The following is a 71300-nucleotide window of genomic DNA, read 5'->3' as shown; positions in this document are numbered from 1 at the left end:
TACCGCAGGTGAGTTGGATTTCTCGCCATTAAGATCGTTGCTTTGTCTACCACTAAAGCAGAGTATGTGGCCGTTACAGAGGCAAGCAAAGAGATGATTTGGTTACAGGGATTGATGGAAGAGCTTGGGATGAAGCAAGAGAGAAGTGTGTTACACGCTGTGTGAGTGCTATACATCTTGCTAAAAATTCCGCCTTTCATTCTAGGACCAAGCACATTGGTCTCCAGTATCATTTTATCCGATCTCTATTGGAGGATGAGGTTTTGGCACTTGAGAAGATCCAAAGGAGTGAGAATCCGGCGGATATGTTGACCAAGACCGTGCCTACTGAGAAGTTGAAGTTGTGTTCAACTTCGGTGGGTCTTCTTGCTTGAAGACCATAATGGATGAGCCGAGTGTTTCATTAGTAAATTGGATTTGGATTGAGTTGTTACAATTGAGATATGATGTGTATGTAGAATCTCGAAGGTTCCAAGTGGGAGATTGTTGGGTTGTGGAACCGTCGAGCTTTGCTCCGGTGTCCGTATGCCGCGTTCACGATTTTTCTGCTTGGAGAGGGGAGCGCGTTTGACCCGCGCTCTGGTTGGCTTTGAAGGAGGCGCGACCCGCGCTAAAGTTACTGGAGCTGGGCGCAACCCGTGCTCGGATTAGCCTTGGCCGAGGCGCGACCCGCGCTCATGCCTTCCGAAATTTTCACTGATTTTCGAAATTTCGGCCCAAAGCCCATTTTCTCACCTTTTTTCTATGTGTACACCTATATAAAGGAAATAGAATAGGGTTTTGATACAACTTTGAGAGATTCATTTCTTAGGTATTGTGGGAGCTCTATTGAGCTAGGGTTTGAGTGAGGCCTTTGTTCTTGATTCTTGATATCTCTTGTAAACTCTCCAATATTTGCTATAAAGGAAACTCGGCTCTTGTGTGGATGTAGGTAATATTTATCGAACCACCTAAATTTTTGTGTTTTTTGCATATTTACTTCCTTATTTTTTGTTTGCTTGTTATAGGTGATGATAAATTAGTGGCTTTGCTTGTTTGAGTTTGTTGTGATAACTACCAAAGTCTTGGGTGGGTGATTTTCTTAGTGTGATTTCCAAGTTGAAATCATTTGGGATAGAAAGTAGCTAGATTGAGGTGTGACTTTCTAGTGAAATCTCCCAACATGTAGTTCTACCGATACAACACCTTCAGAGCCCCTCATACAAGTTGGAGTAAACTATTGGTTAGGCTAGTTTTGGCTTTCTTATGACAAGTTGATTTACTTATAATAGTCAAGAAACAACTAAAAAAAATAAGTGATGTATCAGGTAAACTGGCACCATTTGTTAATATTTCGATCCCAACACTTTGATTTACAAATTACCAATTATCTATTATCAGATGAGTGTAATTTGAGTAATCATTATACTTCTGTAAGACTACTTGAACCTATACTTCTATGTGTGTCTTCATTGTCTAATGGATCCAAGACAAAATTGAGACAGTTCATTTATGTTACGCGAATTGGGGTAGTTGCACTAGGTCGTTGAATTGTTCTCTAGTAAAGATAAACCTAAACAAGAACTCTCCAAAATGATATTGAAGAATACAAGGAGTCACAATCTCTAGTCCTTTTTTTTTCAGGCATCGTAAAGGAGGTCCCCCTCTCATAGTTGGAGTCGAGTAGTAGAAAGATTAGAAGAATTCGTACACATTGATTAAGTTATTTTCCAAGTCTTTGTTGACTAGTTGTATTTAAGATTTTTGTCTAGACTGAAGACCAGTCAATACGTGTAGAGGGAATGTTGTTCACTTGTTCATACTACTTGACCGTGTGGTTAGTTGAGATGTTTAGGGGCAAAAGCTACTCACTCGTTCGGATGATCAGTTGTGATGTGTCTTGTGCTGCTTTTCTAGTCATGTATGTGGATCTTGTATGTATCCTGATTCTTGAGGTCCTGACTTGATTCTTGTATGGTAATTGTTGTGCACGGTTTCAGAAATTCTTCCGAGTGGCTTGTGCAATGGAATTAAGCATAAATAAGCAATATATTGTGCTCTCTGTTATCTTTCTATTGCAGATTTCTTTTGCATGTACTTATGATACAGAGATACAAAGTAAGAGACGGGCAAGATTGGCTAAACCCCGGGATCCAGTAGACAAACCCTGTGAAAAGCAGTCTTAACACATCTTGATATTCTCCTTTCCCTTCACTATTCTTCAGAATCCAGTCCAGCTCTTGCTGCCATGTTGGTTCTATTCCTCTGTTGTACCCAGCCCTCGCGAGTAAGCTTTTCCAAATCTCTCTGCCATACATGCATGTGAAGAACAAATGTTCTTCTGTTTCAGTTCCCCTGTTGCATACATTACACCATAATAGTCTATTTGTAACGAATATACATCCGTTACAAAAAAATATTAGTAACGGTTATTTTGCATTGACACAAATGCGTGGCAAATATTAGTAACAGATATTTGTAACACTTATTATCCGTTACAAAATTTACTAACGGTTATAAAGTGTCATTGAAATTAATTTTAGTAACGGATACATAACCGTCAGAATATATTAGTAACGGTTACCAAATTTGTTTATCCTCTGTTAGTAATGGATATAAGCGTTACTTTGATTTTCTTTTGCTAACAGTTGTGTATCCGTTACTAACGAATTTTCATTGTATAAAATAAAATGGTTTCTCTAGCCCTTTTATATGTGGGTCACTTGTACTGGTGCACGTACCTATACCTGCACCTTTTTTAACTCCACAATGTATCACTTAAGTTCTTCTATTCATCTACAACTCTAACAAACTCTAGTAACTAAATTCCTTCTATTCATCTATATAACGAAACGTAATGAAAAACAACAAAATATTATAAATCCGACAATGGGTTTAATCTCCCTGGTACTTAAATGGTTGCACAAAAACCCCTTGTAAGCCAACAAATGCATAAAACCTCCTTATTATTTAAAACATAATATCAAAGCCAAAACATACCAAAATACCCCTGTGAAAATCGGGATGACGTCATCAATCTTTACTTATAATTTCGGCTTAAGGACAAACTGGGCTGACGTCATCCTATGTAAATTTGTATTTACATATGACAATATAAAATTACACAATCTTCTTAACCTATTTAAATTAAAATTTTCATATGAAATTTTTTTTCATAGGAAAATTTAAATTTATATTCTATCTGGTGTCGTCGGAAAATTTTCAATCCCAAAATTTAATATGTAAATTTAAGTTTTCATAGCTCCAATGACTATATAAATATAGTTTTACATATATATGACTATGTAAAAATACATTTACATATATTCTGTCAGGTGTCGGGAAATTTTCAATTCCAAAAGTTACTATGTAAATTTAAGTTTTTATAGCTCCAATGACTATGCAAATATAGTTTTACATATATATATATGACTATGTAAAAATACATTTACATATAGTCGGGAACTTTTCAATCCCAAAAGGGTAAAAATGGAAATAAGATAAAACGGGAAATAAAAACAGACCAGATTTTATCTCTTTTTTGGAAAACAAGGAGGTTATTTAACGAGACCTAAATAATAGGGAGGTTATGTGATTTGGGTCGATGGGAGGGAGTTTATACTCAACCGAGTTAGAACCAAGGGGCTGAGCCTCATTTCTTGTATTCTAAATGCCCACTCCAACCAAGTAAAATAGTAAACTCTAGTAATCAAATTATTCCACTCATCCATATTAAAACGTAATAAAAAAAAAACCAACAAAATACTCTAGGCTCATGTGCCAACCAAATACAACTTATATTTTTACAAAATTTTGACACCCGCAAACTTGGGTTCCAAAAATTCTCGTCATTGAAAACATCAATGTATTTGTACCAAGTGGTACCTAGTGAAGAAAAACAATTAGCAGGATCCTATTTAGCCTTTCTATTGTTGTTCTTGATATCCAATATAGTTTCTAGCACAAATTCAATCTGCACGGAGTCAAGGACTGCCAAATAAGTCACAACCATAAGACATGCTAAATAGGTATGTAGGATTTATAAGAAGAAATGTACATACTCTTTTTTTGTTGATCTTTTGCTGGTCATCTGACATAATTGGAGAAGAGAGGTTATATCATTTACTTTGTTTTGAACACTGAATATAAAATCTTTCATAGCGAGGTCGTCAGTCCTTAATTTCATCCCACAACCTATTCAAGTAAAAGTAGTATATGTATACATAAGTAAATTAGACAAAATGAGCTCAGTTATTAACTTCTCATTCAAAAAAATAAAATAAAAAATAAAATTATGACAACATCTTCATGTGCATTAAAAACTCTTAGTAACCACACTGCAGTGCTACTTGTAACCTTATCACCATTGCATACAAACTAAGAACCAATCTGAAAACCTTCTTAGTACTTTAACATTATGATTGGTAGCACCAACATAATTTTCACTACTAAAAATAGTATATGGAATTGAAGTTGAAAGTATAACTAAAATGAGATGATTCTTACCGATTCAGCTCGTAGTCCGCTAGCACACAAAATATCCAGGGCCTCAAGACTCCCTGTCACGACATAGATTATTAGTCTATGTTCAAATCTCCATATCCAAATATGAGGCATAGATAATATAACCTATTGCATGTCACTACACAATACAAACATAAGTATTTAGCCCAGCTGCCCAACATTTGTGTGATCAGCTCTTAAAACTAACTTATATAATTAATCAATCTCTTCTACAAAATAAATATTAAAGTTAAACTAATCATCTCATGTGTGGGCAAGTCAAGTCAAGATGAAACATCAATCATACTGTAAGAACCTAAGTAGCACCTATACCACTTCAATCAAACAATTCCAACCATCAAAAGATTACATAAATGGTTCACAAGAGTATAAATCTGTTGTCTAACAGAAAGCTAACATCAACAAACTGTACAACTCTTAAAGAGGAGGAAAACAATGAAGATAGAATTGGAAAAACACTTCTGAAGTTAATCTTCAAGTTCGTCAGTGATTCAAAATGAGAAAGTGAAACGTATGTCAAGATCAAGCTCTTGAAGTTTATTCCCAATCACAATAGATATCCAACCATCAATGCATGCCACATTATAGACGCCCTCTTATAGTCAGCAAAACTTGTGTATTTCTGATGCATCATGGCCAAATAGCACTCTATCTACAAAATTCAAGAAACTATATTTAGCCATACGATATACATACCCTGCTATGCTGCTGAGAAACAAGACCTACGACACATAAACCAACACGAGTACTAGAAATATCTAGAAATTAAACAAGAGCATATACTAGAAGGATTACCTCCATCCATTCTCATAAGATCATTGGAAAGTTTCTTAAATGGTACCTCTGCAATATTCAAAGTTAAAGAAACAGTTATGTTGTTATTCAAACACAACATCTAGGATTGCATTAGACTCTAGACTACTAACAGGAACACGGAGTGTATTTTTTAAGTTACGCTGTACCAAGTTAAAAGAGCATCGGACGGACCTGTGAAAATATTAGGACCCTGGAGTCTCGCTCTTTCGGCTTTGGGAGCAACCTATCTAAAAGGAAGAAGCATTGAATATCTTTGGAAGTTGCATTGGAGGTTCATAAGAGACCATAGCTCGTGAGTATTGTTCTGCAGAATACAAATCTTAGAATATTACAATATCACACACGCAACACACTCTTGTAATGAACATACAAGTATTACGTGTTACAAACTAAGAACCAAATCACCATTAACTAAGAACCTTTTAAAATTTGGAAGGAAATAGAGTAGTAATAAGTCGTCGAGTCTCGCCCTCTTTTTCTTCTGTCCACCAAGAACATCAATGTGCCCTCTTGTTTGTTCCTAGTAATATACATCAATGGGAACCGCTCCAACAAGAACATTCATGGAAGGATTAAAGTCCTACTGCCCCATCTAAAGTGAGTCGTCCTTTGTCTTTCTCAAAAAAACCCATCCACCTTATGTGAAAAAACCCCCTCCCCTCATTTTTTATTGATATAAGGAAACTAAAAAATGGAGAAAAATAGTGGATACCCTTTAATTTATGATGGTACTTGGTTACTTGGAGCAGACAAGCTCCTGCATGGTTCAAGCAAGAGGTGTGTAACATATAACCAATACAAGCTTGTTAATTAGATAAGCATACCTTAGTGCAAGCCACCTCCTCTTCACCATGCATGTCCACCTCCTGGAAATGCTTAGCGTAGAAGTTCATGCTCAGATCCACCGAAGGCAGTAGCAGAAGAGATGGTGGTCCTAATATATGTACTAGTTTACAGCTATATCGTGAAGCAATATAATGCTAGAAAGACGCTCTAGCTGTATCTCAAATTCAAAACAAGATAAATAATCTTTTTGGTTTGACATATATCAAGGACTGAAACTAAACCTTTCCGTACTAAAGCATTTCACCTTCCAAATTCTTTCTGTAAATAACAATTTGAGCCAAGAACAAAGCCAACGTATATGTGGTGCAATATAAGAACTACCCAAGGTTTATAAGAACAAAACCAAAGTTGCCTCTTGCAATTGCATACTTGCATTGGGTATTGCCAATAGTATAATACATGATAAAGGTTTATCTCTTCATGGACAAATCTTTGTCATGCTTGGATTACTTCAAACAAGATAAGTGCAGCAAGAGCATTACAATTTTGCAACTACACAAGTTAATATGCTACACAATTAGCCATATGTACAACTCAAGAGAAATTATAATGTATAAGACTAATATGCACATACCATTCATTGTCACTTGAATCACTTAGCTAGTAATATATATATCAGCAGAAATATTGGGCAAAAGAATAAATAATACCTCTTCTTTGAGTCTGACATTTTCAATCCGAAGATGTTGTTCATCGAATGACATTTGTCCTAGAATTGTCGGACCTCCACAGTTAGGACAGGATATGCTCCTCAACGCGGCTTGTAGCCTGAAACCCTCATTTTTTAGGTTCTCATTTGAGGCTCGGAGTATCACATAATTGCTTATGTCTTGTTGTGTCTAAACATACAACATAATTAATAAGATAGAATGTTGTGAAATTTAAAATAGAAGCAAATCTTATGTTGTGTTATCGCATTAAGTAAGAGTTAAACAAGAAGAAGCATAAGAATTGGCCATTAATGAGTATCAACCAAACAGTTGAGCCAAGTTAATGAGCTTCTTCTTAATTCATATCCATCCACAAGTTTATTTTTATTACGCATGGATACCATTTTTGCTTGGAAAATGTGCATAATAAAGAAAATAGAAATAAAAGCTAAGAACACCCACCTTCATCTGAGTTCTTCGATTTTGGAACCAGAACTTAACTTGACTAGGTTTAAGTCCAAGTTCTTGGCTGAGTTTCATACGTTGTTTGTCATTTGGGTGTGGACATTCCTTGAACAAACTAATTAACACCATAACTAACAACCCATAAATAAAAACAAAACTAGTAATGAACGAACTTACATAGACTAAATAAGTGATTTCGAATGAGTGAGAAAAAGTTAAAGAAAAAATACCTTCAATGAGTCACTACAAGTATAATGATTCCCCATAACGACATTCAAACTACCAAGTTCTTATCGATCAAGATTGCTGCAAACAAGTGGAATCTTGAACTTATTGGGTTTGAGCAACTTTCGAGATGCGATAATTTTGCTACCAAAGAAGGCTACTACCATTAACTACTACCACCAATGGTAATTGCAAAATCAGAAAGAGTACCATAGTCCAACTAAGGGAGGGAAATATTGTTGCTAATGTTAACCATCATGCTAACATTGCCCTCCAATGAGCATACCACCTGTCCACACCAAAGAACTGGGTGAAACATATCTTCAAACATTTCAACGCCAACTCAATAAACTCTAAACCACACTCAATTGTATCCTTCACTCAAAATTCAGGTAGTAGGTGAACCAAATTACTTAAAACCACACCAAAAAACATACTAAGTGCTCAACTATAACTACGGAAAATTTGTGGGGAGAAGATAATCAAAAGATGATTCATGTACAACTGAATACTGATGAAGCTAATAAATCAACTTCAATTTATCAAAAAATGAAGTCATACCTAGCCCTCTTTTGATCTAACGCCAAAATCTCAGCAACCATAGCTTTCTTCGCGTCCATCGCCATAATAACCAACAAGATTCTTGGCACATTTCTCAAATTTGAAATTCTAGAAGTAGAAATCAAACCCCCAAAAGTGCAATCAAAGCAACAAAGATCATAGATGAATTCGGCCCTAACCCTTTTTCAATTCAAAACTTTTTTTACCCTAAAAAATAGAATAGGAAGATGGGCACTGCTGATTGTGGTTAGATTTTGTTGTTACTATTTAGGAGAAAAATCAGAGAATTTGAGAGAGGGAGTGAAGGTGGTGACTCTGACAAGTGAGTGAGAGCTTGAACAATAAAAATGAACAAATAAACTAACTGAAAAGGTCTTATCTTGAGAACTGAAAAGTTAGGAAGAAAGGACGGAGCTTGAACAAATTCGAACAAATCCACTGTTTTTCAGGATCTGAAAATGCAAGTAAAAGCAAGGATAAGGTGCAGTCGAACTTTCATCTCTTTCAATTCATACTTGATGAGAATAATCATACCACGACTTCCTGATAAATGTAAAATGATAGTTTTACCTACGAATAAATTATTAGACTCAAACGTAAGTAAAACTAAAACTAGACTTGGCTCTTTATGATTATCAAAGTTTTCTACTCTCGATTCTATCAAAATAGAGTTGGAGTAAAAGATTCGTTCCACTCCTAATTCTTTAGAATTCGCGTTTCCTAAGATTATCAATCTATCCAAAGTTAATGAGAGTTTTACGAAATTATACTACGATGCAAATTATACTAACAAAATATGATAATTCAACTATGAAATGCTAAGGTTTGAATCTAGGTAAAGAATTGATTCCACCTTAACTCGACTTAATTTACTAACGAAGAATCGTCGTAATCCGAATTGAACTGCTTTCGCATAACAATTGGTTCTTCCTAATCCCTAGTTGTTCATGGTAATCTCTACCAACTAACATCTAGCATGTGAAACAATCAAACCCATTCTCATGGTGAACTAATCGTTTTCTAGAATAAAATGGAAAATCACGACTATTCTACGCTAACACAAATCAAGCTTCATCAAGGTTTCTTCAACCCCCTCTAATGGAGGTTTAGCCTAGAATCATTATGCTATCATTTCCAATTGAATTTAAACAAGACATCATATAAAGCTTGTAAATTTACTAATTTGATCTAATCAATAATTCAAATCTAAATTAACAACTAAGAAATGATTAACAACTAACAATCGAAATTAGATCTAAGTAATTTTAATAAACCAAAATCGAAATTATAAATAACTAACTACTTTTATTAATCTAATGAAGAATAAAACAATTATTCAATAACTAAGTTTAAAACAAGGTAAAATGAAAACTAATTAATTTTTAAATCTAAATCTAGATCTACAATTATTCTCTAATGGCTACTTGCTACCTAAACTAACTATCTCTTAAGAGCTAAGTCTTGTGTCTTCAAATGGAGGAGACCAGATCCACATTTTCGTGCATAGGCTGAGGAGCCATATTTTGGGCCAGAAAATCGAGCCCAAAACCCAATTTCTTCAGTCCACATAGGCCTTTTCAACTGGATTTGACTTCCACAGACTTTTCGTCTACTTCTGCTCCTCTGATTGGGTCAAAGCTTGGACCATTGGAAAGCTGATTCTAAGCCGGTCGTTTTGAGATAAAGTAGGCCCAATTCCGAGGTCTGAGCCCAAAGATACAGTATTCAGAAGTTCTACTGACTTTTGTGTGTTGTTTATGCCGCGTTGACTTTGACTTTTCAGCTTTGACCGAGCTTTACAAAGGCTTTTTCTCCTTGAATCTTGGCCTTTAATCACAGAACTTCTTAGCAACCAACCCTTGCTCCTTTATCTCGCCAAAGTGACATATTTCTGCACATAATTGACTTCAATGCCTGAAATATATAAAAGCACGTAATCAACATTAACTCTTATTTATTACTCGCATAATTGGTCTAAAAATATTATTGTTAAGGGGTTAAAACTACAATTTTAGGCTCTTATCACTTCCTCCAAAATTAACCACTTAAACAGTTTATTGAATGGCCAACATTGAGTAAACCCAAGAAACCCCATTTCTCATATACTAAAACCCTAACCCTAGGTCTATAAATTATAAAATAGATCTAAAAAGGGGTGGTAAAATTGCATACTGTGGCTTCCAAACCCCATCTCTATTTCGCCATTTCATCGTGCTCTATAATCTATATGGTGGTTGTAGTACACAAACGCGTTTTCTTTCGGTAATGGTCTCTAATGGAACTATGGAATGAAGGTTTCTCTTTGTTGAAAAGGCCATAGAGGGGGAATAACAAAAAAAAAAATCGGGTGTTCTGAGTTTTCGAAATTTTTCAATGAACCCAAAATTCTTTGGTCACACTTGCGCATTCATTAGTTAATAACTCGATAAACGTCACAAAATAATTCGGTAATTTACTAATGGTTAAATAACGTTGTAACGGAACTCTAAGTGTTATTATTTTACTAACAGATCAATATGCATTACAAACGAGAAATTGCAATTGTTAGAAAATCCTTGTTATGGTGTAGTGTATTGGAGTTGTTTCGGAGAGTGCCTTGTCTGGATGTCTCCGCCCCCTCCCGGTTTGAGAAACTGACATGGTGGCGATCTATTTCAAACCCTAGCGAAACAGCTTGTGGAGGGGCTTGATTGAGATGCTGACCATTGGATGGATTTTCGATATCATATATATTCATGGTTGTTGTTGATCTCCTGAACTCTCACTATAATCAGCAGAGGGTTTTACTAGAAAACGCACAACACCATGAACAAAACAGAACCAGAAGAAAGTAAAAATTTAGATCCAAACCGTGTACAATAGATGAAACAAGAGAAACTGAACGTTAATCACTTGTTCGGAGCTTTTCTGAACTCGTCACTGTTAGCAGTTGAGGATTTTACCAAAAAAAGCCCAAAAAAAAGCCTAACAACAACAAGAAGAACTCGGAAACCAGAGAAGATGAAACAAGAAGAGAAGAACGGTACTCACTTATAGATTCTCATTCCTTACCTAGCGAGGATAGTTTATAGATGCAATGATCCTCAACTTTTCTAAAAGAATAGAGAAAATTTTGCCTATAAACGATCTCTGCGAGGAGTATGAGTGATCAAACACCAAGCTTTGATCGAGTTTCCAGCCATTCACTCGGAAGTCTAGCTGAACCCTCTTTCTCCGACAAGTTGCTTGAACCGAAAGTTTCTATAAGTGGTAAAAAATAAGGGGATAAGATTATCTACCTACTAAATTTTACTCAGAAAGGAAAACTTTGGGAGCACAGGATCAAAACAGTTGGTTAATCTAAGTTACACCCATTCTCCCACTAAAGGTCCCCATTGGTAAATCGTATGTTGTACATAACCATAATCACAAACATGGTAAACACCTGATTTGACTCCATTGGAGGGTCATTCGGTTCTAAAGCGATATCCACTTTACTCCTTTCACCCTGTTGCAATACATAATTGATACATAAATTGTTAAGAATATATCCTTCATATTGTGAATGCTAAGTAGACGGTTGCATCTATCTAAACTTTGACTAAAAAGTCACATATATTTACAACTTCAGTTGCGTTTACACAAGCATTTTCCTCCGCATTTTGTTGAGATAGATCATTAAAATGTTATAGCAGAGGATCAGATGTACTATTAATTTCATTCACTGTTTGCATAACCGTGAACTGTGCCTCTGCCACTATCGCATCAGATTTTTCAGGACTCTTTTCCGAAAAGTAATAAGGCCCTAGCGGTTCACAACTGTTCCCCCCAATCCGCTTGCTACAATATTGGTTCTCCCGCTGCTTGCTTTTTGAAATAGACTTTTCTTTGGTACTGTTCTTAGTTGAAGGTTTGTTGTGGTTTTTGGTTGGTGGTCTTGTCTGTTTTCCGCTCTTAGTTGATTTATTCTCACAAGCATGGTGCTATTGCCCTCCTCTTTGGAGGCTGAACAAAATCATTATCACTACTATTCTCATCATTACCCTTTCTTTTAGCACAAGGCCCGCTTCCTTTAATTAACTACAAATATGAAAGTACATATAAATTTACCAAGACACTATATCAGCTTCCAAAAAAATATTTAAGAGATGGGTTGGAGTACAAGAGTACATAATTAATTACCAATGGTTGTCGATCTTCTATAGAACATTTTCTTCTTTTCACATGACGTTCCACTAATTCCTGCAAGGGCTGAATCCAAAGGAAATTTTTATTCATCTTACATTTTTGTAGTGCAAATAATAACATACATTCAATAACACATAAAATCACCACATTTTCTTCATCATCTAGTACCAAATTTATTCATGTTTTAGTAGTCACCTTCCTCACTTCCTTAGTAGGCACCCGATTTAAATTCTACCAGTACAAGAGCACAAAACATTAGGTTTACTCATGACTACATTGTGCCAATATGAAGATACATTGCAGTACACATTACCACAGTTCGTTGCTCCACATGACCACTTCCAATATTATGAGATTGATGTAATAACAACTTTGAAGCCTGGGTTATGACCTGCAATTACGAGATCACGGGTGACAAGCTTTGTCAGTGCTAAAATTGTCAATATCAATAAAAAGTGCAACACGCAAAAATTAACATCATTCTGCTTCTTCTGTTCACAGAAAATGTCCAAAGAAAGAAGCTTCTTATCATCAGGTTCTTGTTGTAACAAACCATGAAAGTCAGCAATAATAATAACAGAAAAACCATCCATCAAATCCATAGTAGCAAGACTTATAAACCTTTAGCGCCTTTCTATAAACTCCCTCCGCTTGCACCATCGGAGGAATATGTAACTTACCCAGCACAGTCAGTTTCTTAGGGTTGTTTAATTTGGACTCCCAAGTTCTCCCATGCATGGGTGGTTTTCCCAGGGAAACTCACCCAACATCGAAGCCAGGGGAATATCTCCCCATCCACCCGGTGGACATTCAAAGCGGCACATAAAGGAAAAGCCAACACTCCAATGCTAGTGCACACCCATATAGGGTGTGTGTAAACGGTTTTTCAGGTTGAACCTGAAAGTGCTTATCCATATATGTATGTAGAACCTCAACACCATCACAAATGCCTTGAAACGTCAGATACCCCCAAGGGAATTTGTCAAACTTTGTTAAATCAGCTGCAATATCAATATGTTTGACATCAACGCCCTTCGAACTGCTTGGCAAGAGGAAATCCCCGAGCACAAACAAACGGTTAAGTCGGTAGATGTCGTCACAGATGTTCGGATCGCTACGTACCGAAACTCTCTTAGCTTTTCTTCTTTGCGCAGCAAACTCGGTCGCCGTAACGTCCCAAAAGCGGAGTCAAGCGTCTTCCCTTTTGCTGAAAATACCTTAGACGAAAATAAGAAGGGTCAAACACGTCCATTTTGTAAAACCACTGAGGTGTTGGCTCATTGGATAGACCAGTAAGGAGGGCCACATCGGAAGGATTGAAAGTCAAATATCGGTTTCCTATATTGAAAGTCATTGGCAAAATCTTCTTTTCCAAAACCTCAACAATCAAATTTGGGCGGGTAACCAAATGAGTTTTCTCACCGCCTTCCACATCAACTGAATTCATATCAAGGAGAAAACCAAATGGAGACTTTTTGAAATGTTTGGTTTCATCTTTGTCGAATGTCGAAAACAGTTGCTCTTCCAGCATTTTTAGAGAACATCGACAAGTAACCTTGATGTTTCTTCGCAGAGGAGGTTTCGGCTTTTCCTTCTTCTTCGAAACAGCCTTCTTGTTCACCTCCTTCTCTTTCTCCATATAGTTCCAATTGGGCACTACTTTATTCTTCCCCCCACCCTTTTTCATTCTACAGAAGAAAAATAAAATTTCAATTTCAAACATTGTAACATAAATATGAGAACGACCCCTATGATAATTTCCAAAATTAAAAGTAGTAATGGAATACTCTGTTTTGAATATTCAAGTCAATTACAAATTTTCAACTATAGAAATTAGGGTACAATTAAAGAAAACAAATATGGTCAAATTAACCAATATAGTCCAGTAAAGTTTATACTTTTAAAGAAAAGCCAAATCACGTTGTTCCGAAATTTAAATGACAGAAATTTGGGTTGAAATGTTGGTTGAAAAGTTGATTTCAATGTTAAGCTTTGGAGAGAGAACTTATGAAAAGACAGATGGGGAGAGCAACATAAACTTTCCAACTTTTAGTTTCCCCCCAAAACTAAATATTTGGGATTGCTGAGGTGGTGAAATATTGGTTGAAAAGTTGATTTCAATGTTAAGCTTGAGAGAGAGAACTTACGAAAAGACAGATAAAGAGAGGAACATAAACTTTCCAACTTCTAGTTTCCCCCCAAAAACTAAATATTTGGGATTGCTGAGGTGGTCCCCATGAAGCAGGCAGAAACTGAGTCCAAATTTGTTAACAAGCAATTATGATGTTAGATTCTACCAGCACTCTCACTACTCCACGTTTAAGTCAACAGCTTGTTATTAGAGCATTCTCATTATTTTCTAATTAATAATTAAAAGGGTAATTAAAATTATTCAATTTAAAAATTTTACCCAAAAGGAAATGTCGAGCTAGTCCATCTTCTTCTCCACAATTGAGCGAGCTCTCTATTAGACATCCACAACCACTGAAGAGAAATTGTAGACTAAAGCAGATTTAACATGGACTAAACATTCTTCTCATCATCCTCTTTCATAAATTCTACAAGGGTATCCAGTGCCGATGCTTCGTTTCCAAATCAAAATGAAACATCTTGACATCAAAGTTATTGTGCTCTTATCCTATTTATTGTTAGTTGGTCCAATTACAAGTTTTTGAAAGCTAGCTGATTCGTGGGTTGATGTTTGAGCGGTTATACTTGTCAATATAGCCTTATTATGACTTATGACAGTGTTCAGTATCAACAAAATAGAATTCTCCATTAGCCTTGAATGTGGCAAAGGGTCTAGTTGTTACCGTGACCCTGACATGTCGAGATCATCGATCTTAACCTCGAAGCTGTCTGAACCAGGTTGCCATGTAAGCTTGTGAACATAAGGGCTCACAAACCAGCATAGAGCTCTAGTGGTGGCTGGAGGCACTAAGGAATATGACAAACGTAGCCACTACACCTTTAAGAATAACATTCACATCTTGAGAATTTGGAAAGTCATGAAGGTTATGAATAGGTTAACAAATTGGTCACTGCCTGTTTGGTAAATTTTAATTATTAAATACTTTTAATAAAAATACCAGTTGTTGACTTAACACGTGGAGCAGTGATGTCACACCCCGAATTTTGACAGAATTCGGAAAAACATTATTTGTTCCCGACTCTTCGATCTCCGAGGTGTGACGCACTCTCCACTTCCAAAAACCCATAAACAGTTTAAATATGCGGATAATTAAAAACCAATAAAATTTTTAACTTAAACAAAAGTCCTCTTCATTACAAAAATTAACAAATGAAAATGCAAATAACATTATCTCAACTGAAAATCTATATCACCTCAAAGGAAAACAAAGCCTATCTTGTAAAGCGACGCTAACGCAAACCACAAGTAGCAACCAATCTTCTTCAACATTAGACCTGTCAAGACTTATCAACTATGTTCATTTAATGAACACACTCGATAAGCAAACATACAAATCGGGCCATCATTATAAAAATGCTGGTGTGAGTAGCTTTAAAACACAACGTATTCTTATACAAATATATACGCAATCCATAAGGCCATTAGTTTCTCCACCGAAGCGCCTTAACTTTCAACGACTAATACAACATTCTTAAGTACAATAATTAAGGCAGATAGTTCCTCCACTGAGGCGCCTTAACTTCCTATTAACCACACAACAAACTATACGCATCATAAATAAGGCATGTAGTTCCTCCATCGAGGCGCCTTAGGTTCTAACTAAACAAATAACCAACCAAACATATTATATCCGTACCGCATTTCATGCTCAATAACAGAGTGGGTCGTCTCTGCCCAAGTAATTAGTTTGACCCACCCTTATGCCAAACCATATACAGTCATCTGTCTAAAGATATATCATTAACCAACATATTACCATAATTATATTAATTAAGGCTTTCTTTGTGTGTCATTAAAATCACGTCGTATCTATGTCTTACCTAGTTTTCCTAGTTACCACAATCGCTTCCCAACGCCGAACATGTACATCCACATGCCTCCCCTTACATAATGAACCACTCCGTGCGTAACTATCCTGAGCGGGATGCCACACACCAGGTAACCCTCACACGAAAGACATTATGTAAGTACTGCCACTATTCGACATAAAATATCGCGCGTCTCGTTCTATTTTGTGAACGGAATAATCAAGCCACTATTCGGCTACGCCAGAAGGGCCATTCAAATTTACTGAAACGCCAGAAGGGCCAATCACATTACTTACGCCAGAAGGGCTATTCAGATTCACTAAAACGCCAGAAGGGCCAATCAAATTGCACACGCCCACAAAGGCAAATCACATGAGTTGTGGTAGCTAGGTTCTAGGATTTTCGTTACGTAATTTATTCAAATGTCATACATTTATGACTCATAATAATTCCACTATATCACGTGCAGGTCAAATACCTTATTGCACTAAGCCACAATATTTAGAAATATCTCAATTATATCTCATAACCACTTTCATTCTTTCACGTGCCAATATATTATTGCACTAAGCCACAATCCCGTGGGAAAATATTCACCAATACTATACTACCTCATAGTAGCATCTCACATATATAATAATGGAGTGTTTATACATTTATTTCTCCAAAACTATTGCATTTAATATATATATCCCAACATATTATATAACGTCACAATTGCTTCAAACGTATTGCATACATTTTTATAGCGTTTTAAGAATATTATATCTCCTAAAGTTTCTATCTCGTCACGTGTCAAAATATACACAATATCAACGTTAAATCTTTCTTAGATAATGACAACCAAATTTATACAAGCTTCCACATCATTTTAGCATTTGATTTGTCCATACCATTTACAACATAAAACGTAGCACAATTAAACACTTCACAGTCCACAATCAAATCCCCAAAAATCTAAAGTCCATGAATTTAAGTACGTATGTAGTTTAATACTCATAAAAAACATATATATCTAAGTCTTACTATCATAATTCCCCTCTGGTTACGTGTCAATCTTATATTGCACTACTCACGTCAAAACTTAATTAGATAATGGCAAACAAAGTTATACAATGTTCGACAATATTTAATTACTATATTTGTCCATATTCTTAAATATGTGGAAAACTAAAAAAAAAAAGTCAACATTCCACAGTCAACGGTCAACGGTCAAAGTCAAAGTCAACACGGCATGGTCAAAGTCAACACGTCATTTCCATGTCCAATAGGTTCATGGTCATAGCCATGGTTCATGGCTAAGATCAAGGTGCATGGCTCATGGGCTCATGACCAAGGTAATGGTTCAGACCCAACTGGCAAAGCCCAAACCTTAAAACTCGAAAGTCTAAATGTTGAAAGACCCATTTGGGTCTTTATTAAGTCCTATGGACTGGCCCGAACAATTTTAGAAACTGGCCCAAAAACTTTAAACTGAACTGGTCCAAAACTAAAACAAAACCGGGCCCAAACAAAACAAATGAAACTGGCCCAAAACTTAACTTGGTTCGGCCCAAAGAAATAAAGGAAAATTGGCCCATGACTAAACATTAGAACTGGCCCCATCCAAAAACAAACTAAGGTCCGGCCCCAACACATCTAATTGGAAAAGGCCCAAAACAACTAAACTAGAATCCGGCCCAACCAAACAAAGGTTTAGGCCCAATAAGCAAATGGGTTCGACCCAAGGCCCAAACCGATCATCTTCTCCATCAGTTCTCTCCTCCACCACCACCAAAATCGACCACCACAAATACCGATCACCACTCCTTCCAATCTACTCGAAAATGCTAAGGGGAAAAACCCCTACAACATTAACAAAACCGAAAATCCCAACTCCTTAAATCAATACTCATCCTCAAATCTAGATCTTGATCAATCCGCCATTAACAACTTGTTTTCAAGCTTCCACCACCACCACCATTTGCAGCCCTCACACACACTACCCTAGCCACTTCAACCCATTATCAATCAACCAACAAAATCAACCAAAAAATGGTTAGAATTAATTTACTGGAGGACGTCTGGGCGTGCCGCCATTAATGGAGCTTCGAGCTTCAACAGCCCTTTCCAGCACCCATTCGACAGCCTTCATTCCAACCTCAATCAATCCTCCTAATCCCATTACCAACAACCCATTCAAATACCCAAACAAAACCCAAACAACAAAGTTTAATTTAAACTGGGCGATTTCTAGTCGCCATTAACATAGTTGTTCAAGCTTCCAACAGCCCAGTAAACCAACAATCAGGACGTTTTCTCTATTTCAGTCTGGCGACGCCATTACCGCTTGTCAAAGCTTCAACAGTTCAATAAAATTTCGATATTTAACAAAGTTTAATAAATATGAAACGCACGACGTCGAATAAAACAGGATAATGAGCAGTATCAATAGGCAGAAATCTTAAGCAGTATACACCGATACTCGAAAACTATAAATCCGGTGAAATAGCAAAAATAGCTACTCACCTGTATTAACAGCTCCTACGAATTCCTCCGAGTCCGAGTTGTCGCACTCCAACGCTCGAGCAAACAAGCCGCCTCCATTTTTATTATATTTTATTCTCTAGAACAATGTGATTATATACTTAGGTTTGAAACCTAAACCCAACTGGACTTCGGGCCCGTAAAACCGGGCCCATATATAAGGGTGGAATTTGGTAGGGGCTCGAATTTCGGCTTGGGCTTGGCTCGTTTAAGCTCGGCTCGAGCTCGCTCGTTTACTATATGAGCCGAGCTCGAGCTCAAATAAAAGCTCGTGTAACAAATGAGCTTGATGAAAACAAACTACTTCATACCCCTCTAACTTCTTCATAATATACAAAAAATATACCTCGCCATATTACGAAAACAAACTACTTCATACCGATTCTAACTTCTTAGATCAAAACTTAAAAACTCTTTTTTCAAAAGTCAAATCCCATAAGAGAACCTCTCAATATCACAAGACAACTCAGTAGATAGTATCACTGCCTACTCCTTCAAGTGTACCATTGCTCACTTATAGTATAAAACATTCACTAGAATAGACCATATACTACATTGTCGCATAGGTAAACTGCATTGTCTCAGAAAAAATAAAATATTTGATCTGCATATACAATTGCTTTTGAGTTTTTTCCAAATTGTACAGAGATAGTATCACGTACTAGTTCTTCAAATGTAGCATTCCTTCATCTGTAGTACAAATCATCCATGAGAATAGTATGTTGCTTTCCCCTCGACTGAGTCAATGGCTAAGAAACGGTAGATGCGATAAAATATGTATAATGAGCCTACACTACATTGTCGCGTACGTACAATACAGTGTCTCAATTAAAATTTACTCACCCCTCCATGTTTTGTAACCAAAAAAGTAACATGCAGTAATGTTTACTCTTAAATATAAGGATTCATAATTATAATTGCATTTGGGAAGTACATTATACGCATACTTAAAAGTGCTACACTTTTAAAAAAATATTTTCGTTAACAGCATCATCACAGTTGTTACCATCATCAACCTTTTCAGCCACATTAACCTATCAGCTTCTTCGTCCTGTTAATAGATGAAGAAAATATGGATACAATTAGTACAAATAAGTGTGTGAGTCAACACTACACACTCTAAATAGTGGAAAAAACATTTAGTTTCAAACAAGTAACCTCATGTCAATCTAGAACTTTCTTTAACCAATGTTTCATACTCACTTTCTTTAGCCAATCATTGTTGCATATATAACTCTTTCTTTTTCACAAGGAATATCAGGTTATTTTTCCTGCATACTCTTACCCTGTACCATAATAGGATATTTGCAACACGCACTTTTTTTTATTTGCAACGGTTATTTACCGTTAGTAAGTTTCCAACGTTAAATATGTTGTAAAGCGTTGTTTTATTTGGGTGAATTTCCGGAATTAATTGCTAACGCTTAAAAAGTGTTGGAGAAGTGTTACAAATTAAAAACTTGAAATTTCGCGAAATAGGGGAACGGAAAAAATCGAAATATAAAACACAACTTTTTTTCTCTCCTCTCTCTCTCTCTCTCACCTGGAATCCCTAAAATCTTCATCAAAACTAAAATCCAACTAATTTTCGCACTCCTCAAAACTAATTTTCGGTGGATTAAAACTTTAAAGTTCTAGCTGTTATTCAATTTCTAGAGAGAGGAAAAAAAAGGAGGGAATCAAAAGAAGAAGAAGAAGAAGAAAACAAGGAGGAGACATTCATTCCTCGTATTTTCTTGCAGTTTGAGGCTAGATCTCAAGTCTTGTACGTTATTCTTTTGAGGTAATAATCTTTCATTTTCTTTCTACTTACTAAGATGGAAATATTATTATTATTATTATTATATATATATATATATATATATATATATATATATATATATATATATATATATATATATAGGAAGCACTTGGTTTATGTATTCACAGATAATGTCAAACAATAGGAAAAAAAAAATTGAATAGAGTTGTGCATAGACAACAAACAAGCAGACGTATCTGTTTCTCTTATTAAAGTTGTCTGTTTGTGTCAATATGTTATTTCTTTTTTCATGGGGGAAGATTGTCTTTGAATCTGTGTCTCTCTTTTTCTGTATATTTTCTTGAACTTGTGGATTTCTTCTTGGACATTACATTAATGATTCCTGTTAAATATAATAATAAATTCACTATGTTGGTTTGTTCTGTTTCTTGACTTTGTATGTATGGTTTTTAGCTGTCAAAGTTGTAGTGTCATTGTGTCAACATGTCATTTAGGGATTTACCATTAGATGCAGGATTTCGAATTATATCGTTGAAGATTCCATAAGCATTAACATAGATAAATTGAGAATCATCTAGGTTATTGTTGAGGTTGTCCACCATATTCCTAAGCCTATCATTAAATAACCGACATGACATGTTGTTGATGATTCTCGACGCGTATGTGCAGCCATCAGGACTATTAGCCAATGCATTTGGACTGCAACCAATCTGACCAACACCAATCAAAGCCACTTTCCTTGCTCCGTAGTTGTACAGAGTCTATGTATGTACACGAAAACAAGATTTCATTAGCACTTAGTAGAGACAATATTGCTATATATGTACATAATTTTTGATGAACTAAGAGAATGTAGTCAATGTACCCACCCTTAGTTGTTGAGAAAACTGTTGAATTAGAACGTCGGCATATTGCACAGGGGTGTATTGGCGACTAGTTGAGTACATTTGGGGCATGAAGTAGTTGTTAAGGTAGTCATTGTTGCCCAGTCCAACTGAATAAATACATTGCCTTAGATAAGCTGCTGCTGAATTTTCATCCCCAAGTATATTTACTACTTGCGAATTCCCTCACAACTTATAGATCACAACAGAGGCAAAAATCTCAAGAAACCCTTAACCATGCATAGTCATGAACAAAACCATATCCAGGTTCTAACAATTCCTAGTTGTTCAAACTTGTTCTTCGATGCCCGATAGAATAAACAAGTTAGATAAAAAGGACTAGTCAATGCGAAGAAAAAGTTGGCCTTTAAATAAGCCACATCAAAACAAAAACAAGTTATTATTCCAATTTCCACACAGTGAGCAGCAATGGTGAAGCTTTAAACACTAACTTAATTATCAACTTCATTAAAAAGCAATCATTATATAAACAAAAAGAAGAGGAAAGTTAGCTATCATTAGCTAAGTAAAAAAAAAATGGATAAAGGGGTAGTAGTAGATGATATAGGAGAAGGTATGCAGTGTAGTAATCATCCTTATAAGAATAACCCAGGTGGGATCTGTGCTTTTTGTCTTCAAGAAAAGTTAGGTAAGCTTCTTTCTTCTTCTTCTTCTTCTTCTCATCAATCTAGTCCTTGTCCTTTTTTTTCCTTCTTCTTCTTCACCTTCATTCAGGTCTGATAGTAATAATGGTGGGGTTAGTAAGGTTGGTAGTGTTAAAACTTATGGAAGTTTGGGTTTCACTACCACTGGTAGTGCTACTAGTTCGGCTGCCACTCATAATGCCAATGCCACTACTCCCAATTTATCTGCAATTCCTTCGTTGCTGACTGTGAGGAGCTGAATGTTCTTTAGCTCAATGCAGCTACTAGGTATGATTATCTTTTGTCCTTGCTTGATATAGTGATTTGTATTTCATTTGTTATGAGTAATATTGATTGGAATATCTTTTCAAACATGTCAATCTATTTGTCCTCCTTTTTCAAACTGTGACTACATAGTATAGGACCACACAAAAGCAAATTACCCACTTTAACTTTGGTCGTCATTCACTAAAAGGTAGGAATCAAAAATCTAAATGGCTCAATCAAGTAGAATTGTGAAGGTATTTCAACGTTTTCGGGGTTGTGAATGAGTTTTAGATCTGAATTATGTCTCGGATATTTTTCCCCTCACTTTGTGTGTAAAGGGCTTCGGGTTAAATTTGCAATGATGAAGAAGGAAAAGTTACCGAAAGCAGTCGGATAGGTGATGCAATATTGGACTCTGAAGTGTTATTTGTTCATGTAAAGAGGAGTTAAGGACATAGTGCATAAGCGCCTCAAATAATATACAAAAAGGAGTAGTGTCTATTTGCTTATATTGCCTATTCAAGTATGGAGCTGGGAGGAACATTGCATATCTTTCTCTCCGGCTCCACGCTAGTTGTTTCAAAACTGAAGCCTCGATTGTTGTTATACTTCAGAAAAACAATAAGCCGCCAACCAACATTCTTTGTGTGATATCACTTAATGACTAATTTTAATCAACTCCATGACTACATTGTTTTTTTTGCATTAAAATAAGGTTTGATTAGCTTTTGATGGAGTTGCTAATGGCCATTCTTGACTTAATTGATTTCTATTTGGATCACATATTCAGGTTTCTCATAGCTATGTTTGTTTTGAAAGTTTTATCTGTTGATCCTAATTTCCCACCTAATTTTGTTTTTGAAAGTTTTATTTGTTTTGAAAGTTTCTCATTTGTAGCTATTTGTTAAGATCTCATTCTTTATTATAAGCGTATATATATGGTATAAGGACTATTCCATTTCTTTGTCATGTGAATTATGCTATACACAACAAGTTTCAAGTTATTTTGTCATTGCACTACCTGTTCCAGGCCTTCTGGAGGTCTCTAAGAAGAATATGTGTTATGGTTTTTTCATAGCACATGCAGGGTAAATATTTTTTGGTCAGCACACATGCAGCAGGTTAATTAGAAAGAACATGGTGTACGTGTTTGGGTTTATGTAAAGCCAAAGCATAGATATGGACCACACTTACAGATATTCGTGTGTGTGTTTTTTTTGGCTGGAGACTTGTTTGTGTTTATTGATTATTCATCTCAATGTTTGTGGTGGATGGACATTTGGACTTGGTCAACCGATTTTGTCTCTCATGTTATCATGCACATATGTGTTCTTTTCTTTAACATGAATGATTAGCTGTACATAATTCAATTTTATAATAAAGGTGTTGACTGTGACGAATAAGAAAATTTGCATGGAAAATTCTAGTAGTAGCTTATCTAAGTATACATTGCCTTGTAAATTTATACACTTGTTTTTTTCACCCAAACTGCTGAATAGGTATGGCACCTTAGGTTACTATCTGATCCCTCTAAGCTAGATGAAACTATTTGTGATATCACCATGACTCAGTTTCACGTCCTATTACTAGGAGCAATTTAATGGTGTTTCTGTTGTTAGCTCCCAGTGTTTATATATTCTCAGTCATGTTATTGAGTCACTTCCTGTGATGGTAAACAAAAGCCGATTGCTGGGTTTGGTCTAGTATTGTCAAATTTCTTAAGGAATTTCTGTTTTAATACTTAGAAAATGCTAATAAAGGGTGAATCCTTAGAAAACGCCACCATCCAGCAAACCTAAGTCTTGTATTTGGACATAGCTATCTATACGTTTGTGTGTAGCATATTCTTTTCATACTTGGCTTTCCTTGTCTAATTATAAATATCTTATTTTCCATAGTAAAGTAAAAAACTTTATTCTTAGAGATAGAAAAAAGCATGTCGAGCTTTACGTCCCTAAGTGTTTTCTTCTTGTTTTGAAGCTTGTTGTCGTGATACGTAAAAACTGCACCGGAGTTTGGTCCGTGATATCCTTTTCTCTTTCTTTTTCTTTTGAATGCTAATATTCTTTCCCCACACACTAATAATCTGAATAGAGATGGCTTTATCATAAAAGATGAGATTCCATGGGCTGATAATTGGAGTGAATATGTTGTTGAATCGGTGGTGTGTTTACCACCAAGGACAAAGCTGCTTTGCTCATTTGAAGGTTTGCTTTTCGTGTTCTAGCCTCTAAGGCTTGTTTATATTGACGGATCTGTGTTATGTGGTTTGTAAATGTTTATAAAAATGGGATTATTATATTATAGTCCATGAAACGGAGTTTTCTTATTGATACTATTTTGAAATGAAATAGTTGTAGTCGGTTAATTCTAAAATGGGGTTGTTATGTAGTTTGTTTCTTAGTATGTGCGCGGTGATCCGAGTCTATGCAAGCGAAGTGTGATTCAGAGTAGAATAATGATATTTTAAAAGTAATTAAAATTTGTTTGGTTGGATATATATCTACTTAAATACTACTAATAAGATTGAAATGAATTTGATTTCATTTTATTCCTAGAAGAAATTTACCGATAGGATTGAAATGAAGTGGATTTCTTTATTTCATTCCTGGTTGTGTAGTTTTTATGTATTGACTTTCTTGTGCCTCTACTGTGGTTGCATACTAATTATATATATTGTTTTCTAAAATGTGTTGAGTTGTCAATGCAGGGGTGGTGCTAAGAAGGTTGTCATTTCTGCCCCAAGTGTAGATGCTCCCATGTTTGTTGTCGGTGTCAATGAGAATGAATACAAGTCGGACATCAACATTGTCTCCAACGCAAGTTGCACTACCAACTGTCTTGCTCCCCTTGCCAAGGTTTGTTTATATTTCAATGGTGTTAAGATTTTCTGAAATTCGGGATCTCTGGCTGTTGTGGGATCTCTGAAATTCGGGCTTGCTACCAATGTGTGCACTTCGAGGGGAAAACGCCAAGAGTAACTCCCCTGCAGAATTCGCACCCTCTAAAGTTAAATACTCGGTGACTCCCTCGAAGAGTGTTTCTCTGCGGTGTTATACTCCCCTTCCGACACCAACTGCGGTTGTCGCGACACTCGGGTGAGATTTCTCTGCAGTGGAATTCACCGATGCCTTCTCCGTAGCTTTCTCCGGAGCTTTCTCTGCGGGGTTGCTCCGCGATCCTCATGGACGGTAGTGCCCTCATGGGCGATCATCGACTGCCCTCATGCTCGTTCTCAAGATCCTCCCGATCCTCAACCCACCAGTAAAATTAGCAGCAGCCCCCCTCATGTACTTCAAAAGACCCCCTCATGTCTTCAACAACCCTCTCATGTTCGGTGGCACTAGAAATCTCAGCAGCCCCTCGTGTTCGGCATCGGCTCCCTCTTGATCGGTAGCACCCTCATGCTCATGGGATTATATCGCCACAAAGGCATCTATTCTTTCTGCGTAGAAGACACTCTAAAAAAAGTATATTCGTGGTATGGGATGTAAACATGTGTTGCTTAATTGCTTTGTTTGCCTTACTTCACTTAATCAGCGATGAAGAAAGAAGACAAACTAGCGAAATATAAAAAAGAATATACTTGATTGCCTAATAGCGGATGGGATTTAACGCTAAAAACAAATGGGTAACTAACTATTCATGAATATCGTCTATTTAAGGTATTTTAACTATTTAAGGATGCGTTAAGTGCTTTTCTTGGATTCACAAGAACTTTCTTATGTCGATTGTAATTTACTTGTATGTAGGTGCAACAATCAAAAGGTATCCCAAGGGCATCGATTATCGAATTCCATGCCAAGTGTCACTTGCGGTAATTGCATTTTAACAAGGAGTTCACTAAACCTTATTTTTAACTTTTGTATCTATTGCCACACATGTTATGATTGTTATCTATGGAATTATCACACATTGAGTCGTGCTTAGTTTGCAAGCTGATATCTTGGGCTTCACTTGGGTTGATTTGATCTTGGGGTTTAACAAAGAAAGAATGGATCATTGTTTCAGCTTATTGCCCGCTTTTGAGAGGTTAGAGGCTTCAACTTAAATATTTTTCTCCCTCGTGTATAATTAAAGACAATATGTATTGCAGTGGAGATAGTAATTAAATTTTAACTACTCTTCTGACATCTATTCTTATACGTGTTTAGGCTTTTGCTGATGAAATTGGAATTCCATTCATGGAAACCAGTGCGAAAAGTTCTACAAATGTAATAGTATTAGTAGTAGTAGTAATAATAGTAATAATTATCTTTCTTTCTTTGGCGTTACTAGTATCTTGAATAGATTTGTATTAATTTCATTGACTTTGGCAGAGTTGTTTGGCATTAAGATATGAGGCATTGATTCTTAGAGAGAAAATCTGTGGATGAAATTGACTTCAAGTTTCATATCAAGAGTGGTTCAATTTTGCTAAAGATTTAGTGGGAAATGGATTTCACTACATTGCCGTCAAGGTAATTAATGAAATGCTATTGTTTGCTTATTGGTGTTGTTGTTAAGCTAAAATTTTACTTGTTTGTTTGTAGGGGTGTGAAAGTGCATTTTCATGCATTCAGGCAAACAATGTCGTTTGCTGCTGAGAGATAAGTTCGTGCTTGATAATGTGAATCTTTCATGAATCTCCATTTGGGTTTTGATGCAGAGGTGAGAATCCCTAGTCTTTTTTTTACTGTTAAGCTCAATCCACTATATCTTAGATTATCAGTATTTAGCGTTTGAATTGGTCTTGATCCCCTTATTGTCTGCTTCCTGATTTTTTCTCGGTCGACTATTTTATCTTAATGCTAGGATCTCTTTTGGAGCATTTGTGGAAGTAAATGGGTGTAGGGTTTTCCACAACGCAAGTTGTTATCTCTTGTTTAGGATCATATAGTATTTTTTTTTTTTTTTTTATGGTGATAGTTCAATAATAAGTTTGTGAGGTTTAGAAAATCGGTCAAAGTTGTGAATGTATATGGTTGGATTAGTTTTGTACTTTATCAGTTTTTTTTCCCATATATATTATGGTTTATTTGTAAAATAGTATGAAAATGTATTGTGTACAGGATAAATTTAGCTTAAATAAGAATTTATGATTTATGTATATGGTGCAAGAGGGGGCATCTTTTTGTAGGTTTAGCTAGTCACTACAAAATATGAGAAATTATTATTTTTTATTAGCAACCCACCCATCAGCAACGGTTCATAACCGTTACAAATTATTTTTAAATTAATTTTTTAAAATTAACTAACAACTTTGCAACGGTTAAAAACCGTTACAAATTACCAAAAGCGTTTGTGAAATAAAAAAAAAACGTTGCAAATATTTTAAATTTGTGTACAAAATAGTTATAAAAAGTGTTGCAAATCATTATTGCAATGCTTAAAAAGCGTTGGAAATTTATATTTGCAACGCTTATTAACCGTTGCAAAAATTTCCAACACTTTACCCACGCCATATTTGTAACGCTTTTTTGACGTTGCAAATAGCCTGTTATGGTGTAACGCCAGTTTTAGTTATGGAGTCATTCATCAAATGTTTAAAAATTCACTTGCATACTTTTACACTGTTTATTGCAGCATCGAAATTGATGTAACAATACATACTATCTTTATCCACACTCAGCTTAAGCCAATTTTGTAATGAGCACTCTGACTTCGTGGTCCAAGAACAGAGTGTCAATGTTATGTTCATTGTTCTTTTTATAAGTCCAACCTATTATGCTTGCTTTGTTCACTAAATAACACTCTCACCAAAATAATAAAAGATCTGCATTAATAACTATACACATCATTCAACGATATGCAACACTCTTAAATTACGTCTATTCAAGTATCATCCACATTTGAGTTACTCAAAATATATTTTGCACATATTACATTACAAAATGCAAACTTCTAGCAGAGACAATCTGCTTAACAAAATGTAAACTGAGACAATGCGCTGACCAATTACAACATCATGGCACATAGTTCTCAATCACCAGTGTTCCATCGCCAAGATTGTAACTAATGAATTGTGCTTTTGGTGCTCCTGCCTTCATTACACGTGATCTTTTCGTTAGCAATAATGCCTCATACTCCATATCCTCTTCAACCGTCATGGAGCAATCCAACTTCTCTGCTATTCTTTTCTTCAACTGCACCAATACTCAAACAATTAAGGAAACAATTAATAAATACAATAAAAATGTCCACATACCAATAAGGGTAACTAATGGTTCATGCTGCAATGTAATGACCACAACCGATAATGAAAATAACTAATGTACAACTGTCGATGATGCAATATACCCTAGGGAAAACGACAATCAAAATTCTTGCTCCACATACCAATAACTATACGAAGACATCTCATGATACAATGTCATGGCCAAACTTTACAATGAAAATATGAAAATAAATAAAGAAGCATTGTCGACACAATATAATGAAAATGACCTTCTTAAGCACTCCTCGCAGAGGGAGGAATTCTTGTGGGGGTTGTTCATCATGGAAAGCAGGGCTCTCATAATATCTCGGAATGTCAAACTTAGAAAGCAATTCACAGGAAGACACGAAAGAATCTAACTGCAGAAACCGCATCTCAAATGCCCATTGCGCATGCAACTAAGTCAAAAGTAAACTTCTCATAACAACCTTCCTTTTGGCATCACCATTATCAAACCTCGCATAAAGGACCTTGCAGAGCATTTGTATGCGTCTCATACTTTTTTTTACTGTCAGGCTTACAGTCTTTATTTATCAATGATATGCCCCGTGCATACTCATGACAGGTTGCACACAATTTGAAGTTGTCCATTTCCAATCTCACCAAATCCAACTCCAAACTCTCCAAACAATCGCGTTTCATTTCTAAAACATACTTCATCAAGAATTTAACATCAAATCCCCAATACGTAAGCAAATCTAAGTCACTCACAATATTGAAAAACTTTCCACTCTCAACATTCATCATATCCAAAGTTAGTTTGTACAAACAGTTCATTGTGACTATGAATATTTCCCACATGTGGGCTTGGGTGTCTAAATCCACACAGTGATCTGAGGTGATTGTGGATGACATTATAAGAACAACCTGAAACTGTTATTGTTCACCATACCAACAATCTCTTCATAACTCTTACCCACTAGCCAGTACTCATCAAATGTCCCTATCTCAACATGTCATCTCCACATTCTGTTTGCCCTCTTTTCTCCTATAAGATTCAAAGTCATTTTCATATTCGAAATCCACCACAGCCATTACAATATGACAGCCACAAAATAAGCTAAAAGATAGACGACAATGAAACTTAATTAGGACGACAAGTACAAAAGTTCAAAAGGTATAAACTGAATATAGATCCCCCCCCCTAACTGAAGAACAATAAATAGGCTAAAAGAAACAGAAAGTGACGAGCTATCAACTAAACTAAACTAAATACCAACTTCTCTGCACTAAATAAAAAAATATGTGGGTCTTGTTGCAGTGGGAATTGGGAGGGAAAAAAGGGCAGGATAAATAAGAGGGAAAATTCGGCAAGAATGGGTTGGCCTTGAGTTGACATGATCGGGAATCGGAATTCAACTGTAGTCCTTTCATAAGAGAGAGGAATGGAGGGGAGTGAGATTTTTGTGCATTTAGGGTACGTTTGGCAACCCTGGGAATTCTCACATTAACTAATTTTCGTGGGTATTACCATTCTCATACAAAAAACAACTGCATGAATTAGAATCCCCATGAGAATAGGACTACCACGTTCGGCTGTATTTGAAGTCGCACCCAATTGCGTGAGAAACGGGAATAAGATTTTGGGGGAATTCTCGCAAAGTTAGTTGCCGAGAATAGTTGGGTTTGTTACGCTCAAATCTATTTAACAACTCCACTCTCCAAACTTCATCCTCTACCTCAAACATATTCTCTTTTGCAACAAGTTCAACAAGGTACAGTAAAATCTTATTTTTGTAAAAAAAAATTCATTGTATGTCTTCTTCTTTGTTGATACACAAAGTCTTATTTAATTTTCTTTGTTTTCTCTTCATTGATACGCAGGTTCAAAAATCGTTTTGTAGTAGCGGTGATACTCTCGCAGGTACTGCTACTTATTCGTTGGTCTTTTTTTTTTCTCTCTGTATTCAAGTTGGCGTGATTTTTCCCTTCAATTTTATTACACTGGTGGGGGGTTAATCCTAATTTGCAAAGGTTACTCAATTACACTGATGGTAACGAATAACTCAATTGCTTTATTGATGCATGTTATTAAACCCAACTGATGGTAAAACATATCTGAAAGATGAGTAGTAGTATCAACGAAGGGAAATGTTCAAGAAGATATGGTGATGTGAAGCTTAGGAAAAAATTAGTGACAGATATGATTAGTGTACAGGTTTGAAGATTCTACAAGAGCAAGAGATTAAAATAATAGTAATAGCTTTGAAATGGAACGAGTTGGTAAAAATAGCTTTGAAGAAACTCAAATTTAATGGACAAAGAAGACTCGTACTGAGTTGTATTTTTTAGAACATAGCATACTCCATTTAGCTACCTGCTGTCTTCACTTTTTGTAGGAATTGAACCTAAAATTTCACTAAGACACCTACGTAGAAGAGTAATCTGCTTCCCCTCTAGGTATGCTGTCATTAAGCTTATAAGTTCTATCAACTCTAGAATAAACTAAGTTAAGAAGTTCATATCATCCCACGAAAATTTGAGATTACTCAATTAAAATAATTTGCTTCCCCTTTAGGTCTTCTTTCATATATATGGAGTGACTTCCATTAGTGTTATCACAAACAGGAAAACAATTTAATATTTGAAATAGTGGTGAGCACTAGAAGTGATCTATTAAATGCCTAAATCCAGTCAGGTTATTCATCACAAACTACAGATGAGATAACCACAACAAAGAACTTTAAAATCCATGTGTGTGCTCTGCTCTAAACTCGTATGACATAAGTACGTAACAAAAGAGAATAACACATAACTTATCTAAAAGATGAGTAGTAGTTCCAATAGTATCAACGAAAGGAAAATGATCGAGATGATATGGTGATGTGACACTTAGAGAAAATTAGTAACAGCTCCAGTTAATGTATAGGTTGAAGAGTCTACAAAAGTAAGAGGTAGAAAAAAGATGAAATGGGCTCAGTTGGTAAAAGAAGCTTTGAAGATACTCAGGTTAAGGTTATTTCAGTTATCTAGTATGACATATTTGTTAGTTCACACCAACAATTCTTGTTGAAGTCCCCCACGGATACAATAGAAGAATATGAAACCTGTATGAAATTCGCTATTAGAAAACCAATGATGGCAATGACCTTGTTATTCCTGATCATGGTTCCTATCTTATTATTTGAATTAATCCTACATATAAGTACTGAGAGAGATGGAGTAGTTGTGGTTTATATAATGATTGCATGCTGAGTCTATTGAAGATTGTAAAGAGAAGCAAGGAAGGTTTGATGAAGCATGCCTTTCGAAGGAAGCAAAGGAATGTTGGGGTGGTAGACTATGGATATTGTAGTTTAGATTGTCGTCCTTCTCAGGATGATTCCAAAACTCTTCCTCTTGCGTTGTTATATCATTATTATAAAAAAATAAAAATAAATAAAGGATTTTCAAATGGCTGTCATAATTCATAATAATCAACACTCAATAACTATGAGTCAATCAAGCTTAGAAACTAAGTCTAGTTTTCATTTGAAGAAGTCAGCCATATATGTTGACTCATCTCAGTCATCTGCATGAGTTATTATTTAGAGAATGTATCAAACTTCGATCATGAGTAGGCAAGCATCTCACTTTCCGTCACTATTAGCACATGATTACTTAGTGACGTAACTTAATGACAAATGATGAACATACACTCTCTTGTGGTTCTCAACAGTCTATGTCTTGATGTTTCAACCTATAAAGTGTCACTTAAAGCATCCCCCAGTCGGGAAAACAGCAGGGATCCACATCTTCAAATGTTCCTTCCCAGGCACAAAATAGGCAGAGTAAGGTTGAATTCCAATATAGTTCAACACTTCAACTTCAACTTGCACGAAAACACATTGGTACTTACTAAATAATAAGTAAATAATATTGTAGTCAAATAATTAGTGATGATATGCTCTACTGTTTATATTTTTTGTTTCTCATAACTTGTTACTTACTTTTGTATATATACTCTGGAAATGTAGGAAAATGACAAACGATTACCGAGCTATTACATGGATTTGTTGTATTGTTGCATGGATTTATTATCAGATTGGATTGTCTATTGTATACATAGATCGAGAACCATCTAGGAATAGGGATTTAGAGAGACATCAAATTCTTAGGAGGCTTTACATGGAAAGTGATAACAATTGTCATGACATGCTCAGAATGAATAGGTTTGCATTTCATAGGTTGTGTGCACGATTAAAGGGGAAGGGTTTGCAATCTAGTAGGTGGGTTGTTGTAGAGGAGCAAGTGGCTCTATTCCTTCTCATTGTTGGCCACGACACGCGTATTAGGCACAGTGCATTTGGTGTCATAAGATCTTCTGAAACAGTGCATCGACATTTTCACAATGTCTTGCGAGCTATCCTAAAACTTGGAAAAGAAGTTGTGAAGCCTGCACGTGCAAGTTTTTCTCCACAAATGGGTCATAGTGTACACCCAAGACCTTGGGCCATGAGATATTTCAAGGTAAATATTAGTTATGTGCATCATAAAGGTAAATATTAGTTATGTACATCATAAAGTTTAAGGGCACTCAAATTCTTAGAGACCATTCACATTTAAATTTCTTATAGGATTGTGTTGGTGCAATAGACGGTTCTTTCATGCCAGCAATGGTACCCTTAGATGACCAACCACGTTACCGCAACCGCAAGGGTGATATTAGACATAACGTTTTGGTTGCTTGCTCTTTTGATATGAAGATAACATACGTTTTAGCTGGGTGGGAAGGATCAGTTCATGACAGTAGGATGTTGAGATCCTCTCTAACAAGAGTTAGAGACAAGTTAATTGTTCCAAACGGTATACTTCTCAACTATATTTTTTTTGTAACTTATTATATATAATCGATTTCATGTTCACATATATTTTCTTAAATTCGATTCGTAGGCAAGTATTACCTTGGTGATGCGGGTTTTCCACACGCTCCTGGTTTTATGACGCCTTATCGTGGGACTAGATATCATCTGGCTGAACGTCTAGGACGAGAACCAGAAACAGCCAAGGAGTTATACAACTATCATCACTCATCTTTGCGCAATGTGATTGAGCGTGTATTTGGGTTGTTAAAAAAACGTTTCGCTTACTTGAGGACAACCCCGTTTTATCATGTTGATACACAGATAAAGCTAATACTTGCTTGTTGTATTTTGCATAACATAATACTAGATGATGATCCAAATGATAATGGCAATGAATGGGTAGACGAGCCTGAGGAACAACACAATGATTTAGTAAATGACCAGGAGGAAATTGCAGCACTTGAACCAAATAATGATTGGACAAATTTTAGGAATCAACTTACAACGACAATGTGGAATGAACGCCCCCCTCGTAGAAATAATTAGTTTGTCTTTATATGATATGATTTTATGATAAATATTTTTTTTATGAAATTTCATCTTTGTGGTATGTTAATAGTATTTTTTTTAGCAACTTTATTGGTTTCATTTTTTATCCATTTATTTGTTGGGGCCGGGTAATAATTAATAGGACTAATTTTACGTTGTAAATTAGATGAATACATTTTCAACTATTTTATTAAATAGGTATGGAATCCCAATCTGAATCTGGACGAGTTTCAACAATTCGGTCATTTATTTTGGAATGACCGGATGGACCAGTGATGTTGGACGCGTTAGCGTGAACAAGCGTAAGCTTTGGTAACAAAGGCCAAGGGGATGGAAAGCTGTAGCATATACAATGGTGGTTAATAATGTGTTGCACATATGATGATGAAAATCCGCAGTACCAATGCTAGAAACCGTTTGAAGACATGGAAGAAAAATTGTGAGCCGGAGTGCAGGAATTACTAAGTTTGAGTGGTTTTGGTGGGATGGTAAGAAAAAATTCTTGCCGATGAGTCCGTTTTGACCGATGCTTTGAAGGTATTAGTTTTATGTATTACGTGTCATTTTTTTTTCCATAATATCTAATAAGAAGTAAACATTTAACACTTGTTATTTCATATTTGACAGGGAAGGAAACATTTGAAAAAACTAAAGGGCAAAGGAATTGAGAATTATGCAGAACTTCTTGAAGTGGTAGGAAATGATCAAGCAAATGGCTTGAGAGAGACAACTACAACCATGGCTGATGAAGACATGCATGCTAATGACGATACGGAAGACAATGTGAACATGGAGGATGCCGATGATAATGTTGGGGATGAGGACACAATACCGCCTACTCCTGATTCGTCCTCATCCAACCCAATCCTTGCTCAACCAAATGACAAACTAAAGGGTCGTCGGTCTGTGATTGCAGGGGTACAACGTGAGATGGTTGGAATGCGTAAGGAAATTGGTCGCATTGCAGGTGCTATGGAGTCAACAAATGAAATGAATGATTCTCTCTGGGCTCCTGTGAGGGAAGCTTTAAAAGCCTTTGATGATGTGGATGAAGACATTAAAATTGAAGCTATGGAGTGGTTTGCTCAAGATGTTGAGAAGCGAAGAATGTTTCTCAATATGGACGAACATCAACGTCAACGATGGCTCATTAGGAAGTTTAATTACAACACGATGCCATATCCAACTCAATTTTAGTTGGCATTTGGTATAAACTAAGGAACTACAGTTTAGTAGAATAAAGTAGTGTGGAAAACACTTGTTTAACATTTAGGATTTATGATTTTTAGGTTCGTTAAACTTTTTATTCCTAGTTGGCGTTAGGAAATGGTTACATTGCTTAGGCTAATAAGTAGTCTTTTAATTTATTAAGTCTTTAAAATAATTGATGTGCTAATGATGATTGTTTATTAGTGTTTGTGTTTTGCTTTGTTAAACATTATTTAGTTATATGAAATATTTATATATATAAATATTTGGTGTTAATACTTATTTAGACAGGTATGCCAACTTTCTTACCACGTCGTCGTGTTATGTGGACAACTGAAATGGACTCTGTTTTGGTGGACACATTGAGAGAGCTGGAAGATGACATAAATAGAAGGGGCTTTAGAATTATTTCTTTTTGTATTGCCAATAAAGTGAGTTGCATATGCGGTGTTGACGTCTCAGGTCCCAGTATTACAGGTCGGGTTCGTCAATGGAAAAAGATCAATGAGGATATACAAAAATTGATGTCAATTGCAGGGTTTGCATGGGATGATGAAACAAATCAGGTACAAGCCGAGGAAGCTATTTGGAGCTCTCTATCAACAATGCCGGTACTACCAAATTATATATACAAATATTCTATCTACATGCCATTTTAGTTAATACACATATGATTGACACATTTTGTAAATTTAATAGGAGAGAAGGCACTTGCTACGATATCTTGGAAGATCACTTCCCCTGTACCAACGTTTTGCTGAATTTTTTAACGATCAAAATAATGACTGAGAATGAACCCCTATTGAAAACCAATTATCTGAGGAGATTGGAGATCAAGTGCAACCTGACGATTGAAGACATACCATTCTATTTTTAAATATTTTTAGTTGATTTTTGAATTTCAGTCAGTTTTTTTTTTTTCAATAAGTTTTTATGTACTTCTGTCTAAAGTACATAAAAATTCTATGACAGGACATTTGTTTCTTATTTTTATGCTACAACTATTTTTAAATAAATTGATGTTCTATAATTTTGACAATGCCCATTTTATATGCTAGCTTAGATAAATTATAATTGACGATGTATAATATGTTGTACTGTATGAAATTTGATCTTCAGATTTATATATTGTGTTTGGAAAGACTATTATTTTGGTTTTGTGAAATACTTGAGCAAAAAAAAATTAACAAAAATGGTTTGGGAAATTGATGTGAGAATTCTTAGCAGCCAAACAACATGTGGGAAATTGACAGTGAGAATTACCGAGAATTCTCACAGTTTGCCAAACAACCATAATTCTTGCACAATCATAAGAATCGGATTCCATTAGAATTCTAACTCTCACGAGAATTCCATTTCTCGTTTCCAAACGCACCCTTAGTAGATAATGAGAGAAAAGGCAGTTTAGTAATTGCACTGGAATAGTAAAAGTCAGGACCCTGGTCAACAGGTGGTTGGTTTTAGCAATAATAAATAGTGAACGTCCAGTTATTTAATTTTCCGTAATAATTAACAACAGCAATTAAGAATATGGATCAGGATTAACAAAAGAGAAAAAAAAAAAAGGGCATGTCGTCATCATCAGCTAAAAAAGAACGTGAAAGAGAAAGAGCCTTCTCATCATCTTCTTGGTCCACCGATTCCACTCCACTTCTCTCTCGTCTCGAGATGACCACCCCAACCATCTCTCCTAACCGTACGATCTTCCTCGGTATCGACGTTGGCACAGCTAGCGCTCGTGCAGGTAACATTCATTTTTCCATTTCTTCAAATTAATAATAAACAAATAAACGTTTTACTTTTGTTAGGTTTGTTTGACGAGACTGGGAAGCTTCTGGGAACAGCAAGTAGCCCAATACAAATATGGAAGGAAGGAGACTACATTGAGGTTGATACATAATAATAATAAACTTAGATTATTATGTCTCTCTCTCTCTGTTTTAATATTATTACATTTCTATATGTTAAAACCAGCAATCTTCAACTGATATATGGCATGCAATATGTGCCGCTGTGAAATCAGCATGTTCTATAGCAAATATTGATGGTGCACAAGTCAGTAGTGTGGGGTTCGCCGCTACTTGTTCACTCGGTTTGTAATCTATCACTGTTTTATTACTCACATTTTGCTCATGGCCTAATATTGGGACAACTTTGTTTCGTTTTGCAGTCGCTGTGGATGCTGATGGCTCTCCTGTTACAGTTTCCTGGAGTGGTGATGCAAGGAGAAATATCATTGTGTGGATGGATCATAGAGCTGCAAAGCAAGCTGAACGAATTAATTCTAGTAACTCACCTGTACTGCAATATTGTGGTGGTGCTTTATCCCTTGAGATGCAACCTCCAAAGGTACATTGGCATGCTGTTTAAGCGTTCAGTACCTAGCTGCCTCTGTTTATGTTTTTCATCCTTTTGTGTGCTGTCCACATGAAAACACCAACTATTATGGCTATGGCTATTCAAGATTGTAAATCAAGGATATCTGTGTTTGAAATTTTATGTTTGCTTGTACCTGTGTTTACTCTGGTTTGAGGAACTATAGGCATTTTATGCTTGGAATTTAGTGATTTAAAAGATAATGGTTGATGGAGGACTGGTTTTTGCAGCTTCTGTGGGTTAAAGAGAATTTGCAAGAGTCATGGTCCATGACATTCAGATGGATGGATTTGAGTGATTGGTTGTCTTACAGGTATTTATTCTATTGAGTCATTCTGTGTTCATAATGTTTCTTTCTGGTTAGCTAACGTTGATAAACTGCAGAGCACATGTGTACTTAGTTGGTTCTCTTAACAGAATTTTTTTTCCAATGTCTATGCATTTTCTCTAGAGCAACGGGAGATGATACCCGAAGTCTATGTACAACTGTCTGTAAATGGACATATCTTGGTCATGCACACATGCAGCAGATCTCTGAGAAAGACTCCCGAGATATGGAAGCATGTGGATGGGACGATGACTTTTGGGAGGAGATTGGGCTGGGAGACCTTGTAGATGGACATCATTCTAAAATTGGTAGGCTGCTACTGTATTTTTTCCCTTTTAGTTTTAGGTAAAGAGGCTTGACATAGAGTGTTTACGAGGGCACAGTGTCACAAAAAGAGTTGGTGATTGTATTTATTTTAAGATCTTGGATAACATACTTCTTTAATGATCGTATAACCTTTTTTTTTTGGGAGAGATTACAATCCAATGAAACAAATGGCGAGTCTTGAACTCGTTATAGGCTTATAGTTGCATGGCACTATGTTCATCATGCAACAAATTATCCTAGACTTTTCACTTTTATGTGGCGTTTTTTTTGGCGTGGGCATAAATGGTTGTTATTATGTCACTACTTGTACTTATTAACTATCATGGCTGACCTTTTTCACTTTTATGTCTTGTGGTTAGATACATGCGCGAGTGTTTTTTTTTTTGAGATGTTTTGTAAGAAGTGCTTCCCCTAGCCGTTTCTGCTTCTTGTCTCCTAAATATTTCTGTTCCTGTATATTATCAGTTTATCACAGGATTATGTTTCTTTATGTGCATTGTTTAATGTAGTGAAAACACAAACCGATCGCAAACCGTCTCTGCCTTTACCAGGTTGTATATGACTTTTAAATAATGGCCTTATGGGTTCTTATATTCACGTGGATAAGACTACTTCTATGTACATATGCCATGCTTCTCTTCTTACAGTTGATGACCTTGCTAACTACTGCAAACAGGAAGAAGTGTTGCGTTTCCTGGACATCCTTTAGGTTCTGGTTTAACGACGGCTGCTGCGAAGGCAAGAAACTTTCTTGTGAAAAGTTCACATTGAGTTCAAGTACTCTTCCTTTTGAAGTCCATTACATTTATCCAAAGTGTAGAACCTCCTTTTTGTGGACATCTGAGGGTGTATTTACTGTCAACACTAACCTCCTTAACTTTGGTATAATTTTAAATTTGAATGTTCAGGAGCTTGGTCTGACAGTAGGAACTCCTGTTGGGACTTCATTGATTGACGCTCATGCTGGTGGTGTGGGGGTAATGGAAAGTGTTCCTGTAACAGATTCCAGAGCTGAAGGTCTTCTTTGATTCTTTCCTTTGTAATTTCTTTTCCCAATTTCATTGAAACACTTATTAACGAAATGATATATTTGTATTCCAGAGGATGACAAAGAAGCTATATGCAATCGCATGGTGTTAGTCTGTGGAACATCCACTTGTCATATGGCTGTATCACAAAGCAAAGTGTTCATTCCAGGGGTCTGGGGACCATTTTGGTCAGGTATAGCTCTGGCACTTGATGGTCACGGTTTAGTTGATAATAAAAGTCACATCATGTTTTGCTTCTTTAATGTGTTCTCTAAAACCACCATGCACAAGCCTTATTCATGATCAAATAGTGCAAGCCATCTCATGATGAAGGATTACTCAAATCTGTGTAGTCATAATTCTATCGATCCTAACCATCAGATAGGCTGGGTTTGTTTGGGAGGGTAAACCAGTTTTCTTTTAATTGAAGTATCTTCTTGTCCTCCTCCCCAAATCTGTGGGCTGCCTGCATCTATGATTCCTGTTTATGTAAAACTCAGATGCTTGCGTGTTGTTGAGTTATTTATGGGCTTTTCCAATATGAGAACCTGTGGTGAGCTGTAAGACCGGATAGAAAACAAACAGTCACTTATCTTCTGACCCAACTTATGAGCATCTACTTTTTGAAGTAATATTTTTAGTAGACATTATTAGGTTCGTCTTACTTGCACTTCAAGCTCGAATATTTGTTAACAATTCTTGTCACTTCTTTTTATATGTTTAGCTATGGTGCCTGAGTACTGGCTCACAGAAGGTGGACAGAGTGCAACAGGGGCCTTGTTGGATTACATAATTAACAATCATGCTGCTGCTCCACACCTTGCAAATCGTGCTGCTTCTAAAGGCGAGTTATTACTGTTGACATGGATTTTTATGAATAAAAGAGTCCTTGATGCTGACATCTGACATCTACTTGTTTCCTTTGTTTTGTTTACGGACATTCCAGGTATATCCATGTTTGAGCTACTGAACAACATATTAGAGTCAATGACACGGGACTTGAATGTTCCTTTTCTGTCAGCCTTGACTGAAGACGTACATGTCCTTCCGGACTTCCATGGGAATAGGTACAAGTTTGTGAAATGTTCCATTTCACATTTTAGATTTAAATCTAAGATATAAAGACATCTGCCTTGATGATGGTGCAGGTCTCCCATTGCTGACCCAAAAGCAAAAGGGATGGTCTGTGGTTTAACACTTGACACAAGTGAGCAACAACTGTCTCTTCTATATCTAGCAACAGTTCAGGGTATTGCATATGGAACACGACATATTGTGGAACACTGCAATTCCCATGGGCACAAAGTAAGCGTCTGTGTATCCTCTTTGCTATATAAGAAGAATTATACTTTTTTGATGTGCCACTTTCTGAAGGAGAAGATTGGATTACTTGGAACTCTTCTGTCATATCCCTGAAGCCAAATTCCTGTGCTATTTTTCTTACTCTCAATACTACTAATTATTGTCAATGCTTTATACTGCCGGTGTCAAAGTTCCATGGGTGTTATAAATTATGTTTAAACATTTGTAAAAAGCGAGTTGGAGCTCACAAAGTCTAAATTGAGTTTGGTGTAACTTGGCCTTACCATAAACTATACATGTGTGTACAAATATTGATGGTTAAGAATCTTAAGATAAATAAATATATATGGAAAGTATTATATCAACATGAATTGTGATTACTATTAGATTTTTTGTTTGCTTGCTTTGTTTGTTTAGTTTAGTTTTTTTTTTTTTTTTTTCCATATCAGTTTTGGTTAGCTTAGTCATGTCAGGTGCTTTTTAAAGGATATCCCCAGACTGTACAGAAGCTGTTGCTGTTGATTTACTTATTTTCTTAGTTTACTATTTCTAAATAGTATGTCTCAACGTTTTGCAAATGGGACTTTCACATATATAAGCAAATGAGACTTGGGAAACTAGTGTGTGAGTTCATTCCTGGTTTATCACATAATGCACGTCTGACGGCTTACTACTATACTGTTTATGCATAGTACGCCTATTGACTTGCATATGAAACTGGTTTTTTACTTGCTGTCTCCATTAAACAGATCAACACACTTCTTGCATGTGGTGGACTTGCAAAGAATTCACTATATGTTCAACAACATGCAGACATCATTGGTCTCTCTCTCTCTCTCTCTCAATACATATTTACTCATTATTTGTATTGATTGTCCTGAGACCATATCATGTTTACGCAGGTTATCCTATAATTCTTCCTAAAGAAAGTGAGTCTGTACTCCTGGGTGCTGCCATTCTTGGTGCTGTTGCTGCGAAGAACTATTCTAGTCTACGTGATGCCATGAAGGCACTGAATGCAGCTGGCCAGGTATGCTGATCGGAGCCCAAGACAATGTTTTCTTCTTCTTTGCACTGCTTTGATTGCTGCATCTTTGGAACCTTTAAACTGCTACCCTTTTTAAAAATACATGACATTGGTTTGAAATTTGTGTATACACACTGAACAATTACTAAGATAACTATACCATACAAGGACACGATCTCTTTATCTAAGATGTGGAAATGTTCAACGTTACCAATTTGCTCATGCTCCCATAGGAAACTATTTGCGTTGTCGGTATAGGTTTTAAGCAGGAGAGGAAGTCTTTTGACCTGCAATTTTGGACAATGTCTGCAGATTATAATCTATGTGATATTCTTGGGCAGGTTGTTCAGCCATCCACTGATCCAAAGGTGAAGAAGTATAATGATGCGAAATATCAGATTTTCCGGGAGCTTTATGATCAACAGCTTTCTCATCGTTCTTTGATGAGACAAGCCATGGCTTAGTTGCTCAAGATCAGCTTACAATCACTCGTACCCAAAAATGTGATTAGATGTACAAATGGTGATCTTTGAAATGAAATTTTGATAATACAAAACTGCTTATAGGCAACTGTTTGATATGTGCAATGTAGATAACATGTATAGGCCATTGATAAATCTAATACTTCTCTATAGCTGTTTTTACTTTCTGTTCCTACAGATCCATTTGATCTTCTGTCTGCATTCTGAGTTGTGTCCAATCAAATGGTCATGCAAGTTCTGTATGCAAAGACATTTGTTGTTCTTGATACACTGATGACGGGTTAAAGTATGGTACATTTCATTGACAACGACAATGATTTTCTATATTTGCTGAGAAGAGATGGTAAAAACCCTGTGTTTGCTGCATAAAAGAAAACTACAAAATGAAAAACCGGCTCTGTTTTAGGTCAAAACAACAGAAAGCAACTTGGCTTCGTCTATTTGCCGCCAAATTGTTTGCTCTCTGTAAACTTGGATAAATCCATCAAATGCGGTCCAATTACGCAGAAGCTCCATCTCTTCTTCAATTTACCCTGACGTAATAGTTTAGATCTTCTGTGAATTTGAAGTTGAGCGGGTACCCACCATTCCTATTCAACAAACTTAGCTGAGATATGACCTCCCCCTAAGAAATTAAGCAGTTTTGAGTGCAGCCATGTTCTTGTGTAGAGGAACTCAAATCGGTGAAATTAGTAATTCAATGTTTTAGTGATGCTAAAATGGAAACTGTAGAGAAACTTGCCAAAGAAGAAAACTTCAGCGAATGTGTAAAAGAGAAACAGGCCTTGACTGATCGTTGCTTTGGTACTTGAATTAGCTTTACACATTGTTATAACCCATTTTTGCCATAATTTTAATGCATACCATTAAGCCTTTGTCCTGGAGGGTTAGCCGTATTGGAGATTCAGTTACCTGCGATACTGCAACTGAATCCTTGGACTCCTTGCTGTCTCCCCATTCCCCAATGAGTAACGAACCCGTGCAAATGCAGCAATTTTGTTCACACCTGAAAAGAGCCGACCTCCATTATTGGAGGAGGAGATGCAACATCGAACATACAATATACCTATTTTTGAAATTCGAACAAATCCAAAATCTGATAAAAGCTCAAAAATGAAAAGGCCGAGCAAATGATCAGGCATAACATTCATAAAGAGTAGTCATGCATAAGGCTGCCTTTCGTTGGTTTACTTTCCATCATATAGGTAAAACAAGATCCAACCTTGTCATTTCTTTTCTTCACTTCCCCTTTAGGATAAGCAGTAATCTGAATTTCAAACGATGTTAAGGTGACCATGATATGCCGATGGGAATGTTTCCAGAGTACTGCCAGTGAGAATTCTCAGCGAGTCGTCCTCTTCTTTGGGCCTTTCTTTTTGTCTCTTTTCTTCTGCAGCCTCGACACTGATCTGTGCTTTGAGGTTGTCTTAGATTGTTGCTTTTTGTTCACAGGTATCCGCTGCTTCTTTTCGGTTTCACCACTTGATCTTGGGATTCTTTCTGTCTTTTGCTTATCTTCTTCTTCACGGGAGATTTCACTTGTAGTCACCATGACTGTCAGGTTGCCAGCGTCATACATCTTTGTTGCTTCCATTGCAAATGAAATGAAAATATAAGAATTTATGACAGTAAAAAAATCAACTATATTGTTTTGGCAATACAAACTAGAAGCTCGAGGAAGTCCCTCGCGTCCAAGGTAAGCATACCAGTGGTATAACAGAAACCACAAAATGTTCCAAAAGGACCCTCATGAAAATCTAATACATGATTGTCGTTTGCATTTCTTTATTAGTTTTCCATTATTTTTCCTTCTCATCCAACTGGATATTTCAAATGAGGGCGGCATCACAAAGTGGATCAACAAATAGTTACACGAGCCTCTTATCATGATTATTCAATGGTCTTTAAACTTAAACTATAGTTAGATTACATTACCGGTAACAGGAGTTTCTTCATCTTGGTGAAGGTCGCCAGCATTTTCGTCGGCTTCACCACTGGAACCTCCAGCTCCGCCACCCTGGACATATTCTCTTTCCCGTTTCCTCTGTAGTAAACGTGTCAGTGATTTACATGATATAGCTCGAATTGCATTCACAACTGGCAACACAAGTTTGCCCGATGTAGACATTTTGTATCGACATATAAGCAAAAAATATATATCTTGTTGGATACATAAAGTATTGGGGACCCCAATGGACATGGTAAAAACTAGAGAGGGCAATTTTGGAACCTGTTTTCGTTTCTCAATACGCTTCAACCTATCCTTTTCAGCTATCTGTTGCTGTGCTTCCTTTCTCCTCTTCTTCTTTCTCTTATGAAAACCACCCACATAGTCCCTAATTAAACAAACAATTCATCACATTTCAATTAAGACAAAACCAAAACAAGTTATAAAAAGAAATAGTTACTTGAGATCTTTATCGTTGAAACTGATGGCAAGAGCTTTGTTTCTAAGAGCTCGTTTCTTTATGTGCCGTGAGTTAACTGGCCCGAGTCCAATCGCTGCTTCTGCTTCCTCAACCTCCTTTTTCCCCATGACTCAAAAACCCCTTTTTTTTCCCTTCTAACAGTGGGTTTTATACTATGCTGTTAAGCCCATACTAAGTTGGACCTTGAGAATGACATGGGCTTTTTAGGTGGAGGCCCAAAGATCCTGGAGTTATGTTACAGGTAAAACTACTTTTTATAATGGATGGATGGTTATGAGAAAGAAGATGATAAAGATCTGTTTAAGAATAGCATATCATTTGTCTTTTCACTTTTTAAAGCCAAGTGCATAGAAAAAGTGATTGGCCGTCACCACTGTTGAGATTCTTTTAAACATGTATGTATATTCTAGACGATAAGGGAAAAATTATTCAAATAAACGTGCCTTAGTCACCTAACTCTGCAACTTTAGAATTATCGAAACTAATTCTTCTTTCTCTTAGTTGGCGAAGCATCTTTTTAGAGGTTTCGTGCTAAGAAGAAACTCTCACTGCATCTTTTTAAAGGACAATCAATTCTTTTTATTATTATGGGAAATGATTTGCTTTTAAGTTTGGATATCTATCTATGACGACAAAACGACGTTTTTCTCCAAAATTTTACAATTTTGTCAGCTGATTCAATGAAAACGACCGTTGGCAAACAAGATGTGACCTGGAATATGGATCAAAGGCAGAGTGGTGAATCCACTAATGTCCTACTCAGTGTAATCAGACGAAGGTTACTACTTTTATATGTGTTAATTCAATTGTTTTCTTTGAAAACCCGGATTTTGTGGACTACTGTTAAAATACTCTTGTCGTTTTTAATTGATGCACCCTCAAGTAGCATTATACTAGTTTGGTTCTCCCACAGAAAGTTCATTTTAGCGAGGCACGGAAGTAGTAATTAAAATGCATTATGTTATGTGTGTATACATTGCTCATTATATTATCTCATTCAAAGGGATAGCTTGGCTCAGCTCCTTGGAAATCCTACTTTTAATAGGGCAGAAGAAACGCTAGCAGGTAACATACAGTAGTACCTAGCTGGTGACTTGTGTATAGTACATTTATCATACATTACTATGCTACGCGAATGTCTACTTGAATACTTGCCAAGTGAGAACAAAAAACTATTTGATTGAATTTGTTGTCACCCCTTGATTCTCATTCAAATTATAGAGTGATTACGTTGTCTCCTGCAGAAAACCTAACAGGTTAGTTCAATCCGACAATGAAAATGATCCCAACGGTTTAGAAACATCGAGTTAAAGCAAGATTTTGATCATGTCTAGGAATGTTGGACTTAAAATGGTGTGCCGGATAGGTAAAAATGTTGACTAATCACTACGACCGAGTCCATAATATTGGTTTAGTATGGTGTTTTGAGTACAGTAAGTCAGTAACCACAACTTTGATTTCTACTAATCACTAACTGAACTAAGTAAGCAAGATCAAATTCAAGTCCCAAATTCCCAATGCAGTTAGCTTTTGTCTAATATCTTTTCTGGCATCCATTTGAATATTCGCTTGAGGTGGCATAGTTTGACCCTCCTCCATCCAAAAATCCACCCACAAGTGCGGAAAATTTCCAAATTTGTTCTTCTCTCCATTATAAGGTTTCACTTTCACTCCAAAATTTTGTCCGATCTACTCTCCATTATTAGGTTTCACTTTCACATTAGATGCTGTGGGTCATGCCAAAGGAGAAAATTCTCAATAGTTAATAACTGTGCATTCGTTGAATAAAATGGTCTCTTTGGTCTTTCATGATTATTTGTGGTTTTCATTTATTTCCATACTTTTTTTAAATTATTGTGAACAAGAAATGGAAGTTGAGTGAGAATTATAATTCTTTGAGAATTTAATTGCTAGGCATTGAAGTGAGAAACAGGTTGTTTGGTCTTCCTAAGAATTTTTTCTTTCCTAAACTTAAGTGATAACACGGGTCACCAAATGTGGAATTAGTGATTACGCTGATTTCTCTGTAGGGACTAAAATTTTGATGACATATAGCTGTTGCTGCTGTTGTTGTTTTTTTTTTTTTTTTCCAAATAATTACCCATCTATTATAATTAACATGAAAACAGATAATACACGCTATCTAGAGTTCAACAGGAAGGTGGACAAATAGCTGGCATATTTTAGTGCCCACTTACTAAGTTTATGAGCCTATCTTATGAACTCTCTCTTAAACCAGAAAAACAAGATATTTAAATCAAAACTAGTGGAATAACAAGAAATCCTGTCAGAATGTAGTCATGTAGAGCTAAAATGTGTACAAAAAATTATCTAATACTTTGCCCTATACTATATCAAATGAACTATAATTCAAAATTTTAATATAATTATCCTGCTTTAGAACATTTTAACCATTTACTTGGTCAGATATTCAGATCATCACCAGTTAATCTAAAAAAGCTGATTGGTAATCTTGTAGTCTCTACTCTCTTACATTAACTTCTGCTTACAGTTACCAACGTAATTCAATCACTGGCCCAAAGCTTAATATAAATAAAAGATAAATCCAAGTTTGTCCCACAATTAAGAGGTCCCAACTAGGGGTGGAAATTTGGCCCTAACGACCCTAACCCGGCCCTAACCGATCCGACCATAAGTTCTATAAATCTCTACATTAAAAGTCCTCATGAGTTTAGGGCGGGGCCCAAACCTACTAATGCGCTTCTAAGCAGGTCAAGGCTAAGGTTCTCAAACATAGGGCCCGGACCCTAAACTAAGCCCCAGTTATAATTTCACTATATAAAATCACAACTAAAACTATCCAACTCAGCATTACATATTTTCAATTAAAATAACATCGCCCTTGTAATTTATCACTTCACAGGTATGGGTCTTCTAATAACTTGTCTTATATCATAAAACTTGTAAACCTAATTGTTTTTATCTTACAACTCACATACACCTCACAACTCCCCGCCTAACCTAGTCGCCAAGAAACAATAATGAACACTTTGGCATTTAATTTAATGAAAAATAAGTTGATGTCAATAAAAACTCATTCCATACTCTTTATTTGTCTGTTGTTCTTCAATGTTAAATGTAATTTTGGTGAGATTTGAAAGTCTGAAAATAACGGATTTATGTCAAATGAAAGTTCATTCCAAAATGTGTCTTGTGCATTTTAACTGTAATTTTGAAATATAAATATGAGTATTTATGTATCTTCAGGTTTATTAGATTGTGGATATCGATTTTAAATTGTTGAACTTATCGCTAATTATTCTTAGATTGGTTAGATTGGTTGTTATTTAAATTTCAAAGTGGTGGCTTTGACTTTTCAAATTTTTTTGAAATTTTTGAAATAAATTTTTTAAAAATATAAATAAAAAAAAAAAAAATACCCATCCCGATCCGATCCGCCCTAAATTGTTAAAGAAGGTTTAGAATAGGGTCAGGGCTTGAAATTTAGACTTATGACCCGGCCCAACCCGACTCTATGGGATTTTTAGAACTGGGCTGACCCAACCCTAATAACTGAAAAGCTTTAAATATTTAGGACAGGACTAGCCCGACCCAGCCCATTGCCCACCCCTATCCCCAACTCCCTCCATGCTACATGTTGATTACCCAAAAAAAAAGATCGCTTCTCTATCCAAAACTAGCGACTCATTTGGTTTGTCCTACTTAGCTTTCCATTGATTCAAGGAAGGAAAATATGGATAGAAACCAGCACAAAAAAGAAAATAGATTCTGTTTGGCTGTTTGCAATAAAATAACAGTTAAATTCTCTTTTTTCTCTCTCTTAACCAGCCAATCACAGTTTATTTTGAAAATGATTTTTTATGCTGGCCATGTGTTGTAGTCGCTCTCGGAAAAGTATAGGGCATGGCCGCATGGGCCAAGGGTCGATATGAATTTTAATACCAAAACCATTCAGTTCAAACTTAAGTAATAAAAGAATAAACAGATAAAAATGGTTTGCTTGCTAAGGATGTCCTTTTCACATGGCACTATGGCAGTGTCTCTCACATGTTGATGACCCTACAATTTGTAACTTTCTTTCAGTTAGCCCACACCACTCAGCAGTCAGTATTATTTGAACTTTTGAAGGCCCTGTTTGTTTGCAAAATGCAAATGGACGCAAAGTTTTGTTTTCATTAATGTAAATTTGAAGTAGATTACGGATGGTTATGAATAAGTTTGTTTCACCTTTGAAGAAACAAAATTCATAATCAATGAGAATCCTATTATTATACTTACGAAAACCAAAATATATAGGCATTCAATTAATTTTGATTTAAACCTATTTTTGGACTCAACAAGCCAACAACCATCAAAATCATAGAAACAAACTTTGTGGTTAATTAATTAAGAAGTAATATGAAACTGTTTCTTTGTTTGAGGAGGAGATAAGGATCCTGTGAATGTGAAATGCTCAAACAATAGGGTCTGTGGTTATCGAAAAAATTTCTCAAGCCCCACCTGCTTTTTCCAAGAAATTCCCAACCGTGGTGATGAAATTGTAGGTAAACGTGTCAACTCAGTGGTGATGATGTGACCCCACTTCCAGCATTCTCCAGATATAATCTCTTGGTCATCACGTTAAAAACAAACTCAATTTGTTCTCTCTCTGTTCTTCTTCACTTGAAGATACAAAACACCATCTGAACCGTTGATTCAAGTTAACGTCATCGTTAACCAATTCCATATTTTATTTATAAAACCAGTCTCTGTTTTTCATTTTGCGGCTTTTCCTCCCTTCCTTCCGCCTTTTCTACCTACATAATAACAAAAAACATGACTTCTGAAGAAGAAGAAATGAAAGAATATGAAGCATTGATACCAGGCTTACCAGATGAAGTAGCAGAACACTGTCTTCTTTACTTACCATATCCATACCAATCACTTGTTCGCTCCGTTTCTTCTTCATGGAACAAAACAATCACACACCCAGCTTTTCTTCTTTCCAAGAAGAAAACTCTCTCCTCACTCTCTCTTCCTTACATCTTTGTTTTCTCTTTTCAAAAATCAACGCCCAGTAATTTTCAGTGGCAAGCTTTTGACCCAAAATCTAGCCGTTGGTTCATTTTGCCACCTATGCCCGTTTATCCACGTGGATTTGCTTGCACTTCGAGGCAAGGTACGTTATATGTACTCGGGGGTAGGGTATCCGATACAGAAGAATCAACACTGATTACTTATTCTACGACGACCAATAAATGGTCATTAGCGAAACCTATGCTGAGACCACGTTCGTTCTTTGCAGCTGGGTGTATTGGATCAAAGATTTTTGCTGCTGGTGGAAGTGAAGAAGATGTTGTTTTGTCATCAATGGAGTGTTATGATTCTAATAGTGACACGTGGACTCCAGTTGCTAACATGCATTCCGGGTTAGCGAGATATGACGCAGCAGTGATTGGGAAAAAGATGTATGTCACTGAAGGGTGGACGTGGCCATTTAGTTTCTCGCCACGTGGTTGGGTATATGATGCAGAACTAAACTCGTGGGAAGAAATGAGGCTTGGGATGAGAGAAGGTTGGACTGGGATTAGTGTTGTTTTAGATGATAGATTGTTTGTGATCTCGGAGCATGGTGATTGTAAGGTTAAGTATTATGTTCCTGAGGATGACACGTGGCAGTACGTGGGAGGTCAGGGCTTTCCTTCTGGAGCACTGCAGAGACCGTTCTCTGTTAGTGCTGTGGAGGGAAAGATTTATGTTGTGTCATGTGGCTTGAATTTGGCTGTTGGTACTGTTTTTGATTGTTTTAGAGTGGAGTGGGAAGTGGTGGAAGCACCTAAAGCTTTTCAAAACTTTCTTCCATCTAATTCTCAGATTGTTTATGGCTGATAGTTGGATTACGCAATGAAATTAAACTAACAGGTATTAAAGTATGTGGCTATTAAGTTTTAAATGAAAATATATGGAGTTTTCTTGTACGAGAGTGCTAATTGATTTATGTGATTTTAAAATTTGATAATTTGAGATACATTTGTTTTTGGTTTCAACTTTAAAGTTTAGATCATATCATAACAAATTATCTCGGGTTATTAGGATTTGTTGCCAGGTGCTGTCGGCCGCTTGTGAGTGCATTTGGTACAAAGCTATAATCAGCAAAAGCAATATATATTTTCTTTTCACTGCCATGAGCACAAAGCGCTCAATTCAGAACTCAATGAAAGTTGCGTATGAAATCAATATAAAGTAGGTTAAAATACATTCATCACATACCTAACCCTAAATGGCTAAATGCATTAATCACATACCTAACTCATTGAGTGAAAAAAAAAAAAAAAAAAAAAAAAAACTCATTGAGTGGAGATGACAGTTTTCTTTCACTTGATTGCAAACTGCAGCAACCACATGAGGACAAGCTATGATTCTTTTAACGCGCGTTTCCTCACGAAGTACCTTTTTGTTGCTTCTACTCATGGAAAGTAGTTAAACCTAAACACGAAAGAAACATCAACAGTAACCACATGCGTCTAATTTGTCATAACACATACTTCAGCTATATATTTTACAAGTGACATCGTGAAGCTGCATTATTTTGGCATTATATTCAAGTCCTCCAAATGAATACACTGTACGTCAGATGCATAATTGCTTAGTAAACTATGCGCATAACATTGTTTACAAGAGGTTGGGGAAGTGAGAAACGAAGGGTTGTGTGGCTGCCAAAAGAATAGCAACCCACGTGCTTGGGGCATCGGTGACATAATTTACTCGTGTCCCTGTCCATAGCTGGTCAGTAGGGCACAATCTAAGAGAATATCACCCTATAGTTGTTGCTGGTGGAACATGCACAAAAATTAAAAATCCCCCAACAGGACATGAAAGTCTCCTTTCAAGGTTGCTTCCTCCATCGACCCAGAAGCCAGAGCCCAGGCCTCAAACGGACCCATTCCATCTTTACCAAACAAAAAAATGCCTCTGACACTTGCAACTCTCACTGCGTTTTTCACCTTTAAGATCTAAGATACTTGCAATATATTTATTCGGATAAGAACCTAGTGTCCGTACTTGATCCAAGCAAAACAACAGTTGTACAGAATTGTTTATTGTTACTGCCCTCGATGTTAGGTCATAAAGGAACGAGATCAAGCCTTATCAAATTGCTGACAGACAATCAAGTTAATTAATCCAAAAAATAAATATAAAAACAAAAACAATAGCATATGCCAAACTTTCTTGGACCAGCACTGTAAATGATTTGGTCTAATAATATCTCGTTAACTGCAGCACAAAACTTTGAATCCACATCCAAAAATGGTCAGCTTTCGGACAAATGATTGCCTGGCATGTTAACATTGAACGTTATGTAAAGCAAACGATCTACAGTAAACCTTAAAAAAAAATAGCATTTCTGATACGTATCATTCACAGAATAATGCACATTCTCTATTGCATAGATGAAACAGAACAAAGCTGTTGGTTGTCTCTAAAACTAAGAGAACGTTGCTTGTGATAAATATCACTGAGTACAAAAACACAGTGCAAGTGTTTATTGAATGGAGATCCTAAGTACTCTCGTAAATTAAGTCACACAGGAAGCTAACAAACAAAGTAGAGATATTCAATCCAGAATAAAAGCAACACATGCATTCCACATTGACGTTCATCAATCTGTCTTACATATAAAGTCCTTCTGGTACCCCTTCTTTCTTCTTGAACATCACCTTTTCCTTTGCCTTCTTGAAGTCTGGATGTGTTACCTGAAGGGTAAGATTTAAATAGAAGTATCAAAATCAAGCATTCAAAGTAACTGATTCCATTAGATAGGACTTAGGTCTAAATATACATGTACAAATAGCAATGTTTCTCCAAATGACAATGGAAGAAGTGATGCATCAACAAATATTTGAACACATCATCCTACACATAGCCACATTTCTTCAAGGGACAATGGACAAAGTTATACATCAGTGTTTGAACAAGGACAGATTATTGATTTGTCTCGGCGGGGTTAAAGCGCTGGAGAGGAAGCAGGCATCTCCTAAGTCCTAACGGTGGGAACTACACTCAATATTCCCATTTTGGTAGCACAATGATATTTTACCCTTGAGAGAAGGTTTGTGCAACATGGAAGTGGATAAGAGTTTTCTTGTACCAGCATTAGTAATTGAGGTACAAAGCAACCAAATGTGTTGAATGCTAATAGACCCAACATGCAACATGTTCTTAATGAAAAATGGACTTTACTGACAACTAAAGAAAGAGAGATGGTTTCAGTAAATGTTTGTGATAAAAACTCAACTTTATAAGTTATGAATAACGATGAGCAAGTAAAAAGCTCCACTTGCATAGTGCGAGTTCAAAAAAAGAGGAACTGATAGAACTTCATATTTAAATTCGGTAGTAAATCATAATATTCCATCTATGAAGAAATTCAAATACACATTTACTGTGCACCCATGAAGGGAGAGTAGAGTTTGGGCATTTCTTGCCATTGATGGGGGTTTTTTTTTTTTCCTGTGATGAATAATAGCATTTTATCTAAATGCCCCTTTTTTATCTTTAGAATTAAATTTCCATTATTTACAGGTAATTTTAAGTTTCAATGATGATGGAAGCTAAACCACATAATGCTAAATCACTCTAAATAATTATTTCAGGATTCCCAATTATGAACTCTAAATGCAACGCAACACATTATGCTGCAAAGAGTTGACACCATGAATGATTTACTGATAGCCGGTTCCTAATATTTTGGCAGATATTGCAACATATCACTGCAGTTTGTACTATGACTACCATTAGCCTTTAAAAGAACAAATTAGCGGAGGGAGATGGTCAACAAGAAAGTAGATCTCACCTTCATTCGGCGTTCCCTCAATGCTAGCAATCCAGCTTCCGTGCATATAGCCTTGATATCAGCTCCTGAAAACTCATCCTTTGTCATAACAAACTCTTCTAAGTTGACATCATCGGCTAAAGTCATTCTTGATGTATGTATCTGAAATTACAGAAAAAGAATTAGTACAAATTTGCAAACATTGAGATATTGTTACAAAAATCAATTGACAAGAGAACAGAATTACAGGAGTCACATGTCAAAGACAGAAAACAAATAAGGCATTAGGTACCTGGAAAATGCGTCTCCTGGTTTTGATATCAGGAAGAGGAAATTCAATCTTCCTATCTATCCGACCAGGCCTCAGCAAAGCAGGGTCAAGACTTTCAATCCTGTTTGTCGCAAGAATCACTTTGACATCTCCTCTTGAGTCGAACCCATCTAACTGGTTCAGAAGTTCTAACATAGTCCTTTGAATCTCACGCTCACCACCCGAATGGGCATCATACCTTCAATATGTACTTAGTGGATCAGAACAAGACAAGTATTTATTACCGAAAAGAAGAACAGATTCTTTGGGGGCACATTTAATCCTAGTTCTCCATTTAATTCTAACAAAATAGATAATAATTAATACAAAAACTTGTGCACACACCTTTTTGTGCCAACTGCATCAATTTCATCAATAAAAACAATAGAAGGCGAAAGATCATCCGCGACTCTAAAGAGTTCCCTCACTAATTTTGGACCATCTCCTAAGTACTTTTGAATCAATTCACTCCCAACAACACGCAAGAAAGTTGCTGATGTTGAGTTTGCTACTGCCTGAGGAACAAAAAACAAACTTCCATGTCAGCACATGCCAATAGTCCAATACCTAATACATATATCTGGAAAATGGAAACAACTAAATTGTATTAATAGACGTGAAGAAGGAGCAAATGGAAAAAGTGAAATGCCCCACTCAGAAGACGCTCAAACATGGAAGAAGTATATGCTAAGCTACTAATTAATAGACATGCTTTATTTACCTAATTATTAACATTCTCAAACATATGATAGTACAGTACTCCAATTTTAATTCTCATAGCTATAAACAATGTACTGATACACATGCTTCTAAGGGAAACCTGCATTAAAGGCAACCCCCTAAAACCAAATCTTAAGAACAACACTTTCTTTTTAGCGAAACATTTACTGGAGTTAACATTATCTTGTGTAAATACTATAGGACATAATACAAATAAAACCGAAGGGTTAATTGTAACTTTGTAAACAAGTCATGCAATTCAAGATATCCCTCAAATGCAACACCCAGGAAGCCCATACCCCAGATCAGAAAATGGCAGTTTGAAAGCCAGAAACCAACTTGCGATATCCACACAGATGTAATCATGCAAACATCTCAATGTGAATCTCGCATGACAGCATCAGAAAAAAACTTAAAGTTAAGAGCCTAGGAAAAACTAAATTTCCAAGATAATATAGAATTTTTTTGAAGCGAGTATCTTCATTAAAAACATAAGAACTAAGAATGCAACCAACCCTAAATGATAGCAAATTCACGTCGTCAACTTTTCATTTCAGTAAATAGAATACACATGATATATCGTAAGAATATCAAACAGAACATGCATAAACTAATGAGCAAGCAATCAGCTATATGCCATCAACTTTAACTATCTTCAAAAACGAACATCAACATTCCTTAGCCAGTCATACAAATCTACAAAATGGGAACAATCATTAAAAAATGACCAAAGCAATGTCATATCAGGAGATTATAGCTTCATGGTTTGCCATTGATTAATAACTATTTAGACAACCGATTTTTTTTTTGGAAGGTGTCCAGTAGGAAGTAAAACTACTTTGCAAACAAAACCCAAAACTAAAAAGTTCCAACAGGAAAAAGTATTCGGTTTGCACCTTAGCAAGTAATGTCTTGCCCGTTCCAGGCTCCCCATAGAGTATGACTCCCTTAGGAGGCTTGATACCGATATCCTCATACAGCTCAGGATGCGTAAGAGGTAACTCAACTGCTTCTTTAATTTCTTGTATCTGAGCATCCAACCCACCTATATCAGCATATGACTCCAGGGGAGCTTTCTCAACCTTCATCACTGAAACCATTGGATCAACTTCATCTTGAAGAAGACCAACAACAGAGAGAACCTGAAAAGAGAACACGAAAATATTTGTAGCACTACAGTTAATTCAGCGTGGTCAAATAATTGAAATTGCAAGATATATATAGGCATCAGTGTAACTGGAAACGAGAACATCTAAAAGAAAGAGTAGAGACCAACAAGACGCGAGGGACACCAAAGAATCTGGGTGCAGAATAAAACTTTAATAAATGAGAGGTCATTCAACTGTTCATAGTCAAGTACTACTACGTGATTTGGCATCACATAGAGCTTGTTATTTGTCAAAATTGTACCACTTATTGAAAATGTAAAATGGAACTTACACCCATGTCTGTTAATATGGGAGGAATGTCGCCAAGTGATTAATGGTAATATTATCTTACTGTGACACTTATCAGCACATAGCTTTTTTGTTGTTTAGGTTTGGGGGATTGAGTTTAGTAGGACTAGACAATCAGTAGTCCCTCTCATGTTGATTGGGTATTACGTATTAATGTACCACATTGGTTTTGCTTACACATTGAACCTGCTTGTCCTTGATGTAATGTTGATTTGTTGGATTCCTACCAACAGCTAAATAGGTGGTACACATTGACACCAAACAAAAAGTTAAGTTCTCGTGGTCCACAACCGTTCCAAATAAGCAAAGAATATAATTCCACAAAACTAGAGAACTAAACCTTCCAGTAGAATGACAGAATAACATTCTGCTAAATATCGTTCCATAACTTTACTTGCATACATTTAGTTAGGTATTTAGTAATCCAACTACAATAATAGTTTTGGGTGAGCCTACATTGACCATTTCTAATGCTCAATTTTTTTGGACATGTGTCCCTTTCTCTTCTCTCCAAAAGTCAGCAAAGGTTGTTACACATGTTCAAAAATCAAGGAAGGCTTAGAAATGGACACGGGGAAAAAATCCAAAATTAATTGTTCACTTACCCAAAATTATTATAGTAGTTGGATTACTAAATGCCTAACAGCAGAGCGTATGTGAGTAGTAAAATTATGAACGATATTTACTAGTCTACTGGGAGGTTTAGTTTTCCTTCAGCTTTGTGGAATCATATTCTTTGCCTACTTGGAATGGAACGGTTGTGGACCACGAAAACTTTTTGTTTGGCACCAACCAGGCAACCACCTATTTAGTTGTTGGTAGAAATCCATTAAATCAACATTACGTCAAGAACAAACAGGTTCAACGCATAAGCAAAACCAATGTGGTATACTAACTCATTTTGTATGTGAGCCTCCCTCTCAGTATTCTAAAAAAACGCTAGGCGGTAGTCGGGCGGTGGGAGAGCGCCTAGGCCTTCTAGGCAGTGCCTAGACAGGCTAGGCGCTAGGCAGTTTTTTTTCCTAATATATATAGTAATACACACCTATACTACAAGAAATGAAGAAAATCATTTACCAAAACTCAAAAAATAAACACAAACAAATGTACTTATTACAAAAATACGTAATAGTTGAAGAATATCGACTTCATATAAAAACACTCTTTGTTATAATAGTATATAATTTACATTAGACTTTAGTCTTTTAAACTCATTCAAATCTTAAGCCTACACGGGCCTTTAATTTTCGACATTTAATCATTCAAAAAAAAAATTGACTGAACCGCCTAGAGGCCGCCTAGTCGGTCCACCGATTTTTTAAATGACTTGGGCCTAGACGAGTCGGTTGGGCACCGCCTGGACCGATTTTTAGAACAGTGCTCCCTCTAATGATCATACTTGTGGGAAGGAATGCAATTGTTTTTATTTGGATTAATGATACAGATAGGGGTCTACCTTAACCCTAAAACCTATTAGAAAAAAATAAGAAATGTTGCTAGTATGAAGAGTACATCATCACACCATGTACAAAAATAAGCTATGAATAACAAAACTAACATCAAACAAACCAGGTTCCCTATGTTTATTTGGATTAATGATAGGTAGGGGGTCTACCTTAACCCTAAAACCTATTAGAAAAATAAGAAATGTTGTTAGTATGAAGAGTACATCATCACACCATGTACAAAAATAAGCTATGAATAACAAAACTAACATCAAACAAATCAGGTTCCCTGACCAGTTATTACAAAATCTTTGCGCAACGGGTTCAAACTCTTATTTTATGTTAGATGGTTCGTCTATGATTAGATACTAAAGTCTTGTAATTAATAAAAAAAAAATGGAAGACGTGTTATAAAAATGACATGGTTAATACCTTACCGCTCCCTAGGGCAACTTATCTCTTGAACCATACAATTTGGACTTTGAAGATACTATATCAAGACAATGGGTTCATTGTATAAAGTAGTATTATGCAGATTCCTATGACCTTTTCACCCAATGAAGTCTTATGCTTGGTAATTGGGAGATCCTTTTTTAAAAGGTTTACCAAGTTAGACACTAATTCAAAGTTTCAATGCAGTTTCAGTCTGTAAGCAATAATTTGAAAAACACACAAGCCTGAGGCGCCAAGCCTCTTAGAGGCATAAGGCAGGCCACAAAGCGATTGAGGCATAAGCCTCAATGTCAAAATTAAGGAATCCACAAAAAAATATAAATGATTTAAAGTATGAGATACAACATATCATATAAATAAAAGTATTAAAAAATACACTTAAAAATAGGCTTAACCCCTATGAGGCTCATAAGCGACAATGTAACAATAAACACACAATTAAAGAATCCACAAAAAATAAATAAATGAATTAAAGTATGAGATACAACGTCATATAAATAAAAGTATTTAAAAACACTTAAAAATAGGCTTAACCCCTGTGAGGCTATAGCCTCAATGCCATCTTGCGCTTTTCCAGCGATATGAACATATCTTAGCAATTGTCACGCTATCAGATGATAAGGCTCCGAGGAGAGCCTCAAGGCATAAGACTCAATGCACATACTGTGAGTCTTTCTAGGAATCTTTGGCGTAACCATGTATACTTTGCATCACTTTGAGCTGCAAATATTTGGCATAACCATATTTTTCTTAAATGGCGCTAACATTGTAATATTTAAACCCCCCCCCCCCCTTAACTGCCCCCTCCTCAATCCCCAAACTGGATAAGATCCCAAGACCTGGCATCCAAAACCCTCCCACGAGGTTTGACCAGAAGGTCACTTGAGACTTAACACCCTCACCTAACAGTAATTCCCCCTTTCTACTTTCTCTTAGCACATTTTTATATGCATTTCATTGGACTTTGAAAAAAACAGTCTTGACTTTGGTTCTACGTTTTGAAACTTCTCTAGTCATCCTAAAATCAATTTTGAAAAGTAAGTTGCCAAGGAGTTCTTAGATCCCCCAACCTCCTTGGCATCCAGATCAAACTCAAGGACAAAAGTGAGAGCAGACATCAAGAGAATTCACAAGCTGAAAAGAAAGATTTTAAAAGTTAAGACTTTCGCCTTCCACACTAACTATTTAACAGCAGAACTACAAGGAATAAATCACCCTAACTACAATAAGTGAAAAATCCGGCCTAACTACATTATATATCTACCATATTGAACGGACTTAAACGGACCTTGTTGAAATCTCACGAAATTCTCTCTTAGAAGTGAGCCCCTCGTATTTACTGTCTCTCACACACGTTCTCTCCTATTCTCTCTGCCTCCTGCGATACTCCCTCATGGTTCACTTTTCTCTCTCGTCTTTCTTTCCATGTCTCTCTCTATTTAACCAGAAAACTTTACTCAGTTCAACCTAAGTAAAAGTCAGTCTTTAAATAATTAAAGACCACGCCACAGCTTTGAACTCAGCAATATTACTGGATGGATTTCAAGTTTTTTGTGTTTTATTATGTATTGGACAGCTCGTGTGTGCTACAATACTCACTCGTTTGCTAAGATTTTTATTGCTTACAATAGTAGCTTATGTTGGCGAACCATTAGAGCACTCTTTCCAAGAAAAAAAAATGATGTGTGGATTACTGTCGAGAAAAACTTATTTGATTTGCAATATCTCATTTTCCATTGGCACAAACAAACATATCAGACTGGAAGTTCTCCTTATCATTTATCCCCCAGTTTAATCCCCCTACTCCCCCCCCAAACACACACCATTTTTTATAGGATCCCATTAGTTGTGATGTATAACATCAATGCTCAGAAGTGTTCACCATCTGTTCCAACCCTCAAATTATAGTGTTATCATATTCCAATTTCATATTAGGACACACTAAGTTGTAAATATGTCCTAATCAAGGATGTACACAATTCTAGAACATTCCAAACTTTCTAAGCTAAAAAATCTCAACTTTATTGAAAAGCTTGCTACTGTCATTCACCAATGTGTAACAACTCTGTTTTCTAGTCAACCCTGAATTTTAATCAATCAACTTAATTAATGACAATCACTCATCTCAGCGCTCCATGAATAATTGATTCTATCGTTACTCCAGTGTTTAGTTCCCTATCTCTTTACCTCAAGTTCAACTCAATACACTCAACATGAATCCCATGATTGCTTGTAAGGAGACCATCATCTCTCCTAGAGCTCCCTATATCTGGGAAGTTAAGATTAAAAGTCCTGAAAGTAAAATTCCAGACACCTTCATACAGCACACCATGACCGCCCCTCGGTTCTCTCGCTGCTTTTCAAAGCACCTCAAACAAGTACATATATACCAATAAAAGTCAAACCTCGTGGACTCACCGGTTCATAGTCAACTCACTAGATCACAATTACTCCAAATAACAAAAACCAATAAAAATCAAAACTTTAAGACACCCACTACTTTAAAGATGAAATTAAACATACCCAAACAAACCATAATCCAAACAAACCATAAATTACAAAATTGAGCTTAAAAAAAAAAAAAAAAAAAAAAAAGGCAAACCTTGTTATGCATGAGAATAGCACAGCCAGGTTCAAGCTGATCTTTATCAACAAAGCTCAAAATCCCAACATAATACTCCGGGCCCACACTAGAACTAACAATAGCATGATTCTCATCAATCAATTCCTCCAAATTACCAACACTCATTGGACTCCCTCTCAAATCATCAACTTTAGATCTATCTTCTTCATTCTTGTCTTCTTGTGGTTTCAATCTTTCTTGATGTCTAACAAACTCTTCTTCCATTAACAAATAATCTTTTATTCTTTCTAGTTTTAGTAACCGAAGTTTACATTTTGTTAACGGTGTCACTACTGGTAAACGTGCAGCTGCTTCGGGTCCTTTTTGTTTGCGTTGTTTACGACCAACGCGGGTTGGTGGTGCTGGTGGGTCGAATTTTTTGTCTTTTTTTGAGTTGTCTCCTTCTTTGTTTCGGTCTCCGGGTAATCCTCCTTGTTTGTTTAATCCACCCGGTGTTCCCTGACCCATGTTTTTGTTTTTTTTAGATCGGAGTGGAGAGAGAAATAAATGAGTTGAAGAGGAAGAAGAAGCGTGCTTGGTTTTTATATAGTCGGTCTTATCTATGATGATGGATCTGGGCTTGGGCTTCTTTGCGGGCTCGAATGCGGATTTCTTTGAGTTGCCTAGAATAATTTTTCGAAGGCACAAAGGAGTTAAACTGAGTCTGTAGTATTTTTAATTTTTATGTATTTTCATACCATTTCAATTTTCAACAATATAAACCTAACTCTTCAATAACGTAGGCTTTTTCCCTGAGAGCTCAACCAACAATTTGCATATTACACGACCACTTTTGTAATAGGGTGATAAATGGGCAGCCCTCAACCCGGCCCTAAAAAGTGCGTGTCAAAACCTTCAAAAGTTGGCCCTCACATATTTGAGAGGCAGGCTAGGGTCTAGGTTTTGGAAAATGAGTTCGGCCCTTCCAAGCCTTCACTTGGCCTTCATACGTTTTTGTATAGGACGTACACATGACCTAGGAGGTTAGTGGTGACAAAGAGACCGGATGCGGTATAGCGTGGGAAGACAGGTTGAACAGGATCAGATCCGCGGTATCCCAACCGCTCTGGAACTGCTGCGAAACGTGGAGAGTGGGAGAGCGGAACCAGAACCACAAGATAACCGCTGCGGTACGTGGAAGGAGAGAGATATATATAAGAGAGGGAGAGAGAAAGAAAAAAGGAGGAGGAGAAAAAAGAACTAAGGACAAGTAAGATTATAAGTTGTAATCACAGTTTATACATTTTGGCGCCGTCTGTGGGGAATAGCGAGATAAAATGGCCACCATAACAAAAAAGGGAGTAGGAAGACCTAGAAAAGAAGTTGTTCGAGAGGTAGTAGAGGAAGAAGTGAGTGAAGAAAGAGAGGTGGGTAGAGAGGAAGACATATCTGATGTGGCGGCAGACGCCACCAGACTTATACAAGAAGAAATAGTCAGATTAAGAAACGAGAATGATGAGTTGAGAAAGGAAAGAGACACCGCACAAGATGACATGGAACATGGGGATCGCGGGGCAGTGAGATGGAAGGGAGAATGAGGTATACGGTCCAGGGGAGTAGATACGGTAGAGGGCATCATTTGGAAGTGGTACAGGAGGCCATGATCGAGAAAGATAGAGAAGCTAACCGTGCGGTAGAAAAAATGAACCAAAGTGCGGCTCAAAAGGAGGTTGCTAACCTCAACAAGAATCCATTTTGGCGGATTAGATCCGGAATTCGAGAGGTACCTAAGAGATTGATCAACCAAGATCGAAAGGTATGATGGGAAAGGCGACCCCTAATCGATCATTTGCATCATTTTTTAGACAACGGATGCCATTGTGGCGGGAAAATAAGTATGACGGACTTATTTGCATGATGTTCCCCGCAAGCCTTATGATGTTCCTGCAGCCGGATTGGGATTGGTATTATTACCCTATCTTGGCGAGCATCGGTAGGTTTGAAGAACTAGAGCGAGCGCCGTGGACCATTTCATCCACCAAAACGGAGGGTAGTGGATATCGCGGCATTGTTTAACATCAAAGCGAGAGGTCGGAGTCGTTAAGGGAGTTTTAAATGCAGATTCAAAAAAAGAGACCCGAGGGTGGAGAATCACGGAGGAGCATACCGCGGTCATTGCATTTCAAAGACGCGGCTTGAAGCAAAGGGGGACTAGGGTGCGCGAATCGATTGTCCAAAATCGAAATCACCACTCGCGCTCGTACCCAAAGGTAGAAAAGTATATTGATGCGAAGATATAATGCAAAGAAATGCGAGGGAACAAAAAGAGATCGGGGAAGGCGCAAAGTGGTGGATAAAGGCGGCGAGGGGGATAGGGGTAAAGAGAGAGAGAGAAGGGGATCCAATAGAGAAAAGGCGTGGACCCGACGGATCGGGAGATCGAACAGGAGAGATATTCGTGGAAAGAAAGCCGCATCAAGTAAGATAGAACAAACACCTCTTAATAGGCCATTAGAGGAAATCTTGCCACTTATCAAGGGGTTGCGGCATTATGAAGGACCGCGGAATACACCGGAGAGATTGAGGGAAACCTTTCGTGCCTATCATCGATTAGAAACCACGCCACTAACGAATGTTATGCTTTGAAGTGGCTGGTGGAAAGAATGATTGAGAAGGGATGCTTAGAGAGTATGTCGCGGAGGTTAGGTCATGCGGAGAGAGGATAGGCTCCCGCTAGGATCTTGGGCACAATAAATGTCATTTCTGATGGGGAGACACTTTCGGGAGGAATGCCCACCGTGACAAGATGAGAAGGACGGCGAGCTTACAACAAAGTTAATGAGGTGACAAGCATGGCCGGTTAGTTTTCGAAACGCGATTGCGAAGGAACATAACTTTCACTCGAAAGACTTGGAATCAGTGATTTCGCGCGCATGAAGATCGTTGGTGATTACTATAGCAATGGGTAATTATCTAGTGAAGCGAAAGTGTTGATAGACCGCGAAGTTCATGAGACATGTTGTTTATAGGGGCCATGGAAGAGATGAATATAGATAGGGATCGGTTGAGTTGGTTTCTCGGACTAATTTGTATGGCTTCAATGGAAGCATGACAAAGCCTATGAGGGAAATAACGTTACCCGAATACTTGGCCAGGTCCGCGGCGGCGGTATTCACCAGATTTATGGTGGTAGATACGGGGTCCCAGTATAATGCCATTCTAGGGAGAAGATGGATTCATGAAATGAAGGCTATTCCGTCGACCTATTATCAGGTGATCCGCTTCCCCACGAAGGGGGGGGTGTACAAAATAAAGGGGGATCGGTCGCTCGAATATACACCAAGTGACGGTAAAAGTATGGTCCGTGGAATAGGGGGTGAAAAGCCGACGAATGATAAGGGAGAAGCGTAGCAATTACAGGAAGTAGTACTCACTGAAGGATGCGAGTCTCATCAGAGGCCAAAAACTCTGGATGAAATTGAGATCGTGAACCTGGGGGTGGGAGAGGAAGAAAAATTTACTTCAATTGGGTCGGACTTGCCAAAAGAGTGGAAATTCAAACTGACACAATTATTAGCGAGAAATCGACATATTTTCTTGGGCGATTGAAGATATCACAGGAATAGATCCAGAGTTCGCTTGCCATCACTTACACATGAAGGAGGGTGCGAAGCTTATAAGACAGAAGATGAGAAGCGTAAGACCCAAATACGCGGAAGGGATTCGCGAAGAAGTTATATGGCTTAGGGATGCGGGTATAATCAGGGACGTAGGATGTACGGAGTGGCTGTCCAATGTGGTCGCGGTTCCAAAAAAGAACGGCAAAGTTCGAATGTGTGTGGACTTTACAGACGTAAATAAAGAGTATCCTAAAGACTATTATCCTATGCCGCGGGTGGATGAGTTAGTAGATAGAACAGCTGGTTTCAAGGTATTCTCTTTCATGGATGCTTCCATGGGATATAACCAGGTCGCGATGTTTGGCCCAGATCAAGAAAAAACTACATTCGTGGTGGAAGGAGGTACTTATTGTTATACAAGAATGCCTTTTGGTTTGAAGAATGCGGGGGATACCTTTCAGCGGTTGGAGGAAAAAATGTTCGAGGACAAGATTAGAAAGGGCATGGAAATATATATTGATGATATGGTGGAGAAAAGCATGTCGGAAGAGGAACATTTGAAGGGTCTCCAGGAAACCTTTCACATATTGCGGAAGCATAGTCTGAAGCTGAACCTAGAGAAATGCACATTCGGGGTATCTTCGGGGAAGTTCTTGGGTTATATAGTCACGTATTGTGGAATAGAGGCCAATCCCGAGCAGATCAGATCCCTAGTGGAGATGTCGTCCCCTCAGAATGTAAAAGAAGTGCAACGGTTGGCAGGAAGAGTCGCAGCATTGAACAGATTTATATTTAAATCATCGGACAAATGCAGATCGTTGTATCGCTTGCTGAGAAAAACGCCAGATTTTCGATGGACCACTGAGTGTGAGGAAGCCTTTCAGGAGTTGAAGGTTTATTTAGGGAAAGCCCTTTTGCTATCGTGGCCAGAGGAAGGAGAGATATTGTATCTCTATTTGGGGGTTTCAGAGTACGCGATAAGTTCAGTTCTTGTGCGTATTGTAGAGAAGATAGAGAAGCCGGTTTATTTTCAGAGTAAAACCATGCTAGCCGCTGAGACGCGATACAGTAGAATTGAGAAGTATGCTTTAGCGTTGATGTTCTCTGCATTAAAGTTGAAACCCTATTTCGATGCACACTCAGTGGTAGTGATAACAAATCTGCCTCTCAAGCAAGCGTTGAAGGCAGAAAAGTCAGGGAGAATGCTGAAATGGGCGGTGATGCTTAGTTGTTACGAAATCAAATATCAGGTTAGAACAGCGGAAAAAGCGCAAGCCATGGCGGAGTTCCTAGCAGAATTTCCAGCCGAGGATCCCACTTGGGGAGAGGAAATGGTTATGGATCAGGAGGAAGAATCTGGTCGTGATCCCTTGGACCCTTGGGATACGCGCAATGGTTGGAGAGTATTCGCGGACGGATCAGCTACAGACACCGGAAATGGGATTGGCGTGGTTTTGGTGACTCCTGACAACACAAGGCTGGAGTTATCAATGAAACTAGGATTTGCGGCTTCTAATAATGAGTCAGAATATGAAGCAGTGATAGCAGGTTTGAATATGGCACAGGATCTGGGAGTAAGCGAGTTATCGGTGTTCTCGGACTCTAACTTGGTTATTTGTCAGATGAATGGGGGGTTTATGGCGCGTTGTCCAAGGATGGCACGATATTTAGAGGTTCTACGACAAAAAGCCAGTAAGTTCAAAAGGATTCAATTTGCTCATTTGGGCCGCGGTGAGAACAGACATGCTGACGCGTTAGCATTTGTTGCCGCGGTGCTTCCAGGAACAGAGGGTCGTTCTATTGAAGTAAGAGTTTTGAGCAGGCCTAGTACATCAGAAACTGAGAGTGTGTGTCTCACCATTGAAAAGGAGATAGGATGGATGACGCCCATTAAAACTTTTCTTATGGGAGCAGAGATAGAAAATACCAAGGAGAGCGCCCGGATGGAGCGGGTTAGCCAAAAGATATGTTTTGTTAGATGGGGATTTGTACAAAAAGAGTTTATTGGACCACTCTTGAGATGCATAGGCCCACAGAAAGGTGCAAGAAGTGTTGGCGAATTGAAGTACATGAAGGTGATTGTGGAAGTCACTTTCGGTGGGTCGAACCCGACCCATAGATTGATATCGCAAGGATATTTTTGGCCTCATATGAAGAAGGATGCAGCGAGTATGCAACAACTTGTGAGAAATGCCAAAGGTTCGCACAACTAATCCATTCCCGGCAGAATAACTGCATAATGTGTTTAGTCCGTGGCGTTAAGCCATGTGGGCACTCGATATAGTGGGGCCTTTGCCCCGGCCGGTGGCAAGAGAAGATTTATGTTGGCGCCATTGATTATTTCACCAAGTGGGTGGAGGGAGTGGCACTACAACAAGTCAAAGAAGAGAATGTGAAGAAGTTCCTGCGGGAGAACATAATATGCAGGTCGGTTTACCCCATACAATCATTGCAGATAATGGAACACAATTTCATTGGGGAAATTAAAGGTGCGTCAATTTCTTCAAGCCTACAAAGTGAAACGAAGTTCTCGACGCCATATAATCCGGAGGAATGGCCAAGCCGAGGCATCAAACAAAATCATCATGGACAATTTAAAGAGAAAATTGGAAGACCGAAAAAAGGGCGTGGGCTGATGAATTGAATCATGTTTTATGGGCTTATCGTACTACACGCGGACCGACAAATGAATCACCATTCGCAATGGCATATGGAGTAGAGGCTGTCATACCAGTGGAAATGATAGAGAAAACGACAAGAACCAGGGCCGTGGAAATGGGTCTTAATGAAAATATATTAGTCACTGAGTTGGATATAATGGAGGAAAAAAGAGATACGGCTCGCATACGACTGGAGGAGTATCATAGAAGGTTCTACGACGATGATGATAAACGAGTAAAGCCGCGGGAATTCATGGTTGGGGACTTGGTGCTGCGAAGGGTTACTCCGGCCACTAAAAAGGAGAATGACGGCAAACTAGGACCCAACTGGGAAGGACCGTATGTCGTGACAGCAAAGGGAAATTCGGGTACTTACAAAATAGAGACCCCGGGAGGGATAACGGTGGAGAAACAATGGAATATAAGAATGCTGAAAAAATTCCATGAGAGGAGCAGTGTGTAGCTTTCAATGAAACAAGCATATTTTGTGTAATGTATATATGTTATGTGCGGAATTCTAAGTCAATGAAACAATGATTGCATTCCTGGCTCAATAGCATGCATAGGGATTAATCAGAGACAGCGTAGGGGATGAGCCCTTCGCGAACAACATGTCCGAATCAAACTAGGGGCAAAATGAGCTGCCCCTATCAGGCTTCACAGCCGTTCAGAGACAGCGGGGGGGACGAGCCCTTCGCGGACTATACGTCCGAATCAAAATAGGGGCAAAATGAGCTGCCCCTATCAGGCTTCACAGCCGTTCAAAGGCAGCGGGGGATGAGCCCTTCTACCGGACTATCGTCCGAAACAAAAATAGGGGCAAAATGAGCTGCCCCTATCAGCTTCCACAGCCGTTCAAAGACAGCGGGACGAGCCCTTCGCGGACTATCGTCCGAATCAAAATAGGGGCAAAATGAGGCGCCCCTATCGGGCTTCACTGGCCGTTCAAAAAGGAGGGGGGGCGAGCCTTCCAGGACTACACGTCCGAATCCAACTGGGGGCAAAATGAGCGCCTATAAGGCTTCACGGCCGTTGGAAGAGAGCGGGGACGAGCCCGCCGCGACTGTAAGTCCGAATCAAACCGGGGCAACCACGACTAGCTTCACAGCTATACAAAGCAAAGGGGGGGGCGAGCCGCCCGGTGGTTGTAAGTCCTAATCAAACTGGGGGCAACCCGACTAGCTTCACATGGCTATACAAAGCGGCGGCGAGGGAAAGATCCCTTCGCGATTTGTTTGTCCGAATCGAACTGGGGGCAACCCTAACTTGTGTAAAAACTATACAAATAGTAAAGGCAGGAGGAAGAGAGCCCTTCACCAACAGTGTGTCCAAATAACAAGGGACAATCATAGCTAACGGAGTTTGGAGATGCAAATGAAAAGGGATTAAGTCAAAGTAACATATTGATCAATGGCTCCATGCATAACGAAGTTAAAATACGTCGTAATCGAAACACGACGAATAGTGAATTACATTGCAAAAGGAGCACAAAAGTACTAGCTACAAAAGCCATTGTTTTTCACAAACACAAAAATAATTGTTTAACTGTTACAAAACCAAGGCCATCTGCAAAGAAAGTAAGCCGACATGTGTTACTACTGAGGATCGATGAGTCGGTTCTTCAGAGCGATACTTTCATCTTCATCGACCTGGGATCTTTGGCATTTTCATTCTTTATCTTGAAAAAGGGACCGCGCTGGTGATGGGAGTTGTAACTCCAGTGGTAGGCGTCTCAACGGCTTCAGACTGCACAGTTGGTTCTACAAGGGATGATGTCCCTACAACAAGAGGAGGCGGTGGAAGCAGTCGGCCGGCAGCGCTAAGCTGATCAAGTTGTTGTTGCAGTTCGCGTGCGATCTTTTTCGTAGCAAGCCCCCGGAATCGATCCGCGGCCTCTTGGACAGCCTTATCCACAGCAGCTTGAGTGGCAAGCCTCTCCGTCTCTCGGAGGCTGTCCATTTTTTAATTGAAACCCGCAACGTAATCGCGGTGTCCGTCACCTACTACGGAGCTCCTTATGAAGCTTGACTGCCTTGATCCGGTTCTCGTCCCTCTCCTTCTCCAGCTTGGCGTACCTTGCTTTCCAGCCGTCAGGGCCGTGTATCTCCTACTTCGCCGCGTCCAAGTTCTCCTCCGGTCTTTGGTCGGGCCCACGCCAGACATAGCCGATGTCTAGACTCAGCTGCAGAGACATATGGGGTATAAGAGTAGCACAAAGAATGGAGAGATATCATAGACAATTGGTAAGCCACTACCCACTAGCCCAAGACATACCTTTTCCCATCCAGTGTAAATGGAGGCCCTGTGGGAAGCAACGGTACCAGCATCTCCATAAGCTTGATCCCGAGGCAGGTGAGAGCTGAAAAATAAGGAGGCGGCAACGGCTGGGTTTTCCAAAGCCGAGTCTCGTGTAGTCACATCGCGGTCCCTAGCCTTGAACTTGGGATGCCACACCTCGACAGGCCCATAGGTTAAAGGACCAGCCGAAGAAAAATCCTGTCTAGGGCGGTGTGAAGATATCACAGACCGCGGAGGTTCATTGCGGCCAGTAGTTGGGGAAGGAACAGCGGCAGAAGTTTTAGCCCTTTTGGTGGGAGGGCTCTTATTTGACACGTCAACAGAAGCATCCCCATCAGAGTCGCTGTCCCAAAGCTTGTACTTGTTCACATCCATGGCGGTGGCGAGGGGGGCGGTATTAGCAGCAAAATCGTCCTCCCACCTCGGCCCACCACGAGTAGGAAGGGGAAGGGTGTCCGCAGTAGTAGTCTTGTTTTTAGTAGCGGCACGTTGAGCAACGGCTTCGTGAATGGGAGATTTTTTGGTATAGTTGAAAGACTTGTAAGGCGAGCGTTTTCTTTTTGAGGTGGGGGGTTTGGTTTGGGCTTTCTTTCTTTGGGGGCGGCGATAGAGGGGCCTTGGTATTTGCCAATGTTTTTAGAGAAGGGTCAAATAACAGAGGAGTGGCTTTTCCGGATCAATGCCAAGGACTTCATTAATGCGGAACTCCCGAGTTCGCGGAGGGATTGGAAAATTTCTGAGTAAACACCGTTGTATATTTGAGATCGCGAATCTGGTCTCCAACCTACATCACCAAGAACAAAGACAAATTAATGACAGGTGAGAGATAAATACGCGACTCCTAACGGCTTACTTACCACTTGTTAGGAAATGGAGATGCCTCAGAGAAACTTTCGGAGGGAGGTCCGCGGATAAAAAATTACCGGACACATACGGATACTGATGCCACACCTTGTCAGAAGTGGTAATGTGAAGAAGGAAAGACTTCTTTTGAGGACGAGTGCAGAAGGATTGATATCCCACACCCCCCAGTTTAGTGCTTTTCTTTATATAGAAGTGGGCAAGGATATCACGGAGTTGTATTTTGGGGGAGTGAGTCTCATTGTAGTGGTTGGCGGCATACATAACACGCCAGAAATTACCTATGCCCTGGCACGGAGGAATGTTGAAATGGTTACAGACCTCGACGTCAAGGGGAGTCAAAGGGAAACGTAAGCCGACTGCTATCTGTCCTACATTAGCTACTAGATAACCAGGGCGCGGTGATACTAAGTGAGGAAAGTGGGTGACGCCAGACACATGTTCGAGAATAATGTCACCAGGAATGCCGTAAACGGCTTTAACGGCATCTAGATTGGGTCTGCGGTAATAGGACGGCCGTGATGGCAGAGAAGGTGTCCTACCCGAAGTAGATGGAACAGCGGTGGGATCGGTAGAGTTTGAAGCCGGGGATTCAGATCTGTCCGCGGATTGATGACTAGATCTAGGGGTAGAGGATCCGGTTACGATGTGGTGGCGGAGGATTGGGTGGAGGAGATGACCTCACATTCGATGAAGGCATAATGGAAACAAAGGCAAGGAGGAAATTTAGAAAAAGACGGATGCGCATAATCTAGGAAAAGAAGATAATGAGGAAGCAACCCCAAAATAAACAATGAATGCACAAATAACAAGAGGAAAGGAAAGGAAAACAATTTAAGACAAACTCAGTAGCAAAGAGTGCCAAAGCAATGGAGGCGTAACCAAAGCGTCTTGGGAGGTTCTTGGCGAAGAAATTGACGAGGAAAAGGGGAAGAGGTTGAAGAAGGTGAAGTTGAAAAGAAAAATGGTGAGGGTTTCTTGTTTTGAGGGTTTTGAAGGTTGTGAGAGAGGAGAGATTTGGCCGGGATTTGAGGGGGCAGGGACAAAAGGGTAACTGACCAACAGAGAACCAAAGGAATAGGGACGCGTGTAATCTCGATTTTCGAAGGGGCAGCATCAAGGCGCTGGCGGCGCCGTATTTCGGCCAGATATTTCCGGTGGCAAGATGAGAGGAAGCACGTGGAACACGTGCTGGGAGAAAGAGATAAAGGGACAGAGTGGGAGGGTCAGACAAGAAGTATTCAGCAGAGGGTGTATGGAAAGAGAAAGAGTAGTTCTCGGCACCATTGCCAGTCGCGGACCAACAATAGGGCCGAGAGAGGGCATCTATATAGGACGTACACATGACCTAGGAGGTTAGTGGTGACAAAGGGATCGGATCGCGGTATAGCGTGGCGTGGGAAGACAGGTTGCACAGATCGCGATCCGCGGTATCCCAACCGCCTGAACTGCTAGCAAAGCGTGGAGAGTGGGAGAGCGGAACGAGAACCGCAAGATAACCGCTGCTGATGCGTGGGAAGGAGATATATATATAAGAGAGAGAGAAAGAAAAAAGGAGGAGGAGAAAAAAGAACTAAGGACAAGTAAGATTATAAGTTGTAATCACAGTTTATACAGTTTTCTTGTTATTTTACATTATATTTATGTATTATACTATAATTATCTAAATTGTATAAAAAAAATCATTAAATTAGTTTTCAATAGGGGATAAATTAGAACATAACATAACACATACGCTTTTGTAATTGATTTAATGATAGGTATATAAGTCATACATAAAAGTAAATCCAACCTAACAACATAGTT

At 37.7% G+C, this 71300-nt stretch overlaps 5 protein-coding genes and 3 long non-coding RNA genes across 16 annotated transcripts; 4 read left to right on the top strand and 4 right to left on the bottom strand.

Annotated features, from left to right (window-relative positions):
* Positions 1 to 3200: 3200 nt before the first annotated feature.
* Positions 3201 to 8366, bottom strand: LOC147508740 (uncharacterized). Of its 8 annotated transcripts, none has more exons than XR_015216427.1 (11): positions 8067 to 8366; positions 7716 to 7794; positions 7511 to 7586; positions 7278 to 7395; positions 6816 to 7004; positions 5739 to 6253; positions 5491 to 5623; positions 5299 to 5346; positions 4486 to 5155; positions 4041 to 4173; positions 3201 to 3952 (listed from the first exon to the last, which is right to left on the bottom strand). It is a non-coding gene; the product is annotated as an uncharacterized LOC147508740 (long non-coding RNA). The 8 variants fall into 8 exon arrangements; XR_015216426.1 differs by having other exon boundaries at positions 6144 to 6253; XR_015216422.1 differs by having other exon boundaries at positions 5491 to 6253.
* Positions 8367 to 26599: 18233 nt separating this feature from the next.
* LOC147508739 (uncharacterized) lies at positions 26600 to 27365 on the top strand. The gene is made up of 3 exons (XR_015216421.1): positions 26600 to 26736; positions 26809 to 26926; positions 27071 to 27365. It is a non-coding gene; the product is annotated as an uncharacterized LOC147508739 (long non-coding RNA).
* A 696-nt stretch (positions 27366 to 28061) lies between these two features.
* LOC147508738 (uncharacterized) lies at positions 28062 to 29540 on the bottom strand. Its single transcript, XR_015218160.1, has 2 exons — positions 28703 to 29540; positions 28062 to 28401 (listed from the first exon to the last, which is right to left on the bottom strand). It is a non-coding gene; the product is annotated as an uncharacterized LOC147508738 (long non-coding RNA).
* A 6855-nt stretch (positions 29541 to 36395) lies between these two features.
* On the top strand, positions 36396 to 42065 carry LOC147508737 (FGGY family of carbohydrate kinase). Its single transcript, XM_086601113.1, has 15 exons — positions 36396 to 36758; positions 36823 to 36902; positions 36989 to 37106; positions 37185 to 37363; positions 37621 to 37703; positions 37842 to 38026; positions 38722 to 38783; positions 38954 to 39062; positions 39147 to 39266; positions 39798 to 39917; positions 40020 to 40140; positions 40222 to 40378; positions 41125 to 41197; positions 41278 to 41405; positions 41744 to 42065. The coding sequence occupies exons 1-15, from the start codon at positions 36584 to 36586 to the stop codon at positions 41864 to 41866; spliced, it is 1833 nt and encodes a 610-aa protein (XP_086457239.1). The 5' UTR covers positions 36396 to 36583; the 3' UTR covers positions 41867 to 42065.
* A 587-nt stretch (positions 42066 to 42652) lies between these two features.
* Positions 42653 to 44688, bottom strand: LOC147508736 (ribosomal RNA-processing protein). 2 transcript variants are annotated; one of them, XR_015218159.1, is made up of 5 exons: positions 44293 to 44635; positions 44115 to 44220; positions 43820 to 43928; positions 43107 to 43471; positions 42653 to 42890 (listed from the first exon to the last, which is right to left on the bottom strand). XR_015218159.1 is itself a non-coding variant. In XM_086601114.1 (4 exons), the coding sequence occupies exons 1-4, from the start codon at positions 44418 to 44420 to the stop codon at positions 43227 to 43229; spliced, it is 588 nt and encodes a 195-aa protein (XP_086457240.1). In that variant the 5' UTR covers positions 44421 to 44688; the 3' UTR covers positions 42653 to 43226. The 2 variants fall into 2 exon arrangements, 1 of the variants encoding a protein (XP_086457240.1); XM_086601114.1 differs by having other exon boundaries at positions 42653 to 43471; positions 44293 to 44688.
* Positions 44689 to 48970: 4282 nt separating this feature from the next.
* On the top strand, positions 48971 to 50321 carry AFR (Galactose oxidase/kelch repeat superfamily protein). Its single transcript, XM_086601112.1, has one exon. The coding sequence runs from the start codon at positions 49111 to 49113 to the stop codon at positions 50161 to 50163; it is 1053 nt and encodes a 350-aa protein (XP_086457238.1). The 5' UTR covers positions 48971 to 49110; the 3' UTR covers positions 50164 to 50321.
* Positions 50322 to 51654: 1333 nt separating this feature from the next.
* On the bottom strand, positions 51655 to 60672 carry LOC147508734 (26S proteasome regulatory subunit 4 homolog). The gene is made up of 6 exons (XM_086601111.1): positions 60095 to 60672; positions 55034 to 55279; positions 53763 to 53932; positions 53400 to 53616; positions 53129 to 53269; positions 51655 to 52028 (listed from the first exon to the last, which is right to left on the bottom strand). Exons 1-6 carry the CDS (start codon positions 60581 to 60583, stop codon positions 51945 to 51947), a joined length of 1347 nt encoding a protein of 448 aa, XP_086457237.1. The 5' UTR covers positions 60584 to 60672; the 3' UTR covers positions 51655 to 51944.
* A 5706-nt stretch (positions 60673 to 66378) lies between these two features.
* Positions 66379 to 66798, top strand: LOC147508733 (uncharacterized). The gene has a single exon (XM_086597584.1). It carries the CDS (start codon positions 66379 to 66381, stop codon positions 66796 to 66798), a length of 420 nt encoding a protein of 139 aa, XP_086453710.1.
* The last annotated feature ends 4502 nt before the right edge of the window (positions 66799 to 71300 follow it).

Source organism: Coptis chinensis, chromosome 3 (genome assembly GCF_015680905.1).
Source record: "Coptis chinensis isolate HL-2020 chromosome 3, ASM1568090v1, whole genome shotgun sequence".
Lineage (NCBI taxonomy): Eukaryota > Viridiplantae > Streptophyta > Magnoliopsida > Ranunculales > Ranunculaceae > Coptis > Coptis chinensis.
The sequence above is the reverse complement of the archived record's forward strand: the minus strand, read 5'-3'. Positions and strand labels throughout refer to the sequence as shown.

Coding starts and splice junctions, on each gene's coding strand:
- LOC147508737 (XM_086601113.1), top strand. CDS start 36,584: ATGTCGTCATCATCAGCTAAAAAAGAACGTGAAAGAGAAAGAGCCTTC. Junction 39,267..39,797: donor CTGGGGACCATTTTGGTCAG/GTATAGCTCTGG, acceptor TTATATGTTTAG/CTATGGTGCCTGAGTACTGG. Junction 40,379..41,124: donor GCAATTCCCATGGGCACAAA/GTAAGCGTCTGT, acceptor TCCATTAAACAG/ATCAACACACTTCTTGCATG.
- LOC147508736 (XM_086601114.1), bottom strand. CDS start 44,420: ATGGGGAAAAAGGAGGTTGAGGAAGCAGAAGCAGCGATTGGACTCGGG. Junction 43,929..44,114: donor GTATTGAGAAACGAAAACAG/GTTCCAAAATTG, acceptor CGTTTACTACAG/AGGAAACGGGAAAGAGAATA. Junction 43,472..43,819: donor TGAAGAAACTCCTGTTACCG/GTAATGTAATCT, acceptor TTGCAATGGAAG/CAACAAAGATGTATGACGCT.
- AFR (XM_086601112.1), top strand. CDS start 49,111: ATGACTTCTGAAGAAGAAGAAATGAAAGAATATGAAGCATTGATACCA.
- LOC147508734 (XM_086601111.1), bottom strand. CDS start 60,583: ATGGGTCAGGGAACACCGGGTGGATTAAACAAACAAGGAGGATTACCC. Junction 53,270..53,399: donor CCAGGAGACGCATTTTCCAG/GTACCTAATGCC, acceptor CTGTAATTTCAG/ATACATACATCAAGAATGAC. Junction 52,029..53,128: donor TGAGGGAACGCCGAATGAAG/GTGAGATCTACT, acceptor CTTACCCTTCAG/GTAACACATCCAGACTTCAA.
- LOC147508733 (XM_086597584.1), top strand. CDS start 66,379: ATGGCATATGGAGTAGAGGCTGTCATACCAGTGGAAATGATAGAGAAA.